Source organism: Pollicipes pollicipes, unplaced genomic scaffold, assembly GCF_011947565.3.
Source record: "Pollicipes pollicipes isolate AB1234 unplaced genomic scaffold, Ppol_2.1 Scaffold_7261;HRSCAF=8764_pilon_pilon_pilon, whole genome shotgun sequence".
NCBI classification, from domain to species: domain Eukaryota; kingdom Metazoa; phylum Arthropoda; class Thecostraca; order Pollicipedomorpha; family Pollicipedidae; genus Pollicipes; species Pollicipes pollicipes.
In genome coordinates, this window is record NW_023597054.1 from 58466092 (window position 1) to 58530491 (window position 64400).

The 64400-nt window shown below is 51.2% G+C and overlaps 1 protein-coding gene across 1 annotated transcript; it reads right to left on the bottom strand.

Annotated features, from left to right (window-relative positions):
* Positions 1 to 38496: 38496 nt before the first annotated feature.
* On the bottom strand, positions 38497 to 58831 carry LOC119112815 (putative U5 small nuclear ribonucleoprotein 200 kDa helicase). The gene is made up of 4 exons (XM_037237100.1): positions 58729 to 58831; positions 45824 to 45959; positions 39792 to 39915; positions 38497 to 38652 (listed from the first exon to the last, which is right to left on the bottom strand). Exons 1-4 carry the CDS (start codon positions 58809 to 58811, stop codon positions 38528 to 38530), a joined length of 468 nt encoding a protein of 155 aa, XP_037092995.1. The 5' UTR covers positions 58812 to 58831; the 3' UTR covers positions 38497 to 38527.
* Positions 58832 to 64400: the final 5569 nt, after the last annotated feature.

Here is a 64400-nt window from a genome sequence, read left to right on the forward strand (position 1 = left end):
TTGCCGTGGGTAGGTGGGAGTAATTATAGTGCACAAGGCCGTCTAACTCCTGATTTTTTTTACACTAACGTGCGTTTTACCATTACTTTTACGTGCTGCTAACCATCTCAAAGTGGAATGCTCTTTGGTTCACTGTTCAGGCCGAAAAGGGTTATTACCCTTTATTGACCTCCTGTGACCTTGTCCTTCCCCACACGTCGTGAAGTCCTGTCATGTTGACCTTGAATTCAAATTCAGCGCCCGTTTTTTACCCGGAAGCAACTAATGACCCATTTCGAGCGATCGATTTGGGCTTTGCAACAGGCACTTATACAGGTGGATCATGAAATGTAGAAAAGGTCCCTGCGTCAGCCGGCCATGACGATTGGCCCTCGGTAGCCGGAGACAGTAGCTGGCCCTCGGTAGCCGGAGACAGCGGCTGGCCCTCGGTAGCCAGAGACAGCGGCTGGCCCTCGGTAGCCGGAGACAACGGCTGGCCCTCGGTAGCCGGAGACAACGGCTGGCCCTCGGTAGCCTCAGATGGCGACTGCTCCTTGATATCCGGTGATGACGACTGACCCACGGTAGCCGGAGATGCCAACTAGCCCTCGGTAGCCGGAGGTGGCTACAGGGGTGAAAAGGTTCTGATTGACCGGATATGAACGGTAAAAAATGAACACTTTTTAGAGCCAACTGGTGACAAAATTGCAAAAATGAAAGCAGATTTAAACAGGCAAGACCATGTTGCACCAGACTATTCCAGCTATACGAAACTCAAAGCTTAGTATTGGTCTGTACTCGCTAACGCTTGTAGCGTGAGCACGTTTCGAAACGCTGGCGTTTCGTTGTATGAGCAAGTTGAGTCATAAAATGTTGCCAAACATAGTAGATTTTAATCAGAACAGTTTTTGGCAGGTGACAGAAACATACTACCACTTATGTCATATCCTTGCTGACGTCACAGATCGGTGGTGACACAGCGCTCTTCCAATGCCGCTGAGATCAGTGCTTTTCACAGATTTTTCAGCCAAGATTCACTTTACATACTAAACGGTATAAAATAGAAATTAACTAGACTTATTACTAGTTGTAATAATCGTGGCTGGCCACAGCGTTTTGCGACGAACGTGGTCAGTTTGCTACGCAGCGTTTTAAAGCGTGGTGCCATTTGAGACAGATGGGCTTGATTGCTCGCCAAGCGGTAATGCGTTGGATTCAGTGCAAGGCTGCGGGCTGCTGTTGTTCATGTCGTGAGGACCTGACTGGATGGAAGGACGTAGCTAATCGTCAGTTTTGTTCAATATAGTGGCGTTGAAAAGCCCTCCCGATTTAGGGTTGTTGTTTGCGGATGCCTGAGCTGTAGCCTCGGAGGAACACGGAGGTCGTTGGAGGGACACACGTCAAGGATATTTGGATATCAATCAGCTGATTATCAAGGATGGATCCGGGCTTCCTGCTACTGAGAGGAACAGCAGCTTTGAGGTAAGAAGCCGAGCATCGCTGGTGTAGGCCTCTGACATTTTCCGTTGCACCTCAGACTCAGCGCACTGATCGGTGGACAGATGTGAAACAAAACGTTTTTACTTGTTTTCACATTGCATATGCAGCCAAATAAAGGTTCTACAGGTATTCAAAAATGTCGCTTGCATGTGTTGATACCAATGTCGCATGGGTTTTGCTCTAAGTAGTTGTGATCATGTCAGGAGGTGCTAGTTCTGCATCGGCAATTGTTATGCCAAGTTAATGAAGGTCTCCAACGCTTTCAGCTGATTGTACGGTGACATCACGAAAGCAGAAGCGGTATTGTTACAGGTGTTTGTAGAACCGTATTATCGGTAAATGTAGGGCCACAGTAATGCAGTTTGCAAAATGTGCAGAGATGAGGAATGGAACGGGAGAGGGGGCTGGGCAAGGGGGCAAAAATAATGTTTGGGGTTGAAACCCCAAATTATGATAACTGAAAAATAGCGGATGAAAATGGTAACCAAAAATAGGAAACTGCATTCCTGGCTAGGAGGCACAACCCCGCCCCTCCCCCTTCCCGTCCGCTGAATAGGAAACTACATGCTCTCAGGCCGGTTATGTTAAGTATGCCTTTTTCTGATAATTCTGTGAGGTTAGTCTCAGCCTTCTATTGTTTGATGGCCAGCAAACAACTTACAAAAACGTTTAATCGTTATGCCGCACTGCATTTAATTTGCAGTTGCTTTTTGTGGTGTGCCGCATCTAGAGATATACTGCAACAGTTTTTGAGAGATTTGACTCCAGGTGACAATCCAGACGGTTCCAAATAACGTCGGTGGCAGAAAAGACACTTTCAAGCCTGAATGGCGACTGGCCCTCAGAAGCCGGTGATGGCGACTGGCCCTTGGTAGACGGCGATGGCGACTGGCCCTTGGTAGACGGCGATGGCGACTGGCCCTCAGAAGCCGATGATGGCGACTGGCCCTTGGTAGACGGCGATGGGGACTGGCCCCCAGTAGCCGGCAATGGCGACTGGCCCTCAGTAGCCGGCATTGGTGACTGGCCCTTGGTAGCCGGCGATGGCGACTAGCTCTCATTAGCCGGCGATGGCGACTGGCCTTCAGTAGCCGACGATGTCGGTCGATTCCTAGCAGCCGACATGGGCGACCGATCGGTTTGGCCTGTTTTAGTCTCCGTCTGCCTGTGAAAAATTGCGGCTGACTTAGATGAAATGACGACTGAAGTGCACATGCAACGTTCCCTCCGACAATGATATAATGGTAAATCACACATCACACTGATTCGCCCTTTCTCAATACCCCAACTGATCGTAGGGGGGGGGGGGGGCGAGGTGATTCCCTCTGCCGTTTCCAAATTAAGAAAGGTAGAGCTTCGCGCAATACAACATATAGCCACTTTATCTCAACGAAATCTCGGGATTGGCTACAAGTTTGATGACGCTAGGGCGACGATTGGCCCTATGATGCGAGGTCAATGATCACACCATCCTGAAAATCGCACTTATGCAAATTAATATGCCAATATCTACAAGACCGTGTCATCTAGCAGCATGAAACTCAAATTGATGCATTCCTTCTCTAATTTTGAGCCCTTTAATGTGTATTTTGTGTTCTAAGGGTCTGCTAATGCTTTAGAGTTCCATCAATGTGACTGAAAATGGGCAAAACCCACACCTAGTTCATGAGTTTCTGTGCGTGCTTCTTGGTTGTTGGCCCATTTCCTAGCAAGGAATAAGCACAACAATGGGTGTCATCGCTTCCACCGACTTTTAAGCTGGTTTCAGAGTGATAATTATAAGATGGTTAACAGACAGACACATACAAACAGGGTGTCATCAAACCGACCCAACCAAGAGCAAATGCCGATATGATGATGGCAAAGTAACTGATGTCCAGAAAGCAAATAATGGAAAATTTTTGGTGATGAACAAATGCTTACACCTCAGGGTTAAATAAAAAAGCAGCAGTTGGCAACATACTCCGGTCCACAAAATGAGACGTTGGTTCCCAAGTAGGTGGCCCATTTTTTCACATCACCAGGTAAACCTTCCGACCTTATACAAGGAGACATATGTGATTAGGCGGCGTCGATACAGCTCGTTTGACAACAGCGCATGCTGCGGGTTCGCAAAGTTCCGGGCACAGGTGTGGCCGACGGTCTTAGATCATCGAGTATTTGAAGTGCTAAAGTTAGCTCCCAAGATACACATTTTTATACCTACATGTCTTCTAAGCCTTTTAACTGAATGGATTTCGGACATCAGAACCCACGTCAAGTACCTCTTGTTCCTGACACCACCACGCGGTCGTGAAGTTCTAGTTGAAGGCCAGAATATTTGGGCAAAGTTTTAACGTACCGCATAGCCATGGGGGCAGTTCACCCCGTCCCGTGACGTGCCCTGATGGAAAGGGGGGGGGAGGGTAGTTGCCACCAGCCACGGGTCATCTTCGTCGAGAGGAAGTAGCGAGTGCCAAAGCAACTTACACCAAAACCCAGTTCCTTGTTGCATTATTTACGTAAGTGGCACAATATTTCGGCACAATTTGTATCCCCTTGTATACGTGCATTGCTTTTTTTGCCGTGATACTCTTAAATATATATATATATATATATATATATATATATATATATATATATATATATATGCATCCATGACTCTGTATCGATTTACCCATAACAGAAAGCAGATCAAGCACCATTAGAGCAGAATGTGCGCATGGAGCATGGCAGTGCCTGGCTGTGCATTAGGGTGTGTCATCAGTAACAAAACTAAGTGAGACAAAGAAATTCTTTGGCGTAAGAGCCCACAAGTACACGGCATAGCAAAATTTCTTCCCAAAAACTTAAATTCGTGAGGCGCGGGTCGATCGAAATATCGCCGTAAACCAGCGCCCGGCATAGCAGTCACCCGATGCTGGGCAGCATCCGCCGCAGCAGGTAACACCAAGCCGTGGGCGGCAACCGACACAAATACCTTTGCGTATAGAAATAACGCTACCAAGCGCTGCTTAAGCCGTTGAACGAGAATATCCCGGTCTAAGGTCTAATATGCAGATCAGGCATTGCCCGATTGATTGCCATTTGGCGGAAACTTCATGTGCTGTTGAGTGTGAACTCGTACGAGTGTGTTGGCTAGTTTTGCTTTAGACTGTCACTTCTCTAAGACAACTCACGTGATGCAAACAAAACTATGCATAACATATGACTCAAAATATATTGTCTGATGTACAACTTAATACATACAGCAAGTTCTGCAACCTGTACCACGAACGTAGAGGGGGAAGGGGCGGTAGGGTGACCCCATGCACATCTTGCTCTTTGCCGAGCCTGTGTATTCGATGCACCGGCCCAAACAGCAACTGCTCACAGACAGGAAACCCAAAACGCGTGTTGGCAGAGATCGCGGTAGCAGAGATACCGTCGCAGCTGGGCTCCACATACTGCCGAAGCTCCAGCTCCAGCCGCAGACATCTTCAGCAGTGCGGCGCTGCGTCGCACTCCTAGTGTGAGCCAGATAGGCAAGATGGTCAGCGGTGTCTGCACTTTATCCCGCAGCTCGCAGTCGCTGATGTCTCGCAGTAGAGGCTGTGTGACTGGTCCGTGCCAGGGAATCAGTTCGGTGTACCTCACGGCCTCGAGATTTACCGCTGAGATGGCGAAGACCCTGGCCTGAAGAAGACCCTCGGTTTGTTGCTCACGAGCGGCGCGACGATCGGAGCCGCCTATTCGCGGACCATGCGGTTCTCATGCCTCACCATGCCCAGCAGCAGCTGTTCCGGACGGACCCAGTACCCGCTATGCTGGAGGGCTATGTGTGCCGCAGCAGGTCTCGGAGCACCGCGATGCTCCGGAACAAGCTGCGTAAGCCAAAGTCGCAGCCGCTGTTTTGCCGGATGGCGAACCATACCGGCACATAGTGGCCGAACACGCACTGGACGAGGTCCTTGAGAGCGCTGCTGGAGGTCTCGGTAGAAATGTTAACTAGGAGCAGGCGAACGGCCAGTGTCAACCATTTGAGAACAAAGCGAATTTATTAAAACAATTCGCTACAAACTGAGCATTAGATCATGCAAAATTAGTGTGCCTTTGTAGTGTATGTAATTATTCCAGAGTCCTTAAATGTGACAGAATACATATAAAAAACATGTTAGTAAGCATGAACCAACCAGCAAATGATGCCACATAACACGGCACAAGGTATGATAATAAGTAAGTACTCAACAGTGAGCATACGAAATATCAAATGATACTTGATGAACTTTGAACACTGATTGCTATAACTTTAAGGATAATGCGTTTTCATATTCACCTGAAATGGTTCGATGGTCCGATTCGCCGCTGGGTCGCCATATTTCAGACAGAGACGTTTTGAACGCCGGAGGCCAGAAGGTATAGCAGCTGCTGGTTGGTGCTCAACTGCTGAATCAGGTCGACCGGCAGGTTTGGCACGGGCCCCGACCTAGGCTTGAATGCCACAACGTCCCTCTCCCAGACCTCTCCAGCACAGGCCTTGCCGATGGGTCTAGAAAAATTTTGATCCCGTGGTCGCGCCATCCAGGCTCAGCAGCAGATGGAAGAGGTTCAGCTCGTTGCCGTGTAGCAAGCAGCGGCCGTTGCCGCTGTGCAGCTGAACAAGTGCAGGACGCGGCCGAACTCGGGCGTAAAATGAGTCACATGGCGGCTGCCTGGCTCAGTGATGACAGCCACGTGTTTTTCGCCGGCATTCGTCCGACTCTGTGTGGCTCATGTAGTTCCTGCCTTCACGGCCGTCGGAGCAGAGGATGGTCAAACCTGACTCATGGATTGCTTCAAAATTTTAACGAGCCGTCTCTCTTCTCCTTCTATCTCTGGCACAGCAGATCTTCTTAGGATCTAAGATATTTAATTTCAAGTAGCCAGTCCGTCCCTGCTGTTTTGTTGAAAGGCGTTGATGATTGCGGCAGCGGCCCGGTCCGAGCCACCGCAGCTGTCAACTGCCAGAGTGGTGTAAGTCAGATCGTTAACGCTATAATCTACATTGGCAGTGGTCTCAACCGGAAGGAACAATCGGTGTCGTCGCCACCTTCTACCATGTACGGAACCGTGTAAGAATCTCGGCTGACTCGCTAGCGCTAAGACCACTTGGTCCCGGAGCAGGCTCGGCGTCAGCACTAGCAGCCAGCGCTGGCTCAGCAGGCGGCGCCGGCTCAGCAGCCGGCGGGGGAGGCGACTCAGGTTCAGTAGCAGGCACCGCCTCACTGGCGCCCGAGCCACGACACCCCTGGAGTTGTCTGGCCATCCTCCGCACCTCGCGGGCCTCCCTTATCACAATCGTATCCCGGTCATATGACCCCATGGTAAGCTTCCGGTGCCTGCACTGGTCCTTCATGGCAACCTCCTCCTGATACACTGTGCAGGCAACTGGGCATGGAAAGCTGCACTGAAGCTTGCACTTGCATTCCGCGACATCAGGAAGATTGTTGAACTTCGCGGTGGCGGCGTTGCTGTGACACTCTCTTTCTTTCTTTGATTTCTTGCTGATAGCGCTGTTGGGATGACATCTATCCCTCTCGATCAACTTTGTCACGCATTTTAGATCATGAACAGGGATCGCTTCGTTGGTCCACAGTTCCCTGGTTTCGACCATCGCGGTCTTGAAGATGGTATTAGTGAGATTCCTTTTTTATTCGCTCAGCCACCTCATGTAGCTCCAGGTTTCCCGTACTCAGCAGTTGGTGCTGGGACAGTGGGGACGGGTGGCCAATCACAAAATGTTTTCTGCGCGACCGTTTAGCCTTCGGCATGCTTATACAAGTCATTGTTCGAAAGAAACGTTTCGGCACCGGCACAGCTAAACTTACAAACCCATATCTCCCCCGCAAGAAGGACATAAATCGCAAATCAACATCACGATGATGCGCCAGCAATAACAAGCTTGAACCTAACCTGGTCTGCTACAGCATTCTCATAACTGCCCAGCTTTGGGCTTCACCAGAATAAGTTGTTTCTTACTAAAACGTCAGCTTAAAAGCTGTTTGACAATGCTTTGCTGGTGCTCTTCATGAGATCTACTTCATACTTAGTGCACCAAGTACCAATAGTGTGGTAAGTGGCAGCTTTGAGGCGTGTTGGATGATAATCCCAGTGCGTAAAATAGGTGGCGCTAGTATCGAATACGGTTTTCTTGGCCTATGAAGGAAAAACTACTCGCGACCGACGAAAATCAAATTTGGTGAGGTGCGACAGACCTGAATGTTTATCATTAATCCGTGTGCCAAGGAAAAACTTTGTCTCAGCTGATCCCGAGAGATTCACCCCCTCGATGACACACCCTACTGTGCATAACATGGCATGTGCATGTGCATGGCAGTACATGGCAGTGCACGGCAGTGCATGACATGACATGGCATGGCATGGCACGCGGCCAGGCATGCCGACTAGTGTCTAAGTACCTCTAGTGTCTAAAGAGTTTAGGGATCATCCAGAGTCCTTGGCGTAATAACAAAGCTGGAGGATCTGGCAGGACAGCGATGGAAATGGCAAACAGTCACATGTAGCATTGTTTACCTAAATTACTCACTATACCAACATTTTCGTTCAATCATCAACGAGCGTTTTAATCCCAAGGAATATAAAAAGACGGGAATCAATCTGTTGAGCGAAAACACTTCTGAAAGCTATTCATGTACCGTTCCGATTTTTTCTCGGATTATGAGATGTGATTGACGGATGTGAGATAGACCAGTGCTATTTTTACAATGCTTTAACATCAGTTACAAACGCAGCACTGGCCTCAGGTAGCCGAAAGAAGCTTGACTGTCCATGCGGGTGAGAAAACTAGGATCTGACATGCCTCCTAATGCTAGAATAAATAGGCATACTAACATGATGAGGCATACTAGAATAGGATCTCTTGCTGGGACACTAACAAGCTCCAAGTTTTCAAGATTCAAAAGGTGTGAAAATAATGCTCGGTAAGTTAAGACGTTCTGCTTCATATCTTGAATTAATAACATCAATTTATGTTACCTATATGGCATAGTTCCGAAAGGACTAATAACATCACTTGCACAACCCTGAGCCCATACCCCTTATCACCTAGGTAAAAAACTCATAGCACAGAATAGTGAAGGAGGTGTTTAGCTCAATGTCAGAGTAACCTCGCACCTTCAGACAACTATGACTGCATCCCCAAATAATATACCTAACAAAAGGTAGACGAACAGACATAGATGACGGTGCGAACCTACAAGCACACTGACTGAATAGTAACATAAATGAATGGCACACTGAATAGTAACAGCTACGCCATTGGTGTAACCAGCTGGGCCTGTGGGTTGGGGCATGTCTCACCCCCAATTTCCCCACGTGGCTTATTGTTCCATCCAATTTTGCCCGTAGAACGCACATTTTTCACATATTGACACCCAAAATGTCATTCTCCAATCAGGCTCTATTTCCTAGGTTTTAGTTTGGCCCGTCCAACCATGATCCTCTCCGATCACACTTCTGAATCTGAAGCAAAGGTGCATCTAATTAAGATATCTAAAACTTACACAGAGATTATAACCAAAACCAGGTCTAGTTGTGGGGGCATCTCAACACAGCAAACATGAACTGCAGGGAAATTTCACACAAATATAATTGCATCGTACCTGACAGACCTGTTTTGTCTGTTTGATTGAAAATTCATTGGTTAAAACGTACACAATTTCATTTATTGATCAGTTGCAAGTTAACTGATTATTTCATAAAAATGGATCTGGCAGTCATCAATCAGATTATTGCCTCTATTGAAAAGAATTTATGTGAATCGAACAGTCAACACAAAAACCAAATGAATTGACTCATGATGTATCTTTTTAATATGGGAATCAAAGTTCAAGCCAACACAAAAGCCAAAATGAGTTGATTAATGACTTTCTTTCTAATTAGTTCACAAGTTGGCTTCCTGTATGGGTTGCATTGCTTAATATAAGCATACTACTACCCAAGCCTGACATAGATGACACCACTACCTCTACCTACTACCACTACCACTACCTTCCTACCCGCCTTTGACGAGCATGCATCTTTTCTGCTTACCATTTACGCGACTGGAACCCCCATTCTGAGTGATAAACACGATAAACTAAAGCAGAAATCCTAAAAAGCCTCGACCAAAAAATCAACCATGAAGTTCTCAAATGCTTTCTTACAAATAGGAAACGTCACAGCTAACCTCATAAAATTTGTGAAACTTGTTTAGGAAGCGCACATTATTGACCTGATAAGCACATGAGTTTTTCTAGGCCTACTTCAATGAATACCATCCCTACTCGCGCAGCGCAGCTCCACCTCCCCTTTTGCAAACGCGCGCCTTACATCCTCGCTTCATTCCAAGACCGTGGCGAAATACACGAGAGATGCTTAAATGCTGACACATTGAATAAAGCAGCTTCTTCCAGTTTAATTGCAACAAACTGAAGCTGAAATGCTGTTTTAGACGGTGGCATTTGAAAGCGTGCAAATTAAAACGGAATTGGAACGACAAGAACATCGCTCCGTCTGTAGTGTTGTGGCGCATTGCGCTTAGTGGTGACATGCTCTTTGCTAAAATAGTCGCAATGCGCCGGTGCTGGACAGCCATCATCTAATTGCAGCGCATTAGAAAATGTGTGAGCGCACGCTTAATGCTAAAATCCCGGAAAAATACTGAACGGCAAAAGGCACTGTGGCTGTTCTAATGTCGCTTAGCTCAGCCATTTCAACTTCAGCATCCAATAACGGAGCTGTCGCTGATGAATCCGCTTCGCATAACAGCGCACTATGTTCAGTTAAAGCACACATGATGTCACGTGACTAACCTCGGTCACGTGACGCGCTTAAACCCGATTCCCCCCGTCCAGGCAGTGACGGCGTTATTGCCGATGGAGGTGCAATAGGCATTCAGTTCTTCCAGTGTAAGGTTCAATCTGTCAACTGGGTTGGCACGTGCTGGTACACCCACCGGTCATCCGTGACCTGCCCGTCCAAGCGGCGAGCTCCGGGCAATTTTGCGTCTGGATGCGCTCGTTCCGCACAGCAGTTGGGTGTCGCGGCACAGCCTAAGAGTCGGCTTTTATCATGTGTTGCGGAGCGATTCGCGGATCGAATTTTCAGGATCCATTCCGGTCCGGTTAGGCTAATTCAGATCCATTCCACCTACCAATCCGCTTTTTCAAAGCTTCTCAATCTGGTTTGAAGTGGTACGGCTTTTGTACGTTTTAACAGCAAATCCGTTTCATCTGATTATCTTAATTTGTAGTTATTTACTAACGACCATTGAAAACTATGTTACTATATGTTGATGTCATTCAGAGGGTGCTGACATATTTGAGGACCTTGTTGCCCCTTAGTCCCGTTGTTGTTGCCAGGGCCTATTGTCTATTAAGTCTCACCCGTCATCAGACCCGTCACATTTCCAACAGCAAGCAGACTACCAACTCAAGTGAGCCGTTACATGAACTGGTCATCGTTCACTCAATGTCCGTTTGCTGGTACCTAAAACAGCCTCAGTGCTTCATACTCTTCGCGAGGAAAAGCTTGACATTATGTGTGCCTCTGAGACGTGGCTATCAGATACTGCCACGGACAGAATGCTGGTGTTCTCCGGTTATAGACTGGTGCATCGAGACCGCTCCGGTGAAACCCGAGGCGACTGGCGTTCCCGGTTATATAATGATGCATCGAGACCGCTCCGGTGAAACCCGAGGCGACTGGTGTTCCCGGTTATAGACTGATGCATCGAGACCGCTCCGGTGAAACCCGAGGCGACTGGTGTTCCCGGTTATAGACTGGTGCATCGAGACCGCTCCGGTGAAACCCGAGGCGACTGGTGTTCCCGGTTATAGACTGATGCATCGAGACCGCTCCGGTGAAACCCGAGGCGGTGTTGTTACCGTCCTATACCGAGGAAACCTCGCCGTGAGCGTCCTTCTAGCTACAAACACAGAGGGTGCGTGGGAGTCGCTCTGCGTGTCGACACCGGGCGGCGCGCATTGTTCTGTTCCTATTGGCGTCATCTATCGTCCACCGTTTCAGCCGATGTTGGACGGTCTGGGTAAGTTATGTAACCAAATATATGCTATTGTGAACCTGGGCAAGCAGACCTTCTGCCTGGGTTACATAAATATTTATATTTGACGTGCGGACGGCCCTGGTGAGCATCGGTATGGCTCTGTTTTCAACAACCTCGGTCTGTTCCAACTTATCGAGACGCACCTGGACCCGACCGAGACTCTCTTAGATCACATGACCACCAACACTCCTTACCGACCTGGAATTATCTGTCCAGGTGTTGACAAAGCCGATCGCCGACCATCTGGCCGCCATTGTCCGCACACCATTCACTTGTCCACGCTGTTGTATCAATGAAGTTTTTTATGCTTAGATACTCCATGTCGCTGGGTGGCGCATGTGGCATCTCGCATAGCAATTGCACACAGCACAAAAGGTGGCGTATTTAGGGGTGCGAGTCTTCATGGTGGCAGAAAACGTGCAAGCATGCACCGAACATAATGTGCGAGCCGCGCCTGCTTGACACAAAAAACCTTTCCCGCATCAACGAATGTGTAGATGCATTTTTCATCTACACATTCAACAACACATACACATACAACAATACTAGGCAGAACGCGGAAAATCGTCAACGGCAAATGTTGCGCCAGTAATACCAACGCGTCATACGCAGCAATTGCCAATGAAGTTGTATGCATAAAAAGTAAAAGTAGCTGATTGGGCACTTGGAGGTATGTGGAGCAAAGCAATGGCGCGCTTGGATATTATGAAATGGCAACTTATGTTTTCAAAAATATCATCCCCGATAACGCAATCCACATGTCATCAAGAGTCGTCATTTGTCCGACATATGTTTTAAGCCGCCAACATACGCTGGCCGATGCTGGGTGCTGCTGCTTAGAAGCTACGTCTTACAGCACTTACTTCGCCCTTCGGCCAAGCTAGCAATGGGCTTCAAAAGTGACGCCAGAGCTAAGTCAGACAGCTATGGCACAGGTCAAACGGGCTTACCGATGTAGTGAATGGGCTTTCAACTGGCACAATAAAACAGCGCTGGGGACGGTTCAGTTCCGGTATACTTTGTTGTACCCATCTGAGGAGAACCACCGATGGCCTGTCCACTTCAACGACCATCTCCACCGGTACCGGTGCCAGTGTATTGCGCTGCAGCCCGGAGGAGTTCCGGCTGCAGTGGCCGGCCGGCCGGCCAGACGGTGGGCAGCACGGTCGCGCGCCAGTGTAAAGAGGAGGTGCGCTACCTGCCGCGAAACCCCCACATCGCTCGTGTGGTGCGGCCGCGGCCTGATGCGGCCCAGCAGGTGATCAGATCATGAGTCGCGCGTCGCCGGCCGCCAATCAGCGCGACGGGAACCGCATAGCGTCACGTGGATGGCCTGGCTTAGAGCAGGCAGCACGGAGAGAGAGAGAGAGAGAGAGAGAGAGAGAGAGAGAGAGAGAGAGAGAGAGAGAGAGAAGAGAGAGGAGAGAGGAGAGAGAGAGCGAGAGAGAGATAGAGAGAGAGAGAGAGAGAGGAGAGGAGAGAGGAGAGAGAGGATAGAGGGAGAGGGAGAGGAGAGAGAGGAGAGGGATAGAGAGAGAGAGAGAGAGGAAGAGGGAGAGGAGAGGGAGAGAGAGAGAGAGAGAGAGAGAGTGAGAGAGAAGAGAGAGAGAGGAGGGGAGAGCGAGAGAGAGGAGAGAGAGAGAGAGAGAGAGAGGAGGAGAGAGAGAGAAGAGAGAGAGAGAGAGAGAGAGAGAGAGAGAGAGAGAGAGGAGAGGAGAGAGAGAGAGAGAGGAGAGAGAGAGAGAGAAGAGGAGAGAGAGAGAGAAGAGGAGAGAGAGAGGAGAGAGAGAGAGAGAGAGAGAGAGAGAGAGAGAGAGAGAGAGAAGATCTGTCGACCCGGCCACGATACCAGCGCGCTCCGCTGGCGCCAGCCCGGCCCGCTCCGCTGGTGTCAGCCCGGCCACCTCTGCAGGCGACCGGCGCTCCTCTGCCAGCGGACCTGCGGTACAGCGGCCGGACGCCGCCGCTGCCTCCAGCCTCACAGTTGGGCTCAGAGATGTCCGGACGCTGATACAAAGCCTGGCTGAGGAGAATTCGCTCTTCAAAGTTTGTGACATCGACACAATGTCAGCGAGCGCCAGCTGATTGGCAGCAGTCACTGGCGCCAGGAACATTTCTCGGGCTCGGCACCGTCAGACGAGACCGGGGCCGGCGTGACACACGTCGCGTATGTTTAGAGCGGGTCGCTTCAGACAGGGCACTTGATGTCGTGACATCTGGCTTAAGTCTGGGGTGTTTGAAGTTTCCCTTCGCACATTGTTAAAGATGCCCAGTTCGGTAGCCTATACACCTTCAAACAGGCTGGTATCCCCTGCGTCGGACCAGTTACGAGACTATCTCAGGCAGGGGTCATTTGATGCATCTTCTGGGTGACCTGAACCTGGACCTGCTGCTGACTCAAAAGTTTGGCAACCGGCGGTACTTGGATCTATTGAACCTCTGCCACTAAACCAGCTCATCACAGCACCCATTCAACGTCCAGGACGCTCGCCCCCATCGGTTCTGGGCCACTTCATAATCAGTCACCTTGACATCTGCGACTCAATCCGGGCCGTCGTATGCGACGTTCCTGATCAGGACGTCGCCGTCGCCTTACTGCGTACTTCGCCAAGTGAAGATGGCTATATCGGGCAGCTGATGAATGACAGAAACCACGCTCGCGCCGAGAGGAGCGCGGATCCCTAGTGAGGCACCTGTCCCGGCTTACCGGGGCTTCGCGGAGCGCCGTCAAAAGCGATCTGGCCACCGTGAGACAATCGCGCTTGGAATAAACACTCATCAATTCAAACAGCGTTCAAATGTAAATAAATACGTAAGTACATCGTATTCGCATAGATGCCGCAGCCGAGGGCGAGCCTCACCACTGAGACTGACTGGTGGATCGTCGGAACCGCCGTCGCGCGACTGTGGGGTCCAGCACGACTGACAGGCGTTGAGCGCGGCCGAACGTAAGAGGCAGACTGTCCACTCCCGCCTCCCACACACTTTTACAGACCCGTTCGTCAAGCAAGACTGCAGTTCTTCCTGGGCTTTCTACTGCGCTGAGGTTTCTGGGAACGTCAACAGCCGGTGTTGTACACAAAGTTGCAGAACATTTCATCTTATTGACGTTTCCAGTAACTGCGCCTCATCTTTTGCAATCTATAAACAGTTCGGTGGCGGTGGGTAATGTACCAGCCATGTTGAAACTCCTAAAACTGTCACGCCCTTATTGAAAGTCGGTGATTAGAGTAGCCTTGACAATTTTTAGCTAAATATCTTATACCGTCAGTCGTAGAAAACCTTTTCGTGCCTGTTTGACAAGCAAATTGTCTCACGCTTCTCCAGACATCACGCAATGAGTCCTGAATAGCATTCTTAAGCCCGGGTCGCTCGAAGGGGTTGGTTATGTTGTACAAGCGCAACTTGGTAAGTAGCAGCATGACCTGAGAGTTTGTTACGACACTGACGACGACAAACACATTGGAAATCGCTTGACAGTGTGCAACATTCCTGGCTCCTGAAGAAATAGAGACCGTAGGGCTGGATGCACAGCAGATTTCTGGCTGGCTTGAGGACGGCTCTTAGTCGAGAATGGCTCGGACTCAGACATATATCGACCATCCACGATGTGCTTGGGATTATTACTGTCTCGCGTTAAAAATGTGAAATGAGCGGTCAGAGCCTATATAGCATGCCCACACATACACACGCACATACACACACGCACATACACATACGCACATACACACACGCACATACACACACGCACGCACGCATGCAAGCACGTGCATAAGTACGCACGCACGCAGACAGTCGTCCAGAAACGGATCACCAAACCAGCAGAACTGCGAATAAGTCCGGTCAGGTGCATAAAAATCCCGGTCACCCACAGGTGGCGCCACAAATGATGACCCGAGTGGGTGATGCACGGCGGCAGGAGGTCCGGTAACAGCGAAATGTGCTGCCGTGGCACGTGGTTACAAAACCGTTTCCGGCTCATCTCTGCAAATAGCCTGGGCACGCACAGGTTGTCCTGTCTCATGCATCGGTCGTGGATCTCCGAAACACGTAAGGGCTCGCCAGTCGAGGTCTCTCGCTCGTCCGGTTGGCAGACCGTGTGTGTTATACACAGAGCTTGGTGAGCAACAAGACTTACGGTATTCAGCCTGTTCTGCTCTCCTAGATGTGATATGTGGTCAAACGTTTGCGGCGGAAGATAAATTCTGCTTTACGCTTATCCTCTTATCAGCGACCGGCTCTTCAGCGAACCATTGCCGAATGTCGAGAAACAGTACCTGATTCGCCAGTGAACCAGGACTAGCGCAGAAGTGGCAGATTGTGGCAGGTAGTTCCATAAATAATAGGATAGACCACTGAGAGTTCATCTGCACCTTGTTATGGCAGTTGCATGCACTGTCATAAAAATCAGGCGAAGCCAATGAATACCATTCCTGAGCTTCTTCTGAGAAATTCATTCGCTGAGCTAATGCACCGAAGAGCTTTGCATAATCGATTATATGCAAGTATTTGCTTAAATCCAGCGGGCAAAGTGGGGACATCTCTCTCCAGTCGCTGGTAGAGACCATATGCTCGGTCATGGATATCAGCACGAATTCCGTCGGGTGACGAGCACAGAATCCGTGCTGGTTTAGCCAAAGGAGGTGGTTCTTGGATACGTGATTGTAGAGCTTTTGGTGAGCGGCCCTCTCTATATTCTAGGCAATGACCAGACTGCCAGCTCTATATTCTTGGTAACGACAGAATCGATGGAGATTTGCGAGAAGTGGGACGGGTCTGAAGGATATCTGGCTTTGCAGACGGGATCAACGAGAGAATGCATCCAGGAATGGGAGTGAGATACTGGGATTAACCAATCGCAGGAGCACCCAACTGAGCGCCTCCAACAGCAAACGGACCATACGATCACTGATCCCGCCCTCGTCGCAGGCAGCCGACTCGTTCACGCGGAGTTCCACTGTCCGCAGCTCAGACAGCGTCAGGGCGCCAGGCGAGGCGCACAGGTGCCCACACATCGCAATCGGCGGAGCGAGGCCGGCGGTGATCTCATGTCGCTCACCTCAGCAGCCATGTGCGGCCCCAGTGATCTCATGTCGCTCACCTCAGCAGCCATGTGCTGCCCCAGTGATCTCATGCCGCTCACCTCAGCGGCCATGTGTGCCCCAGTGACCTCATGTCGCTCACCTCAGCTGTCATGTGCAGCCCCAGTGATATCACGTCGCTCACCTCAGCGGCCATGTGTGCCCCAGTGATCTCATGTCGCTCACCTCAGCAGCCATGTGCGGCCCCAGTGATCTCATGTCGTTCACCTCAGCTGCCATGTGCGGTCCCAGTGACCTCATGTCGCTCACCTCAGCTGCCATGTGCGGCCCCACGCTAACAAAGAAACCCTTCAGTTGGTTTGACCTCGTAGCAGGCAGCTCACGTCCCTCGGGGTCCCGCCCGCCGTCGACAGGTGATCTAGTTCAGCAGGCAGCTCATGGGGGTCCCGCCCGCTGTCGACAGGTGATCTAGTTGCAAATTATCATTTGAGAATCATTTCAATTCGTGCTTCAGCGTTTCATTCAAGGCATATTGGCCGTGTGATATCAAAAACAGTGAGAGAACGCCACCATTCCTGAACACTTGTCGACAGCATTAAACATTATTCATCAAGCATATCATTACACAACGACCAGCGCGTGGGCTAGATTCCCAACAGGCTCGTTGAGGGTTTGCCCCCTCCCCCCAGACCAAGCGGCAGTGCAGGCATGAGTGTATCCGGGGAACTGAAGTGTATGGTGGGGGGGGGGGGGATATGCATACTGGACATGAAGTTTACGAACCTCGAGCATAATATGGTGTCGTATTTGACTGTCCATAAATTACGTCACGAATTTTCTGACATTTTCAACGCTCCCTCCGCCTGATTCTGCACTGGTTACGCTGCGCGAACCCCCCCCCCCCCCTCACCCCTGGTTACGCTGTGTTAAGCGTAACGTCCGTTTGGTTTCTCAGTGTTCCTTGAGATGCGAAACAAGCAGAGGGCGTTATCCTTACTTTGACAGGAAGCGAATGGACATCCAGCTTTGATGTTTTCATTCAGCGTTCAAGATTTTAGCCAAATTTGCATCAGCATAAACATTACGTTGTTCCGAACCTCCTCCTCCCTCCCTTGCTACGCTCTCATTACGCCCCATGAGCCCTTCCCCTCCCCTGTTATGTGTAACACAGGCACGTAGCCATTTCGCTTCGCTCGGTGCCCGTGCATCCCCTGAGATCTGGGGAGCACCCGCTAGTTTCGTCCCATTCAACCTCGGCGCTTAAGGCATAGGGAATTCACGACGATTGGATGGAGCCATTCGTTTTGTTGATCTCTACAACAACGGTAACGGAAAGTGGTGAGTTCAACATCTGGCCCAGGCCAAGTTTGATACAGATCTCAGACCCTGCATCCTTTGTCATGGTTGCGTTTTTATGGATTACCTAAGTTTTGTGTTGATAGAGGTTTCCTTTCCACCTTGGGATATTTCCAAACTTCCCTGACAGCCAGACAATGTTGGAGCGGTTGCATCTGCAGCGGCCGTAGTGGAACGCTCCGCACTACGAACACGCGCCAGATTACGTTCACATCCGGATCCGAATGTCAGGTGTTTGATTATGCTGTATGGGGCCGGTCATGAGGACGAAGCCGGTTTGAGCATAATCCTCGCCAAGCCGCAGTTTTCCTCCAAATGCGTCCGGTTCAGCTTCCGTATGAGACGTTTTTTCACGACTGGCTTCGGTCATGTGTTGTTCATAACACCTGACTTCAGCTGCGGCCTCGAACAATGCTCGCATTATAGGTCTGACTTAAAACCAAACCTTTCTACCTGCGCTCTTGGCCTCATGCGATCTTAAACTGCTGTCTTCGGCTGCGTCATGGCGAATTTTGCTTTGCAGTTGCGACTTTATTTCACAAAAACATGCCTGCCAGTCCTAGCACCCCCAATACACATACCACACAACTTTTCGAGACTGTGTGACATACGTAACTAAAAGGCAAAAACCAGGCCGGCATTCTCAGGATCAATTAGCAGTTGATGACTGTTCACACGCTGTGTACACACCAGCACACAAGACGAGGACATTAGTTCGAATAACGTTTCCATATTTGAAGTTAAGACATCTAGCTACTACGTAAAACTACTATTAGCTACTACGTAAAACCCTGACGATATTTTGTGCGCCCGCACAATTTCAAGAGGCAAGAAAAACTGTTTAAGTTTCATAGGAAAACGTTGTACATTCATGGGTATCACATTTTGAAATCAGGTGGGAGGGCTCAGCCGATGGATTGAACTAATCTTTTTCCTAAGCCTGATGTCTTCCCGGATTTCGGCTTCTCCAATTAGCGTTTCCGACGTCAAGGATGTTTCTTTAATCAGCGAATAAAAGATTCCATTAGGGAGGATGATTTGTCATTTCAAAAACATTTGAAATTGCGGCTTTGTGTTAAGCTTAGAATTGGATGTAATTCACAAAGAGGATATTCTGAAAGGACGATCCAATATGATCATCCGAAATATGTCGCGTTTGCCGTTCATGGAAGATGGCTGGAGGCCAAAAAGATAGTTTTACGCAGAATGACGTGGCCTGACACATGCGGACTAGAGAATAGTTTGCACGTGATACATTTTCCGTGGAGACACTACGGAAAAGCGTCGTGTGCACTGTCAGGAAAAATATACACTTTAAAGTGAAACTGAATTTGAGCGAAATCAACAGTTGACGACAGCTGCTGGACAGCTGGAAGGGCAGCGTAGGCAAAGGCTGGTGCCTAGACGTGTCAGCGGAATGGCTGTTGTAATAAGTGGCGTGACTAGCGCTTGGACATGAGTTTTGAAGTTTATGTCACCAAAAAAGGCCTTGCGCTCGTGACCATTTTGAATTATGAGTTGGGAGTCCGCTGAGAAAAATGGATCTTTTCTTTGCGAAGAGGCACTAGCAAAGCGACGTTATCAAGCAAGCAATACTATTGTATTGCAAAATATAATGCAACGTAATAGAGGACAATACATGGAGCATGATATTTAATGTTTAAAGCTGTGCTTATGCTTAGGTTCCTTCGCAAATATTATCATCACTATCACTATTAAACAAAACACGCACTAGAATGCGAACGTGAATCAGAAAGGCGAAGAAGGTAGAGTTTAAATCGAAGCAATTAGTCTGAAACACATACACACTCGGCTAGATGGTCAACCACCACAAGCCTCACCGGGAATGCCACGTCCATGTCGTGAGGTGAGAAGCATGCCTGCCAACACTAAACGTCAATGAATCCTCTGGATTTGATAGGCGGAGAGGAGGACATGGCGATTGTTTTCAATCTGGTACCCACACTGGCACGGCGGTAAGTGCCAGATATTTCCTCTTTGATCCAGCGGTACAGTGAGGAAGTGGATCGGGCACCACCGACCGCTCGGGAAGCTGTTTTTGAAGGCGGAGTGGGTGAGGTATCATATGGTGCTGTGCAGTTCATTCCATGGCTTATTAGTTCCGGGGAAAAGTGTTGGCAGGACATGGTCAGATGATGTGCGATTTGTGGTTGTAGTGTGCGTGCTGACATTTCTGAGATCTCTGTTACTGTCTTGAGCGCGGGTGCTAAGCATGTTTGCCGTGATGTAGCTCGGTGTACGTTGACCGGGGTCGTTGAGCTTGTGATTGAGCGTCAGACGGTGTATATGTCACCTAGTTATCAGGCTATCTCATCCTAACTCAGCTCCAGTTTGTGGGATGGCTTTCTGAAGAATGCCCCGGTCACTAATCTGGCGGCTCTGTTTTGTAGTGTCTCAAGTCTCATTGCGTCTTGTGTTGCGATGTGTCCGTCGTAGATGCCGTCGCAGTATTAAAAAAGAGTTATGATATACATTTTGTAGATGTCGTCACGGATAGGTCTTGGTATGTGTTGTCCTGTCGGATACAGAGGGCTGAGTATTTTGTTTACTTTGTGATGTGTTTTGCTAATGCATTGCTGACAACGGAGATCTTTGGAAAATGTCATGCCGAGGTGTGTGTGTGTGTGTGTGTGTGTGTGTGTGTGTGTGTGTGTGTGTGTGTGTGTGTGTGTGTGTGGTGTGTGTGTGTGTGTGTGTGTGTGTGTGTGTGTGTGTGTGTGTGTGTGTGTGTGTGTGTGTGTGTGTGTGTGTGTGTGTGTGTAGTGTGTGTGTGTGTGTGCGTGTGTGTGTGTGTGTGTGTGTGTGTGTGTGTGTGTGTGTGTGTGTGTGTGTGTGTGTGTGTGTGTGTGTGTGTGTGTACTTGTCTTTGCGGCGAAGTCGGGACAAACGCCCGCTAAACGTACGCCAAGTGGGGACCGTTCCGAAGTCGGGACCGAAAAATCGGTCCCCACTTTGTTGACCATTGGGTGATGCTTCTCAACTCATCAGACGACGCTCCTATCAATCTCAGACCGGTCCCCAGGAAGTGGGGTTTAATCAACTTGTGTTTATCCGCTGGTCACGTGACCACCCGTCGCTTTACACAAATCCGCCGGCCGCTACGGGAAGATTCCCGCGGAAATGTGCGACGTCATTGTGTGGCGCGCGCTAATTGGCTGAACGCAGTAGTATCAACCAATCAGGAGCCGTAATCATGTGATGGACAAAGCAATGTTTGGTTGTGTTGTAAGTATGATTTGTAAAGATGGCATACTTCGATTTTTTCATAATAATTTAAATCAAGATCGGAGGAACTTTATTTAGAAGGTCATATTTTGTTCCTTGGTTGTTAAAAAACCATTCGCTAGCCGGTGCTGCCATCAGACAGATTATGTAAGTACCAGATCAGTTACCTTACCTGGTGCCGTTCCTTCAAGGCCATCCCTATTCCCACGAACCGACTTCCGCGTTATCGTGACCGGTACGGGAAGGAAGTGCAATTAAGAAATAGCAATCCGTGGAGTGAGGAATCGGTTGACAAACTCTAGGTGAGTATGAATTCATATTTGTTGTAAGAAACGAGGCTCGCACAGTTTATATAATAGAAGAGGTGGCTCTTTCGTAGGTTGTGTGGCAAGCCAGCAGTTTGATTGTGAAGCGATTAGTCGCAGCTTCTGTCGTCATTGCAATTCAATAGGCATAGATTATAGTAAGCTCATTGAATCCATGCACAGGCAGATCCAAAAGTTTGTTTATGGGTTATCAGCAGTCTGGGGGACAGTATAAATACTGCATGGTTTTTGAAACTCAGATTTTGGTGATATATGCCTCTAGCCAAGTTAAAATGGTATTGGTATAGATGTGTACCTTTTTCTTATTTATCTTTAACTTCAATATGTTACTCATGTTATTCTGTCATGCTTAACATTACTATGATGATCACTTTGATTGCAAACCAATTATTAAGTTATTTTCCCATACCCCATCTGATATGGGAAACCAGTGCTATGTTGTGCCATGTTTGGTTAGATTGTGCATTGTTTGGTTTGAGTTGTTAGATGAGGTTAGGTTAGAAATGCCCAAAGTAATTGTCAACCCCACTTTTCTTTGAAAATGGAGAAGGGTGTGGGGTATTCTCCAGGACTTTTGCCGCTAATGCAAACACTGAAAGTTTCTTAAATTTTCTCCTATTCATAAACATGTGCCAATTTTGCACCAATTTCAGTCATTTTTCTAAAGCACAGACTGTCCCCCTTGGGGTCCGCAAGTGGGTATTTTAAATGGAATATGGCTGTGTCTTTGAATATACACATGTTATTAAATAAAGACTCATGTTTATTACTTCAGGGGTTGACAGAATCACCTCCTCCCCCTTGCATGCACCAGTTTCCCATTATTAAACCAACTAAATAGTGCCCGTGTCAATACCGAAAATTAGCTGCACCTTTGTGGCCCCTTGTCTGTGTAATTCATAATCATTAACAATCATTGTGGACATTACTTCCTATTGCAGCATCAAGTCTGTGACAGGTTCAAGTGTCCATATACAGTGCGATTTCATATTCCTATTGAGCCAGTAAGAAAGCTTGAAGAAATTAATTAACCTTCAACATGGGGAATAGAACTGAGGTAGTCACCTTGTAGACAGTGTTAGCCCCCCACCCTGCTGCTGTGGTTGAAAGCGCTTTCCAGCCAAAGAGCTTTGAACTTCAGAAATTGAAATGAAGTTCACATGAAAGAGTGCAGGGAAATTGTGCTTATAGGCCCATCAGCAGACACTACATAATTAGCCAATCCTGGGCAGAATAACAGCCTATTAGCTCATCAGCCAATCAAATTGATGCTTCTCCACCACTTTCAGCATTGATTGGATGAGCCACAGTGTTGGAACTTGGATCATTTTCTGTTCTCTAAGAGGACCAAAAGATTTTGCTCCCTTCAAAAAATTACCTTTTTTGGTGAAGTTAAAATATGTGTTAAGAATATTTCTTAGGGTGAACTATTTCCTTTTAAGGGAACAAAGTTGCCTGATTTGTTAGCAAGATTTATCTAACATGTACACACATGTCTGACATTTTATTGTGAAAATCAGTCTCTGCGCGGTCGTGTTTCTTTTTTTAAACCTCTGAAATGGGGTATTTTGTTTTTGCATTTTAGTTGTTCTGGTATTGCTTTAAAAACACGTCTTCAGAAATGAAAGGAACTATATCATGTTACCCATTAAGATAATTGTATATGAGTATGGAACCAGATAGGAGTGACTGAAATGCTTGTTCAATTTTCACTGCTAAATATGCTGCAACTGTGGGATCCTAATGGATCTTGGATCTGTAGGATGTGTATTGCCTTGGGATTCTGTGAATGTATTTGCATGAGATCCTGTGCATCTTGTGTCTTGGAATTTTGGTTTGTAGTAGCATCTTGCATATCCCAGATCCCGATTTTTGCCACCGCACAAGTCTGGTGGGAACTCAGAGGGTCCCTTGAAATTGCAGTGTTCTTTGTGTTCCAGAACCATGAGACGGAGGAAATTCTTTTTTACTCGTGTACAGAAGAGGAAATGCAATTATCAGGTAAGGCTAGCGGAGTCAACAAACATATTTGCCCTGCAAAGGTTGTACTGTTTCATGCCACTTCAGGTCGCTATATAACCAATTACAGTAAGCGAAGGCTATCCCTTACATAGCTCTCAGTTTCAGACCCAATTGGGAGTATATCCCCTCGCTTAGAGGAGTGTCAAAATTGATTCAACCAGCTTAGTTCTGAGCCACTGAGTGGGAGCAAGTGTATTTCTCAGTTTGCTGAGCGTGCAGAAGTTGTGAATGTGACAGCTACATCTATGCGAAAGCATATCGCAACAATGATACAACTTTTGCATTTGAGCGAAACGGAACTGGACGTTGTCGCGAGGTTCATGGGACATGACATCAGGGCTCATCGGGAATATTACCGCTTGCCCGAGCGGACGGTGTATGGCGCTTAAGTCAGCGAGCTGCTCCTGGCAGTGAACAAGCCTGGCAGTGCATACGTTGGTAAGGCGTTGGAAGAACTCGACCCCTGCACAAGTGATGAAGACAAGAGCGTGGTTGAAGACCTGGGTGAGAGCTACGACAATGAGGCGAAAAGACCAAACGACAAACGGAAGAAAGTGAAGAGGAAAAAGGAAAACGTAAACGGCAGAAGACAGAATGTGATGTGATGCCTGCAAGTGGTGGACGTGATGATCAGGGCTCACCTTCCACTAGACATTCCACTAACCGCCTTCCTGTCCCCGAGAGAAAGATACGAAAGATCTCATGGACCGTTCGTGAAATGCAAGCAATTGAAAGTCAGATGTCCAGGTCTATGAGCGACTTGACCTGTCCCGGTATGGCCGATTGCATCGCCGCTTTGCACCGCCGAGCCAGATTTGTGTCGTCGCTCCTGGACCGACGTGAAGTACTGTACATATAACCTCGTGGTAAAACATAGGCGTAGCCTGAATCTGTGAGACTAGTTTCACCATGCTGCAGTAATATGCAAACAGTCAAGGGCAGCCACCCGTTGAGGCCGCTCTTTGACCTGTGCTCAAGGTTTTACCAGCTGCATTGTTCAGATCAGACTAGACCAACTTAAGCGTTGGTGGCATGTGGAAAAGTTCTTGACATAAGCTGTCTTGTGTTGGTGAACTCGAGAGCCGCTACGTAATATACCAGTATATTACCAGTATGCTCACGTTTTTCTCGATACCTGGGGCCACACGGATTTGTGCTTCAATGTGAATAATGGAAGTGAGCGCAGCACGGGCCAATATAACTATAACATTCAAATAACAATTTAAATTTGTACTGCGCTTGTTTCGAAGTGAGGTAGTTTGCGTTGGTTATGCTGTTTTCTCAATACCTTCTGCAGCACCATGAAATGTGAAACATAATATTGAATCATCTGGCTATAAATGAAGCAGCGCTCATTTTTGGTGTTCAGGGATATTCACTGAAACTAGATATCCAAATACATTTAAGTTAGTAGAACTTTAATGTGAATGACAGAGTAAAGAGAGTTCATTGCATTCTTCTGCGGCACGCGATATGAAAGAGCAAACGCCCCGCGCACGTAACATCGTTTTAAAATAGTCGTAGTACGGACATTTAAAATGCCTGTTTGAATACCATAGTTGTCTGTACCCATTGTAAACATGACCATGTCGTGTATACCTTCATCTTCTCTGGAGCAAGCGTATTGTGAAGTATGCGTCGTTTAACGCGCTCACCGATACTGGAAAATACATGTTTCGCCGTCTGACATTTTTGAATGTACAATTTTTTCTGGACACTGCAACAGAAAAATGACCCTGGGCGCGGCGTACGATACTACATTATTGTGCTCCGTTTATCGTAATAAAGAAAGGAATTAAAGTGTTGCCAACGATTTGCACGGTTTTTTGCGCGTGGGTCATTATTCGAGTGTCCTGTAGCCCAAAAATTACCGATGTCATGACCGGCGTCATTTTGGTGTTGCGGTAATGTTTTACGCGGTGAAAAGTTTTCATATTGTTTTACTTGTATTTTTCATTGTCTTTTTATATCTTTGATATGTTTTGGTACCTACTTACCAATGAATGAAAAATCTAATCTAGCGTCTGGAAGGATTCTTGGGGCACAAAGCAGGGAAATTGTTTCTAATGTAAACAATTGGTAAAAATATAATCAACATTTTGTCGAAGACTGGGACATGAAGTTGAAGGCGGGAGACGACGACGCCGTCCGGGAGAGTCCACTATTAAGAACTGCGGCTGTAACGGGCGTTGGGAAGACTACAGTCTACCGCATACAACGTGAAGCCCAGAATGGTGCCAGACTGAAATCTCCAAGCCGATCCCGACCAGCTGCAGCAAGACCAAGGGTGGATCTAGATCCGTTCGATGTTTGCGCGATAATGAAAATGGTGCACCAAATGTACATCGATGGAAAACATGTTACTCTGGACACCATCACGGATGCTCTTCACGAACAGCTCGGCGTCACCATGTCTAGATCCACCGCAAGAAACACCTAATCGCGAACGGATTTAAGTACGGAAGGATCGGCAAGTGCGAGATCCTGATCGAGAAACCTCATATTGCAGCAACGAGATGCCAGTCTTGCGGAGAGATGAGGAGGCTGCGTAGAGAAGTTCCCGATAGCAAAATCATTTATACCGACGAGACATGGTATAATCAGTACGATATGGAGGACTTGGCGTGGCTGGACGGCAATCAAATTAACGGACGGAAGAAGAACGCCATTGGAAAAGGAGAACGTTTTATCATAGTCCATGCCGGCTCTTCAGAAGGATTTATACGGGCTCACTTCTCCACCATCAGGACCGATGGCAAGAACGCCAACTATCATACGTCGATGCACGCCGACTGCTACGCTACGAGAACTGCTACGGGAAGTGGTTCGCCGAGTGCCTGCTTCCGAACGTGCCCGAGCACTCTGTGATCATCACAGATAATGCCTGATATCACTCCCGTTTGTGCCCAAAAGTGCCAACTTCTAGCTGGCGTAAAGCGGAAATCCAGGAGTGGTTGCAGCAGGCAGGTGTGACCATCCACGAAGAGATGCGGAAGGTGGAGCTGGCTGGCGCTAGTTAAGTCCCAGAACCGGAAGAAGGAATATTTTCTGGACAACCTTGCTAGAGATCATGGCATCGGATCGTTCGCCTGCCGCCGTACCACTGCGACCTTGAACCCCATGGAGTTAGTGTGGGCACAGATGAAGCGCGCGATAAGACGGGGAACTTGACGGGGCGGATGGAGGAGGTGGAACGGCTGGTGGAGGCAGGTGTTGCAGCTGTCTCTCCAGAGGACTGGAGTAAGTGCTGTGGGCACGTCAAAAGGCTGGAGCAGCAGTACTGGACGAATGACGGGCTGCTAGAAGATCTCCACACCGGTTGTCGTAACAACCGATGATAGCAGCGACTCCGGCACCGACTCTGGCAGCGACAACGATGAATGAGAACAGTATGACACATCGATCATGACAAGTGTTTCCGTTTCGTTCTTTTCAACTGACTTCGTAGCGTTTACGTGGATGTGGCATGTAGTTACGTGTAGGGTGTTTGAGCTGGATGTATTGTACATATATCTGCAGCTGAATGCTCAGCGTTTTGTGGAATACCTTCAATAAAACTGAGCGAATTAATTTTCTTCTGTGTTTGGGATTTCCCATGTTATTCATGTAACAAGCACCAGTTTGGAAGCAATTACCGAATGAAAGTATAGCATAACTTGCTTCAAAGGTAGGCAATGAATTTAGAACGTAAAAATAATTGCCAACGAAAAAAAACCCCAGTGCAATATATATATATATATATATATATATATATATATAGATATATATATATATATATATCTAAATCGATCAACCATATGAACATGAAGTTGCCGCAAGCAATGCAAACATCCAAAACTGCTATTGCTTCGAGAGATCCGCAGTGCTGTCCTGCAGGCCTTCCGACCAATTTTGAGTTGAAAAAAATTCAGCGTGATGCTCGTGACGAATTGATTGGCCAGCTTTAATTCCGTTCTTTCTTACGATAAGCAGAGCATAGTAGTGCTCCCAGGGCCTCGTTTATCTTCTCCCAATGCTTCTCAGTTTTGGTTTGGATGAATAACAAAGCTGGGTGGTTCAATGCTATGAATGTATAACTCAGATTCGGAAACCCCCAGAGAGAATCGCGACGACGGTGTAACTGGCTGAGTACCCCAGCGCGGCACGGGGTGCAAGGTTAAGCCATCGATATATATAACACCGCTAAATGATAAAAACTATAAGACGTCGGATACACCAAGCAAAATAGAGCGGTCCCTACATTGCGGTTTGTGTAAACCGTGACGTCATTGTGATGTCATGCCAATCGGTCCCTACTTCACTGCATTACACGGGTTCGTTTCCGTCGTGCGCAGCCCTTTAATATGTTTTGCCATCGCAACCTACTCGTCTCCCGGTATCAATGAACTTATTCCCATCGTCCTGCGACCAATGTAAAGGGGCGTCGAACCGGTCCTCGCTTCGCCGCATTTCGATGGGGTCCCGACTTCGCCCCGCAAACCCGTATAGGTGTGTGTGTGTGTGTGTGTGTGTGTGTTGTGTGTGGTGTGTGTGTGTGTGTGTGTGTGTGTGTGTGCGCGCGCGCGCGCGCACATGTCGTATACATGTATACATGTATACATGTCGTTGACTGCTATTGGGTCGGCTCCGAATGTAAGCGCTGGTAACCGATATTCGCCTTTATATGAAAATGTGTGTCGGATTATCTTTGTGGTATGAAATACGGCAGCCCATTCTCCGCCACATTTGTGTATTTCGTCAAGGTCGTGTGGGGGTGAACGTTTCGGTCGTGCGGGAGTCAGTCGTTTTGTACGAGGCGTGGATAAAAGTGTCGTCAGCGAAGAAAATAACATCATTCTGTGTTCGATTTGAGAGTTCGTCGATATGAATGACTGCTAGTAAAGATCCGAATAAGGAGCCCTGCGGACACCCTGCGTTTATGGCTTGAGTTGTCTAAAAAAAATGTCACGTATTCACACTCTTTGTCGTCTGTTTTGCAAGCACGATTAAGCCTGCCTGAAGTCGTCCCGTGATTCCAAAGCCATTTTTCATTTGTGCAACAGTTGTTTATGCCCTATCTTCTCAAAGTGATTAGAAATGTCGAGATGCATTGTAGTAAAGTCGCGTGCAAAGGTCGAGCGATTTGTATAGGTTGTGCGTCAGGCATAATAGCTGCTGTGGATTGCTTTGGCTCTGCCCGCACACACTTTGTTGGTCTCTCTCAGCTCTCTGCGGGTCAGACATTGGTTTGGGCTACACCCTACGAACCTTGGTCAGCGTGTCAGTGACACCACGCCCGGCGCTGGCCTGTTTGTGTGGGGCCATTCGAAAAGGGTTTTACAGCGGCGAGTCACCGCATGGTCAGTTTGTTCGAGACGAGGATCCTGCTGTGGTGGAGGGAGCCAACAGCTCACCCTGCTCGGTTAACACCATTCAGTTGACACCACGCCAATATTTCTTTCAATCTGGAGCACACTACCCACACTGTGTCGACTCCATTCCCCGACACTCTTTTTTGTGGTGCAGTCAGAGTGAAGATATACCACCCGACTGCACTTTACACTCATGACCACGATCCTACCACGTTATATACTTGACACGTCCACCATGACTTCTCTGAAAGCAGACTTTATGCCCACATTCTTGGGGATCTGTGCGGTCGTCCTCTGACTCCCAGTCGTGGGAGCGTAGTCGTGCTAACAGACTCCTTTTCCGTAAGAGCAGATAACCCGGCACACCGAGTGAGGCCCACCGCTTGTGCAACACGTTCTCGGTTTAAGAACAGGAGGGGGGGGGGGGGGGGGGAGGGCTGTCAGTTAAATATCCCAGGTATGCACGTAAAAATAGAGTAGATGGAGACCATGCGATGTTGTTTTAAGACACACACACCAAAATTGTGCTGGCCCGCGGCGTGCTGAGCTCGGTTTTTCATTTTTTGGGGGCTGTGCCGCCCTCCTCGTCAAATCCACGCGTACAACCCATTACGCCTTCAGCGTTGCGCCACTACTCCGAAGTCTTCGCGCAGTTAAGAATGTGAGCTTGAGCACAACACACAGGCGTGAACGTAAATGGCAGTGCCGTAAATATGATAATGCCATTAAAGAGTGTACTTTAAATACGGCTTGCGGTGTTTGTATAGTGTCCGTAACAAATAGCAGGGATGCGAAGAGACGATTGGACTACCTTGTGAGGTTTGAATCCGTTTGAATTCAGCTATAACACATCCATTTCAAGTCAGCTTTATGAAAGTTAGGGTGTTAGGAGTTTGGGCAAACAGATCTCACTGCCAGCAACACTGATCATCAATTATTACGCCCCGAGAGCGCCACTAATCAAAACTGCCAAACATATCGGAAATCGTATGTCATACCTGAGCTTTTGTTAAACGAAAAGCGTTGCCGAAGTCAACACCAGCCAAAAGTATGAAATTGAAGACGCGACCGCTAGTCGTGGAACGTAGCACTCGCAGCAGACGACAAAGATCACCGGCAACGGCTAGGGTCACTGCGTGATAACTGCGTAATTTATCAGGCTGGAACAGACAGAGGAGCACAGAGATTTATCCGCATTTAAACAGTCTAAGCATGTCAAGAATCATTAGGTTTTCACACGCGCCAGGACGGCCGGTGGAATATCCTTCGTTCGGTTAGGGATCAGTTTGGCCCCCTAAGAACTCAGAGACTAAGATAGCTAGAGACACCATACTGAGGGGGTGGATTTGCTTGTAGGTTTCCTCATTTGTGCCAAATTCTGAGGTTTTAGGGTGGTAATCTCAGGGTCAAATAATATCAAACAAGATCAAACTCCATATTGGTGTCTCATGTGTTCCCGAACCTTTTCATACAACCGCCGTGAGCCTTTATACCTGTTCTAGGCTTAATGGTGTCCAGTTAAGAGCATTGACCTTGTTTGATCCACGAAAGGTTAGGGTGACCAAATATCTACGAGATTGCTCCCACTTTGTCATTCGGATAAGCGTTAGGGATTACGCTAGGCAGCATGTTCCTAAAAACAAGATGTTCACCTGGGTCATTTTGTGCAAGTGACGTACTCTGACTTTTAAAATCCATGGAAACATGTCTGTTGCATTCCCTGTGATGGATGAATTCGAAATGAGGGCGAGAAACTACCCCCATCAACCCAAGCGCTCGAGAAAAAAGCGGGCTAGTTTTGACCTCAGTCTATTCTTCATACCTGACGCTTGCCAATGGAAGTGGTTGTAATTCTAAATCCAATTTGTTTTGCCAAAAAAAGCTATCTGATATGTTTATGGCTTCATCTGGCGTCCTGTTGTTGCATTACACCCGAACGATTCCCTAGAAATGCCCTCGTCGGCGATCATGGCCTGGCTTTGATCCGCCATAGATCAGCGGCCTTACAAGGTACGTCTATTTTTTGCATCAAAAGATCTGCTATTCATCTTCCTACCATGCAAAATTGAATGTGCTACGCCGCACCATTCGAAAATGATTCCAACAAAAACCTTCGAGGCGTCATTATGACCCCCACCCGAGCGCGTGTTAATGGACTGGACTGTTGTTTTATATAATTTTGCGATACCTCGCTGGTGGGGCACACCAAAACATTCCGCCCATCGACTGCCAGGGTCACGGCACACATGCGATGAGCGATGTCAAATGAACTATACAAGTTTTGGCGACTGAAAAAAACGTCGTTCACCTCTTTGAAGATCATGCAGGGCAGTTAGCGGTCATGCTCTTTTAAAGACTTAAACCCTCTTGTTTCTGAGCTTGACGCCCGCGAACTTGAGCAGACTGTTTCGTCCGTATTTTTTCAAGGTCCACCCCGTCATGCATGACTCTATAAAAAACATCTCTCGAATGCCGTGATCTCATTGGTCACGTAATGCCCAAGGTCAGGACAACGATGATTACCGAATCAGTCGTGTCGGTGGTATGTCACAATTTCTAGCATTTAAGGGCATCACCTGGCCCTCAACCAATGCAACGCGTTGAGTTTAAGTCTCGAACACAAATCACGTTCTGTGCTACATCATAAAGGAATTTGATCGTAGTATGAGTTATGTCGGAAATAAGACTGAGACCCGAGGAACTTAATAATAGCGCCACAACTGAGTGTATGAAGGCAAGTGAACGACAAAATCACAGAAAATGTGAAACAACACCACAAGAAAGGGCTAAAACATGGGCACAAAACGACATTCGGGTTCAGAAAACACGCGTAAACAAACACCGGAGCCTCCCGGAAAGTTGAAGTATTACAAGCATGGGTGTCGATTTCTCAAAATTATTGGAGAAGGGGCAGATTCGTGTCGTTATAAGGGGCCAGGTCCAAAAGCTTCTCGGATTGCGGGCCTTGTGTTCTGGTTATCCATTTTAAGCATATATAAAATATAGCTATATACACTGTACTTGCACGACTTTTTAAAGCTCATGTGCGTAGCCACAGCAATCAGGCATAGCAGCCCCGCAGATTACATCGGCGTCATATAAAGGCACTTGTTTTGTAAAGCTGAAGTGGTGCGATTGCAACATAATGGAAAATAAGATGTGCAATATTGCCATTATGTGCCTAGGTAATTCGTTGTGTATTTATTCATTTATTCACAAGAATGGTGTCCAGTGTCCACGACACATGTGACTATCGCAACCAATTTATGTGCAGGGTTCTGAACACATCAAAATTTCAACGATAAAACATGTGCATTTCAGATTATATGAAGGTATACGCATTCATACCTGTTACTGTGAATGTGAGTGCTCCATACAATTTAAGAACAGCGTCTTCACCCCCTCCACAAATACGCCTATGCAGATGTCCTGATGATAATCCTTTTACCCCGCTTTTTAAAATACATACAAATTGCGAGCCATCTGTACTTCTGGGGCACCATTCCAAATGCTTTGACTCTGAAGGGAAAGCCACCCTTACTCCTTCCACTCTGAACGCGTGAAAAATGGAATACCCGTCACACCAATGGCACGCGCAACGCAGGCTAATTTTTAACAGCGTTGCTAGTTGACGTGGTTCATCAGTGATCATGCGATTATACTTGCGTACGCCTACTAGGTTCTCAAGGAACTCACCCACGCAGAGGCGCTGCCAGAGTCTTGGTAAATGAGAGGTGGGACGCAGGGTTGTCTAAGCATCCTCTCTCTCCCCCCCCCCCCCCCCCCCCCCCCCCCTATAGTGAGAGGCCGCTTTCTCCCAAAGAAGAAGTCGCGGATATAGCCCACTTGAATTTCGAGGAGAGCTCTGCACTTCTTAAGAACTAAAACCCTGTAGTTTCTGAGCTACAAAGCCGCGAAGATGTGCAGACTATTTCGTGCGGGCTATTTGAATGTCGCTCAAGCATGCATGACGTCAGACATGTTTAATTCAAATGATGCCACTCCACTGGCCATGCGGCGTTCAAGGCCAGGAAGAAAAAATCGAGTCGTTGATGTCTGGCGTTTGTGAGCGTGGTTTCCAGATACAACGGACTTCAATCGGTTCTCGATTAATATTGTGCAGGCAGTGCAGGATGGAAATACGAATAATCTGTCATGCTAAATAGCACATGGTACTAGATATTACGGAAATACGACTTGTAATCGAATAACTTAAAAGAAGGCCCATGGTAGTAGCGGTATTGGTATTTGGGGTTTTCAGGGGAGCGTCGACTGCAGCGGTCATTCAGCGCCCATAACTTGTTGGTCTCCACGGATTTGACGCATGCGTGGACAGCGCCCTATGCGCCTTGAGTCATCAGGCCATAATGGGACGAAGAATTGCGTCACAACCGAGTATGTGATTACAAGTAAACAACTTAAATTCGCAGGCAAATATGCTATGACAATACGAGAAAGGGCCAAAAGCACGGGGACACAACGACATTTGCTTCAACAAATACGTCCTGCACCGCCATTGCCATCTCTTGGCGAGCTAAGGTACCACGAGAAAGTGCTAGGGCGGCACTTCGCACGGCCAGTGTGGCAGCACATCTAACGTCATACAAGCGTGCCATGCCCAAATAAAACAAAAACGTGTTTATGAGTATATTTACTAAAGTGGAGCTTATGTTGCCTAGAGTAGCCCTTTTCATTTAAAAGTATACCAATCGTTATAAGCGAGCTTCTTCCAGCGTATCTGATGCTTCCTTCAATATGTTCAAAGGTGGGACATTCCTTTTCGTGAAACGCAAGCTAGGACACTGACAGATGCAATTCTGTTTATATTTAAAGTCTATAAACTGAAGGAAACAGGCGTTAGATGAGTGCATTTAATAAACCACCGGTGCTATTCATTTTGCAAGTTTTCAGAATACTGTTTTTAGCCGAAAGCACTGCAAGCTGGGCCGAGTTTATTCTGCGTATAAAGACGCCGTGGACGTAGATCTTAGATCAAAATGCGGTCATAAATTTATATTCGCATCAACCTGTCTTGCTCTGAGAATGCTCACTTTTATTCAGAATCGAGTAGTGGAAGAATTACGTAGCATAGTTTTGGCCTTACGCGCTCGCAATTCAACAACAAAAACCCCGATGTCCGGCATTGCAGTCTGCGGAGGCCGCGCGGCGTCAGTTTCGCGTCGTAACGCTAGGTGGCGCCAACCGGTGGACGAAAACAACGATGTTTCGGAGGGAAACCCCGTTGAACGTTAGGTGCCTGAGGGAGGAAATGCCTTAGGACGTCAATTAATACATTTAGAAGGTGCCAAGACAGTAAGTTTCGTCTGTGCAATTATTATATTTATAATAGTAACGGATTAGCGTCTACAGCACCGCCAAACGGTGCTGGAAGTTGGTGGTAGACCTGGACAAATGAAGGGAGAATCTCAGTTTTCGTGTTGCTGTCGCTGTTATTCTTTTCAGGGGATATCTTCAAAATTTTGCGAGTGAAGTATACGTCACAGTGTAATTTCTGAACGGTATGAACCGATTTCAAAATAATTTTGAAGGCAATATTTTACTACGGCTGTTCTCGCACACCAGGCGAGATTGGTATTGGCTTGGTATTGGCTTGGTATTGGCTTCAGTGGCCAACGCTGCTCGGTCTTTTGGACAATGTGGCCCCGACAGCTGTTTCTACTCCTACGATTGTTAGCACGCAGGCTCAAAACTGTCCTGCGTAATTTGTCTCACATGTTGATCCTGAACAAGGACGAACACCTCGTTTGTGTTGGCATGTTTTCATTGTTGACCTCATTCTGATCCGCTTTGTTCAGCACCAATAGGGCCTCTAAACTTTTGCAGGATAAACGACCTCGTGAGTAAACTTGGGGCCACATTATCGTTGGATCAGGGGATGAACAGCCATTCCGTCCCAGCACGGGGTGCCTGCCGGCTGTTATGCCGGTGGCATATGGGCGAGATCTCCCAGCCCTTAGAGGGATACATGGTACATGGTGGCCTACCTGACCCCGGAGGCCCCTGACCCGGTCGTTTGGTCCCAGACAAATGCAGGGGCCTTCATCGATGCAAAAGAGCCCTTATCTTCGCAGGTGTTCAACAATTGGATAGACACTACAGTTCGACATAAAGGGCTGAAATGGGATCGAGAGCACTCCCTTCGGTACCGGGGACATGCTTGACAAAGGAGTTTTCATTGTCGCGTTCGCGTTAATTAACATTTTCCTTTGGTCCATGTCTTCAGTTCATTCTTTTTTGGCGACTACCAGGCCTGGTAATCAGCCATGTGCATTGGTCATGGGCGTTGGATATAGTCATTATCATGGATAGTCATATCAGTGTCATTATCGTTTAAATCGGTGCCTCGTGGGTTTTTAGAACCATGTAATCAACAATTCATCGTGTATCATATTTAAGCATTAAGCCCTGTATGTGTTGCATACCTGTGAACGTAAAAGCGTCCAAGACAGTTGCGTTTGTTCTGTCGCGTTTGTGAGACATGCTAACTTTTTTTTGGAATTTCGAAACGTTTCGGTGCGAAAAGATCTGGCTTCATACCTGCCTATAAAGCCATGATCTTGTTACAGCCAATCAGTCGCAGTTTTATGAAAACATGCATCTTTACAGACATTTTGTAAAGTTTTGCAAAGCATTTTTAGCCGAACATTGTTGATGAAGATAGTGTCCCTAGAAGATCAACGCAGAAACCTTTCCAACAGTTTAAAAGCTCCGCTCCTAATCATTTGTGAGCACAGTCGGCGACAGTCCTGCGATCCCGTGTGCATCTTCATGGCTCAGTACCTCCCGGTGCAAGTGAACGCGTCTTACACTACAGATGGGTTCCGAGAACGGTGTCATTGGCTGCTTTCCGGTCGATTTCCGGCGCACCAGTAACCGCCCGGTCGGACAGTTTTGTCACTCGTTAGTGGGCTGCGACCATGAATCCGTCCGCGCAGTGCAGTTTGTTTCACCGCTTCATCTGCTCTGGTTCATGGGACCTGGCATCAACCCGCCAAAGCACCGTAAACACCAGCGGTTTGATTTGCCGCTGTCATTATTAGTTTGCTCTTCTGTCCGAAGGTGCTGCCTGATACGCCGGACCGTCGAGATCCAGACGCGTTTGCGGCCCCAGCCTTTATATAGTTTTGAAATTTTACATTTTCCATGTCATTGTCACTTCCATGCCAATCGAATGGAGTATGTAAGGTCGTGATGATAGTGCCATCGTGCAGAAAGGTCCACTTCATCAGATAACCCGCGTGCGGACGCCTGATATTCAGTGTGGAAACATTCAAGATATTGCGTTTTCTAGTGCTAAAAACTTCACGAACCTGTGATCAGTCTTTGCAAGCATAGTAGCTTTAAAAACCATGACTGTCTGACCGCTTAAGTTCAAAATTTTCAAATGCTTCAAAAGGCATCGTCACGACCTGCAGGTGTTTCGCTTGCTCGGAGTTAATGTGTTGCAGTTGGTAGCAAGTCGCCCCTCTCACTCGGTCGGCCCTGGGTCAAGGCAGTAAGCTGACAGGCATTGGAAGCACATCCTAACAAAAAATGCACTGATGGAACTGTACCACATGCGGAGTTAAGCGTTTCCCGTCCCCAAAAAGCTTGATGTTTCGTGCATATTCAGCCACAGCACACCATTCTGCACTACACTGCATCCCGACTTAGTTAAATGATTATGCGTACCCACCGTCTAGGTAAAGAAAAACTGCCCAACAGAATATAGCACGGTTGTTAACCACGCAGAAAGGCATGAGTCATTTTTAGACACAGCGTATTCACGAAGCGAGTAGGCTGTAAACATTTGCAAGACCACGCTATACAAACGTGTGTTCTACGTGCTTGCAAACAAGCTAAATATTTAAGGCGACAGCCACTGCCGAAATTTTGGCCTTGGACGTACATCACGAGCGACGGCACACGAGCGGTAAATGTTTCAGCGTCCGATGGAAATTGTATCTTGCGCAGCCAGCTGACCGGCCTTGGCCTATCACGCAGTATATATCCTTGCGGAACCGCATAGGGCCAGCGCACAGCACTGTTACTTCTGCAAATAGAGATCCGCTGTTTCCAGCGTCTGCAGGACGCGGATACGCTGGAGATTAGTTGTTTGCTTTTCTTTTCTTGATAAACGTATTCTGAGTGGTTTGTATGGAAGCCTGCGGGCTCAGAGCACTTCTAAGAAAGCTTGTCGCGTACACCTTGAACCAGTCACCCAGGTCATGTCGTCCAAATTCAACGGATGGCTTTGTCTTCGCCATTTCGCCGGGTAGGACTACGAAAGCCTGATGTGCCGCGCAGCACTACGGCACGGACGCCATGTCATCCTTTCAGCTAGCCTCTCCATCCCGGCCCGGCCAAACAACGCGCCCGCCGTGGGACCCGTCCCCAATGGTACTGGATAACGAGTCCAGCACCTTGCACCTGACTAGGGAGGCGAAAAGTCTTGCTGAATGACGATGCTAAAAGCCCCGTCTAAAGTTTTGTCAGGCTGCAAAGCAACAGAACGATTGCAACGCAAAAAGATTTCAGATCGCCTTACACCGCTCTGGAAAGTGTCTTAGCCCAAGAAAAGCCTACTGCTGTAAGTCTTCCGAACGCTTTGGAGCTACTCAACTTGAGTGCATAGGAACAGCAAAGCCAGGTTATAACGCAATGCTGCCCGCAGCACGTATTTCACAACCTGTGAGTTCCCAGAGGAAATCGGAGCACGACCTGCGAATAGCAGACCAGGATGAGTGGGCTGAAATATACAGATCATTGGCTCACAACAAATGACATCGAACTGAAATGGCGGCAGTTCATAATTCTGCACAGGATTATACCAATAAAACGTATGCTCCACCTGCCCGGAACCAAAGAGGACGATCAGTGCCAGCGTTGCCGGAGGCGCAAAAAGGACATTTTGCATGTTTTATGTTAGGGAACAGTTCATTTGGTAGCGTCGCAATAGGGAATGCGATCCGTCTATAACAGGTTTCTGTGAACAGGCATGAGAACAGGTGTATGTGTGACAAGTAAAACAGGCGTATTACGTGTGAAGAGGTGCATTATGTGCGAACACGCGCACTACTAAGCGAAAGGTTTGTGTAAAAAGGGCATTTGCGAGTGTAAACGTGTGGCAGTTAACACCAAAATGTGGAAAATGTGGCTATTAATCGCGCCGCCCGGCCGCGGTGGCATCGGCTGAACGCGGGCGGAGACAGTAACCGCGCCTGACCTCGCGCCGTCAACACTCCCGAGGCGGTGGTGTGCCGCGCGCGCGCCGCGGCGACGGCCCGGGTGCCGGCCGTCGGCCCGCCGCCACCCCAGCCTGATGAATGCTCCGGCCCGGCCGCGGCGCCGCGTCGATGCCGCTCAGAATGCAAAGCTCGAGACAAACGACGGCAGGGTGAGTGATGATTTATTTGACGGCCGATGGCGCGGGCGGCGACGTGCCGTCGGGGGTCCGCGCAGGATCGCGGCCGGCGCAGGGCCGCACGCTCGGCGCTCCAGCCGCAGCCGGGGCTTCGCCACCGCGCATACAGAAACGGAGACACGGCCACGCACTAGTCCGCTCACAGCTCGGCACCGCCGCCTCCGCACACGGGCCACGAGCGGTGTGCGGCACGGCAGACCGTCCGCTGCCGCTGCAGCTCAGTCGCTGCCGCTGCCACTGCCGCTGTCGCTGTCCGCCTCGCCCACTTGCAGCGAGAACTTGTACTCCTGGTCGCAGCCCATGTACGAGTCTGACATGAAGTACAGCACGTATGTGTGCTTGCCTGCAACGTACGACGGCGGGTCAGCTGAAAAAATACCCGGATGGTTTGGGGGGGGGGGGGGGCGAAGGGTGACAGGATCAGGAGCGAGACGAAGTCTGTCACGGAAACACTGACAAGCCGGAGACAAATATGTAAATTGAACACAGACGCCAGAATCTGGATCGGAAGATTGGCTCATTATATTCATTTCCCAGCAAGCTTTGAGCATTGTTTTTTTTTTTATTATTCCAATCCATTCACTCAAGGTCCAGGGCGGACATGGCTTGTCACTTGGAACATTGAAACTCATCCTTTGGGACTTAAGTGAATTCCTTCATTTTACAGATGAGAAGGATCCATACTCCGCCCTCCCCTCCCCCAACTTAAAAGGCTGTTTTAAGAACTCCTAATGAGAACCCGGTTCAGCACATCACGGCTTTCAGTTGAAACCACTCTGGCGTTGCAGTAAACTTAGATTTGCGTGTAAATTTTAACCATGTTCTGTGTGTATCTAACAGCACAGCGCATTGCGAAAGACATGGTTTGGCACGGTGGCGGGTTCGAACCCCGGTTGCCCCACCCCCTAAGCGCCACGATGGCCTTTGCAGTCGCTGACGCTCTACAAAAGGGTGAGCGATGATGAGCGTCACGTTTCATTTACAAAAGGGATGAACGAGCTGGGGCAGGCAGCTCAAGCTCAGATTGATCTCATGGCTCACGCAACACTTATTCGGGCTGCGACCCTCGCTCGCATGACCAGCTTTAGGTCGACCGCACAGACTCTTCGCAACACGACTTGGTCACTCATCAGCCTGTGACGTCCAGCATCGATACAAATAAAGGAAGTACTCAACACCAAGCACCAATCTATGCTAAAACGCTGAAGTCCTGCCAAGCCCGACAGCCACAAAGGACGTAGTGCCGCAGCACCAGCCCGTATCTCCCGAGCACATACAGCGGGCTCTCACAGGCGGCCCGGGTCTCCTGTGGCGTGACCAGCGCAAGCTCGTGCGCACACATATCCGAGTCGGCTGTCAGGGGCGCGGGCGCCGGGCGGCCGGGCGGCGGCGCTGACACTGCCCGTGGTCGATACGTACCGGCTGCGCGGGCGACCCCGCTCCGGCACCCGGCCGGCCGCAGCACGCGCGTGCGGGCCTCACCTGGCGACGGCGCCACGAAGTCCAGCTTCACCTTGGCCTTCTGCTGCAACGTCAGCCGCTTGATCGAGATAAGCGAGTTGGTCTTGGGGTCGCCGACCACCAGCCACCAGCCCTCGTCGCGTCGCTACCGGGCAATAGGGTCACGCGTCAGTCGCGTCGGCGACGTCGGCGGCTCGGGCGAGACGGCGCCGGGCCGCTGGCGAGGCGGGCAGCCGTGCGGACCTGACGCGTCGCAGGCGGCCGGCGCTGGCAACGCCCGTCACGGAGACGACCTCCTCTCATCTGGGACTCGCCCACGCTAAGAGCAGACACGGCCAACAAGTCCGACTGCAAGAACAAACACAATCATGTTTCTTCTTTTAGTTTCCCAACGCACGCGTGTTGCCAACCTTTCTACATCTTCGCTGTTGGCTCAAACTGGGTGCTGCACTGGTCCACCATTTCGGGTTGACGGCCATGATATGATATGACGGGCCCAGCATTGCACAGGAATACCACAGCCCGGCGGACTAGACCGCCGCCACACCAGCATGCCACCACAGCAGCACTGTTTGTTCAGGGAGTCGCCCAAGGCGCAGTGATTTCGAGAGTGAGTGGGCACAAGCCTAGAGGCCGGGCTCGATTGGTGCTGGCACACACGGCCAACGTGACCAGAACACTGCGCTGGATGCGGATCTGTCGTCCTGTTCATCATAAATTTGTGTAAACCTACTACCCGCTACAATAACAATATACCTGAGGGAGCCAGAGGAAGACCAAAAGCTAGAGGGCGTGAATGTAAGTGTGAGTGAGTGGGGAATTTTGAACTGAGGGAATTTTGGCATGACTGCACTCCTCAAGAACAGGGCGTTGAACAAGAGATACGAGAGAGCAGTTCACGTTTGACGGCACGTTAAATCACAGCTTTGACTGCATACATCGACAGACGCCATCCGTGTCGCAGCGCCTACCACAAATAGCTCATTCGTTTCAAGTTGCACCAAGCTTATGCGCTGCCAGTCAGGGGGCTGGGCAGCATACGCAGTTGCCGGTGAGTTCCTCGCATAACTGTTGGAATACTTGCATGACAGGATGGGGGGGGGGGGGGGGGGTCCGCATTGCGCGACGATGGAACACGGGCGCACCATACGACGGTCGACACGAATAGCCCAGGTCCCCACAGATGACAACTGCGAGCTCAATGACTGCGAGTTTCGTTCCCTTCACACCACGAATCACAGCCGTCTTCCGATCACGGACCCGCCAAATGGCCGCGCGCTCAGCCTTGTCGGTCAGACAGCCTACCCAGCCGGCGGGGAAATCAAAACACGGATCCAGCACACGTACCGCACTCGACCCCGGCGCACGTGGCGAGCGGAAAGCCGGGCTAAATCCACACGACGAGACGGCATGCAGACCGCCGCGGAGTCGACCCGCGACCCATCTCACGAACAGGGGTCGAGGGGCACGGCGGCGCGGGGCAGAGCGCGCCAACACGCCCCTGAGGAAATCTGCCGCAATGCATCGGGCACTGCGGCTGAGCCGGGCCGAGGTCAGTGGCGGGGCGGCGCAACGAGCCGAGCCCCTGGGAAGGCACCACGTGTGGCGCCCCGGCGCCGCACGGCACAGCCGGGAGACGGCGTCACGCGCCGCGTGGCGGCCGGCGGGCGCGCAGACGACCAGCCGGCCGGCTCGGATGTCAGCCCCAGCGTCCGCGCCGGGTCGGCGTGATTTGACGCGGGACAGTGAGCCGTGCCCGGATCGGCGACGGCGCTCCGATGCCAGATGCGGGCACGCGACGGAGATACGGTGATGATCCGGCGCAGAACTCCAACGGGCTGACGGCCGCCCGAGCTGGCGCGGTCGCGGCCGACACAACCAGACGACGGCAGGCAGCTGAAGCTACATCTATTCAACTGGGGGCACTAAATTTGAGTCGTGGGCCTGAGCAGGTCGCCAACGATGACGACAGCGACGTGTTCAGGGTACTGAGGGATCCGTGTGGGTGAGCAGGTCACCCACGATGACGACATCGACGTGTTCAGCGCACTGGGGGATCCGTGTGGGTGAGCGGGTCAATCAGGGTGACAACATCGATGTGTTCAGGACACTGGGGGATCCGTGACCTTCCGTCGCAATCCGCTCGCTCTTCGCCACGTGCTGCTCGGTAATGTCAACCCTCAGGACGGGACACTTTCAAACAGCTGTCGTGAGCACTTTGTGTAAAAACCTTAGGATCAGGCATAAGCAGACTGTGAAGTTAAACTAACAGTAAAAACTAACGGGCAGGCACACGCTGACTGGAAGATATATAAACAGACTCTGCGCGTCAAGTTGTACGAGGGCAGAATGGCATCCGGTCCGAGCAGCGTGTATATCCGCTGAATGATGTTCGGTGGCAACCTCCGCACGGCGCTGTTTATGTTCAGCACAAATCAATCAAACTTACGTTAAAGTTGCCAGCCCTTTCAGTTGTCGTTGGACCTTTACGATCCCTTCAGCGGGTGCCGATGGCACAGTGGTTAACGCGTCCGCGTTAAGCACTGCACGTCTGGGAAACCAGGTACAGGTACAGGTTCGATCCGCCCTTCACAGGTGCCCGCCCTTCTTGCCGGGGTGAGAGGTAGGCGACGTCATATAGCCTGAGTAGCTAAGTGCGTCGTAAAGCCCTAATGACAACGACCCATTCAGCTCGTGAGCCTGCGTGATGTCGTATGTCTCTCACCCTTGCGAATAGGGCGGGGACCGAGGGAATCGAACCCCATACCTCTGGTTCCCCAGACGCGCAGCTAACCACTGCCCCAACCGAACCTCAGCTGCTCGTTTAGTGGACCTCGTTCAGTAAATGCACTTCCTCAAACGGCACACCGGCATCGAAAAAATCCCGAGAACAGACATGATAGTCATCCCGGATCCTGGGCTGTCAGTCCAAGCACTGCTGTGACAGCGCATCAACCGCGTACCACGGGCGGACACGCCGGCGCCGCGACTTTTCGCTCGTGGGCGTGGTGCCCGGCGTTTCATTCCGTGCGGCCTCGCCCCGGAACCGCCCGCCGTCGCCAATCATAGGATCTCGATCACGACCCGAATGGGTCAGGCGGGCCCGGTCGCGGCGACTGATGTCAAGCCCTGGGGTCGTGGCGACTGGTGTCAAGCCCTGGGGTCGTGGCGACTGGTGTCAAGCCCTGGGGTCGCGGTGACTGATGTCAAGCCCAGGGGTCGTGGCGACTGGTGTCAAGCCCTGGGGTCGCGGTGACTGATGTCAAGCCCTGGGGTCGCGGCGACTGACGTCAAGCCCTGGGGTCGCGGCAACTGACGTCAAGCCCTGGGGTCGCGACGACTGATGTCAAGCCCTGGGGTCGTGGCGACTGACGTCAAGCCCTGGGGTCACGGCGACTGACGTCAAGCCCTGGGGTCGTGGCGACTGACGTCAAGCCCTGGGGTCGTGGAGACTGACGTCAAGCCCTGGGGTCGCAGCGACTGATGTCAAGCCCTGGGGTCGTGGCGACTGACGTCAAGCCCTGGGGTCACGGCGACTGACGTCAAGCCCTGGGGTCGTGGCGACTGACGTCAAGCCCTGGGGTCGCGGCGACTGATGTCAAGCCCTGGGGTCGCGGCAACTGATGTCAAGCCCTGGGGTCACGGTAACTGATGTCAAGCCCTGGGGTCGTGGCGACTGATGTCAAGCCCTGGGGTCGCGGCGACTGATGTCAAGCCCTGGGGTCGTGGCGACTGACGCCAAGCCCTGGAGACGGCGTGTCGTCATGGGAGCTCTCATACTTCGCCGTGATTTGAACGTAATTCAGTTATAATCTTTTGCCACGTAATAATTTTTAGGCATCACCAGTCTTGATTGTCTGGTTTGGTTTTGAATGTATGACATGTGAAAAGACTGGGATCTTAGTAACAAATTCGAAACATCTGAAGAGGGGCCATCCACACTTACGCTGCATATAGAGGGAAAGATACCGCGTAACTCGAGCCGAACAAGAGGAGTTTTGGACCGCGTAAAGCAACGCCCAGATGTGGTCACAAATCGTGATAACATCTTTAAAGCTATTATATCATGGTTTAAAACAGTACCTAAAATAGCATAATTTGGTGCATCCGGTGCACTGAAACTTTAGGTTCATTGCATTCATCGCACATCTTTTACCCTGAAATCCGGGTCTCAACGGACTTTTTAATTTTTGAAAGTTACATCTAACACAGCGTAAGCAGGGCAGGCACAGGTGAAAAATTACAAAGAAGCACAACGTAATGTAAAGACGGTCACACATACAATGATATAATTCAAGTATGCCATCACATAAACATGATACACAGCAAGTTTTCACCGCTGAAATAAACAAACAGTGAAGTATTCATGTGAGTTTTTGTTGTATCGTCAGTTTTATTTCTACCCAGCTTTGCAAGCCTTTCACGGAAGGAACACTGCACTGAAAGCGGAATTCCAGAGAGCGGGCGTGGCTCCCCGGGTAGCATCGAACTCAGTTGTAACGCACCGCCCGGTTGGGAGGCGGGCACGCACCGCACATGCATTTCGCTACTGACAATGGCTCCCAGCGAACTGGAGTATAAATGGTTCAGCGGGCTGGGCTGGACAGCTGAAACAGTCCACTACTAGTCTAGGTAATGCCCGCGCCCTGAGGCTAAAAACGCACGTTGGCGAGATGGTGGGGGTCTGTTGGGTCTTGAAAATCCGAATCTGAAGGCGTTCTTTTTTCTCAAGGTCGGCCCACTAGTTACGGGACGCTAACCGCCAGAGAACTCTGATTTTAATGGGTGCAAGAAAGGCCTTGAGCCTCAGGTGGTTCGGAACTGTGAGTGAGGAATTCGTATGCCGACAATAATCGTCTGCAATGCACCAGCTCAAGCTGGTTAAACTGGTTCAGCGACGTCATCAAGCAAGCATTCGCTACATGATCAATACTCGACGACTCAAAACGTGCTCATGGTTACAAGCGACTCCGGGCACAGTTTGGTAGTACCATCATGTGGCGCGTGGTGGTGCCGCTCGATCTGTATGCTAATTACGGTCCCGCGTGGGCACCGGACAGGTATCATCATTGTCATAATGGGCACACCACTATAGGGACTCACAGCCCACAAATCCCGAGCGAGGAGCAAAAGCTGGCCTAATTATCGTAGTGCAAAGAAAAAAACTTCTGGCATCAATTATATACGAATTATCCCAGACGATAAGACTGCCCAGGGAATCAGAAGTGCGCCCGACGTTCTAGTCATTAACTCAAACACGCTGTGCCCAATCCCCTTAAAGAGTGTTCCACATTCGTCTGGGGTTTTGAACTGAAGTAGCCATCTTGAAGATAATTCAGCGCAGTTCACAGCCCTGCCCTTGTCAAGACCTAAACTCGTCTAATTCCTGGGCTACAAACCCGCGAAAATGTGCATACTATTTCAGGGCTACTATTTCAAGGTCACCCAGGCATCCATGGCGCCATAATAATGTCATTCACATCCCGCCATTGCATTGACCAGAGCAGCCTTTTTCATTTACACGTAAGCCAATAGTTTAGTGAGATTATTTTAGCATACCTGATCCTTGCTTCAATATCTTCAAACATGAAAAATCCCATTTAAGCTGAGCGGCAGCTTTTTAAGCTAAGCTAAGCTGAGGACGTCATTTAAGCTAATCAGCTGAGCCAACAGTCAGCTGACCGCCCGCTGGCCGGCCGAACGATCAGCTGACGGCAGCGCCTGATCCCGGGCCGACCCGGCCGGCGGAGCGGCACCTGTCCCGTGAGACGGCCGTGTTAGGCGGCGGCGAGGAGCGACCGAGCCGCTCGTGCCGGCCGACCAACCATCCTCCCCTGGCCGGTGGCCAAGCGTTCCCGCCGCCGTCTGACCGGCCCGCCATTGTGGCATCATTGAGATAATGTGCCGCCATTCCGCTCGTCCGGCCGGCGAACCGAACGGACATCGCCTCCGGCCGGGGCGGACCGACCGAGCGACTGACGCGTCGCCGGCGCCACACCACGTGCCCACCTGCAGGAAGAACGGCGCTCACGTGAGGGAAGAAGGGCGCTCACCTGCGGGAAGAAGGGCGCGATGACCGGGCCGACCACGTCGTCCTCGCGCTCCAGGCTGACCACCAGGTGGACCGGGTGGCCGGAGCGCAGCCGCTCCTTGTCGGCCACCTCGTATGTCAGCTCGATGTTGGGGTACCTGACGGCGGAGACAGGCCGTGGCGTCACGGCGCCGCCGACCGAGCGCGGCGCAAGCACACGGCACGACCGCCACCGTCAGCTGGTGATGCGGCGTGAGATCACGTGTCTCTGCACGCGGCACGACCGGAGATTCTGCCGCCGCCGGTGGTGCCAGGCATGACCACGTCAGCCCGCCGCCAGGCTGGACTGGATCACGCGCGTGGTCGTGGGTATGCAAGGCACCGGGGAACAGCATCTCAAAGCGCAAGGGGCAGTGGCACACAGACATCAACTAAGCCCTTCTTTCCTCGTTCTCGCTTTATTTTGTGTCCTCCCGGCGTCCCGCTTATCCGCCTCGGTAGTTCTATCGAGCGCGGCAAACACCGAGTGAAGTTCGTCGCCAGATGACCGCTGACTACCTATCGACATTAATACTATCAGCACCCCGCGGACGGCAATTGCGAATGCATCAACGGCCTAAATGGAGCGGTAAATAACTGGCGACGTCCCGAAATTCAATTTGTGCCACGCTATTTGAGTGGGAAATGTCAGGCCAGAAGGCAGTGTTATCAAACATGAAAGCTCGGACAGAGTGAAAAATGAGCGCAATCATCGCTGTTTTAAACGCCCCGTATACCCTTTAACACGGGGCTTTGGGATGCGTTGGCTGCTCTTTTGAGGCTATAGCTCACAAAGGAGTCAAGGATAGCCAGGCATATCGTTGCTGTGTTATCATTCAACGCATTTGAGATCAGTCAAACACTTAATAATTCAAACATTAATGGTCATGCATGCTGGAAGAAAGGTGATGTTTGAATGTGATCCGTTTGTTGCAGGTTTCTGTGAACAGGTATTATGTCAACAGGTGTATGTGTGACCATCGTGATAAGTGTATTATGTGTGAAGAGATGTATCATGTGTGAACTGAAGTCTGAATGAGCCTTTTGTTCGGCTCGACCAACATAAGCGGCTAGCTAACAACTAGCCGAGGGTCAACCCTCGCCGGCTACCTGTCAACCATGGGAACAATGCGTGGCGCATAACATACTTCGCAGGCCGGCCGGAGGCCCGAGCCGAGCTGAGCCAACTCTTCCGACGCACCGGCCCCGCGACATGCGCCTTCCGGCGCAGGGGTCAGCGCCGGCCCACTCGGCGCGCCGCCGCCCACCACCCGCAGCCGGCAATGAATATTCACGCCGCACGCCCACACGCCGGCGGCATCACTTGGGACTTGATGCTGTATAATATAGCGCGACAGGGCAACAACACTCACTGCACTAGCAGAGGTGAGCCGCAACTGTATGTCTGCCTCGATAACGCGGCTAATATTTCTGGCATGTTTCATTTATGTCTAGTTCGATGAGTTGATTGGAGAAACGGATCACTCCGGCACCAGACGGCAGGCATGGCATATTGGCCCGACAGATCGATACAGCCAAATACATGGACGGCTTCCAGTCAATCAGAGCCTAGCGCAGGGCGATCAGCGGCTAGTGCGGACCTCGCTTCTCATGCACATTAAACGTGACGCAACATTAGCAGCGCAAATACAGCAAGTCGCAGCAGATCAAAACACATGGTGACAAATCTTTACTGAGAAACGCCTATCTATGTAGAGACCGACTGAAACATATCATAAGACTCACCGCGTGCTCAGCTACTCGAAAGTGTGATTTCTGCTGGATGTAAGTTCCGACTGTTGCCAATAACCCACGCGCTCCTATATCCGCGGCGCACAACAGCCGAACCAGCGCCAGTAACCCAGAAATAATTCACAGCCAATGGCTGTCGGAGCCGGGCGGCTGGGCATCGGTGGGTGGCGGGCTCTAGCTGCGGGGTCTGAGGGCGAGGACGAGCCTCGCCTCGAGCACCCGCCGCCCTGATCGCGAGCGGCGCCCCCAGCCGCTGCTCAAACCCCCGTCACGTCAGCTCTCGGGCAATCTCCTGGAGTTGTCGGCCGATCACATTAAATTGCAAACGTTAAGCGCCACAGACCCGGCCTTGCTGTAAAAAGTATGATGACAAAAATAAAAAAAAAACGATTTACTACATTAACTACGATGCTCTGTCGCTCGCCCGGACGAGGGCTGACGCCCACCGCTACAATTTACCCAAATGTGCATGACGAACTGTAGAATGCAGCACAACGCACTTTCTCAAGGGTCCACAAGGCGAAAATGTGGAAAATCGCCGTTCCGTAAGCCACCCTTGACCTGTAAACACCTGACTTATTCGCCTTCTCACTCTAATGCGTGAAGTGATTACGTGGTCACCAATGTGCGTGATCTTCGCCTCGGCCAAGTACATAAATCGTCCCACTGGAGGTCAAGGCCGTGCCAGACAAACTTTAGGAGTAGAAGTCAATCCAGCATACGTCATCACATTATGTACAAATGACGGACATGCATCCGTGGTCATGAGTTCTTGAAGATTCACGTCGCGTTGGGCCAAAGGTTTAAAATAGTCAAAACTGTTTTCTCAAGTGCACCGATTAAAAAACAATACCGTACAGGCCAGCGAAAATGTGGACGCCCTTTCGTTCTATCCTGCAGACTTAGTAGAGTTGCACCGACTAAAAAATAGTACCGTATAGGCGAGTGAAAAGGTGGATGCCTTTTCGTTCTATCTGGCAGACTTAAATAGAGTACCAATACCATCGTCCCATGCGAAAATTGAAAGTCATGGAATAACCTCAGATGGCCTCACATAATCCCTAGAACGCAACCTGTGGAACGCTTCGGTATTAACTGCTTGCAACGGGGATATCCACACTGGGTACTATATGACATCAATAGAGGGAAAATACCGAAAATCAATTAAACTTTAGCTCCCGGACGGTAATACTGGTGCAGGCACTTTGTGCGATTCTTAGACGGAGGTAGTATATCCGTGTAAGCAATATGTATGGATAAGATGAGTCACATGTTCAGGATTACCGTCATGCACATTTTTCCACATAAATAGCATCGCGATGCGCCAACTGTTTGTAAAATGCTTTTTCCATCTCGGGGCACATGAGAGATTTGACACTTTTGGTGCCGTATTAGACATATAACGAAACTGGAAATTCATCAAGCGGTGTAATCGTGTTTCTAGTTATTTAGAGGATCCTAAACACTTTGGCATCTACATGTGGTGTTGTCTGTGAAAAGATAGTTAAGCACGCACTGGCAAGGAAAATATCATTCATCTCGTCATGAGATATTTGCCAATATAATTATTGCTAGGTGGTCTAACGACTTTTCGTATTGTTTCTTACATGCTTGAGAGAAAGACCAGTCAGCTGTGATAGCGGGTCTGTTCTCCATGACGCTAGCAGGTGCGCAGCCAAAAACTTTGTCTGGGTTTGCCCGAATCTGCATGTTGTGACATGTCCCTCTCATGGTATTGGACCTCCTACAACCTTTATTTTCGCTACCCACTAGCTACTACTTTTTAATAACGATTTGTACTAAATAACCAAGCTTGTTTAAGCCCAATGGTGAGCACATCAGTAGCAGCAAAGGGACGGCAAAATCCTTTTGATTGTATTTGACCTAATATGACAGGTCGGCGGTGAAGGAACGCTTTAAGATGAGCCGGTGAAGCTGTGGGCCGCTTACGAGGGACCTACCGTCTCGCTCTCGGTGTTTTCTATTCAACACATCGGGTGCAGATACAACTGGCTGACGGTGTCCCCTCGCCACCCTCCACGCTGCGGAATGTATGTAAGCCTACAAACAAGCGATAATTAAGATGCCAGGCACACCACATCCTCAAAAGGCGCCGCTGCTGGCGGGCCGCGCTCGATGTCAGCCTGCCGCCCGGCCGACGGCCGACGGCCGGTGCCGGTGCGGCCTGGAGACGTACGAGCTAACTCTCCACGCCCCGACAGGCACCAGAGTCCTCCATAACGAATGGACCTACACACCCGGAGTGAAGTCGATCGTCGATTGCTATTCCCATTAGCAATTGCTAAAACCCGAGCCAAAGACATATACGTAAAACTCTAAATTCCACAGCCGCACCAACATGTAAACAGCGCGTGCGCGGATGTGACAATTCCAGAAAAATGCCACACACGGCAACACAAAGAAATCACCGCATTATGAAGGTGTGCGACGACGCAGCCGAAGCCTGTGTAACACTGGCACCGGACGAGCAAGACATATGAATCGTACGACAGCGGACTGGTACCGCGCCGTTATGTTCCTAGTGTGATCTACGACGCCGGCTCTGTGTCAAGATTAGCGCGCCACTTTCACCGGATTAAAATGGTTGACTTATACGGCCATTCGTTTGGAGAATGGCCGTATCGTAAACGTAAGATGCAACATCGGCCCTATAGACAGAAGGGCCGAGAGACGTCTGTCGCGCATGCGCATAATGCTACCATGTACTTTTAGCTTCATGGCGTGTCAACCACACTGGTTGATTGCGCCCGGCCCTGTTGTTTGTTAAGTTGCCTGACGGTCCCACCATGGCACCATCGGCTGCCAAAGGGTACAGCGACTCCAGTCGCGGTAAGTGGTGTTCTGGCGCTCAATGGCCAGTCTTCTACGCCTCTCACCAGCAGGTCATAATCGAAGTTGAGTGGCAGCCACAGGCAGCCCAGAGTCAGCCGTGCAACTCGGGACTAGCGGTCGATGCGTTCCTGTCGCCTTCCCTTCCCGTCGGCTTCACTTGGCGACCGTGTCAAAACACACCGACACGAGGAGAGCTGCGCCCGGTGCCTTGGCGACAATACCGCACTCCGCCGTCCCCAGGCGACACTCGGCACGCTCCACAGGGGGCCGCGCGGGCCCCCGAGGGGTGACACTCGGCACGCTCCACAGGGGGCCGCGCGGACCCCCGAGGGGCGACACTCGGCACGCTCCACAGGGGGCCGCGCGGACCCCCCGAGGGGCGACACTCGGCACGCTCCACAGGGGGCCGCGCGGACCCCCGAGGAGCGACACTCGGCACGCTCCACAGGGGGCCGCGCGGGCCCCCGAGGGGTGACACTCGGCACGCTCCACAGGGGGCCGCGCGGACCCCCGAGGAGCGACACTCGGCACGCTCCACAGGGGGCCGCGCGGACCCCCCGAGGGGCGACACTCGGCACGCTCCACAGGGGGCCGCGCCGACCCCCGAGGAGCGACACTCGGCACGCTCCACAGGGGGCCGCGCGGACCCCCGAGGGGCGACACTCAGCACGCTCCACAGGAGGCCGCGCGGACCCCCGAGGGGCGACATTCGGCACGCTCCACAGGGGGCCGCGCGGACCCCCGAGGAGCGACACTCGGCACGCTCCACAGGGGGCCGCGCGGACCCCCGAGGGGCGACATTCGGCACGCTCCACAGGGGGCCGCGCGGACCCTCGAGGAGCGACACTCGGCACGCTCCACAGGAGGCCGCGCGGACCCCCGAGGGGCGACATTCGGCACGCTCCACAGGGGGCCGCGCGGACCCTCGAGGAGCGACACTCGGCCTGCCCGCTGGACGACCCCCGGGAGGCGGACCCCACCAGTCCGGTACAGCACGCCACCGCCTGGCGGCCGGGCGCGCCTGGCGAAGCTCCGCGTCAGAGGTCAAACGGCGCCGCACAGCTCGGCCCGAGGCGGGAACGGACGAGGACACGAGCCAGCCCAGACGGGGCAATTATTTACGGACGGAGAGTAGCTTTTCGAACGTAGAGAGTGAAACCAGAAGCCCCGTTATTCCCCTACAAAGCCCCAGCGCTCCCTCGACGACGGGCGCGTCCCCTACTCAAGCTACAAGCCATTTGCAAAAGTACTTTACATCTTAAACATTCGAAGTTCGCAACTTGTACTGCATGAGCAGACAACGAGCGTCAAACGTGTTCCAAACTGAACAAACGGAAAACGACCGCGAAACTTGTTGCCAATGGTATAGCTGGGAACGACGAGGAACACCAGAGCTGGTGGACGCTCGCCCTTAACTAGCGTCGCAACAAGAGCACGACCGACTAACCGGCGGCGTGCCGTATCACCCGGCACCAACACAACGTCCCGTATCACCCGGCAACGACGCAGTGTCCCGGATCACCCGGCACCGACACAACGTCCCGGATCACCCGGCACCGACACAGCGTTCCAGACCACCCTGGATCGGCATAACGTCCCGTATCGCCCGGCACTACCATAACGTCCCGTATTGCCCCGTATCAATACAACGTTCCGGATCACCCGGTACAAACCCAATGTCCCGCATTATCCAGCGCCGACACAATGTCCCGTATCACCCGGCACCGACACAACGTCCCATATCCCAGGCACCGACACAACGTCCCGTATCACCCGGCACCGACACAATGTCCCGCATCACCCGGCATCGACACAACGTCCCGTATCACCCGGCACCGACACAACGCCCCGTATCACCAGGCACCAAAACAACGTCCCGCATTACCCGGCACCGACACAATGCCCCGTGTCACCCGGCACCGACACAACGTCACGTATCACCCTGCACTGACACAACGTCCCGTATTACCCGGCACCGACACAATGCCCCGTATCACCCGGCACCGACACAACGTCACGTATCACCCTGCACTGACACAACGTCCCGTATTACCCGGCACCGACACAATGCCCCGTGTCACCCGGCACCGACACAACGTCACGTATCACCCTGCACTGACACAACGTCCCGTATTACCCGGCACCGACACAATGTCCCGTATCACCCGGCACCGACACAACGTCACGTATCACCCTGCACTGACACTACGCTTTGATCGGCTTCTCTAAGTAACCACCAGCTTTAATCAGACTCTGTAATGGCACTCGTTTGGCGTTATTCAGGGCTTTCCCGGTCAACCGGTTGATCTGTAGGCAGCAAAAACACGTTGTTTATGGTGCTTCTGTGACCGACAGGTGGGGGGCTGCTTCTTCTGTCGTGGAATATAACTGCGGACTATACCGCTTATTAGCGGGGGTCAATCTCATCGAGTTTTCACGGGCAAACTCCCTAACAAGCACAGTGCCTGCCATGCAGAGGTGCTCGGACGCTGGCGCGCGCGCGCGGAACGCGGCGGAGCGCGACGGTGCGCGGCACAAAGACGTCCGCCGACGCACAGCGTTCGTTAGCAAAGGTTACCGGGATGAGCGAATGCTGACTGCTGACATGGTTGGGAGAGCCACCCGGTGCAACGCAGATGTCCCCGCCGTGGCGGCCATGGATGATGACGGCGGCCGCGGGCAGCGGTGGCTCTCAGGCGAGTGTTCGCTCCGAGGCGAGTGCCACCTGACGCCCGGTACGCAGAGGGACGACCCTCATCACCAGCGCCACCCCATCACACGGAGACAAGTGCCACCTGACGCCCAGTACGCAGACGGACGATACCCGTCACCACCGACAGCCCGTCACACGGGGACAGGTGCCACCTGACACCCAGGACGCAGACGGACGACACCCGCCACCACCACCACGACCATCATATATATGTTATATGTTGTATATGAATGGAAATTAGGTCCATGTATACAGACCGTGGGCACGCGTAGTTTTTAATCGTCAAAACGTTTCAACAATGACGGCAGATAACTGTTTGTGTCCGTATAAAAAGGCAAGGTTTGAGGTTGTTATCCGCTGAATCGCGTACTGATTGTTTTTTTACGTTCGTACTGAAAGACTCCAACGTACAGAAAATCAATCCAGTCCGCTGAGAAACGAAACTGGGCCAGTTATTTTTCCATTTCCGTTACATTGCCTTCAGTCTAAGGGCTATGAGCCCCGTCCCCTTGTTACGTATTTGTCGACTCCTTCCATCAAATCTAATATTGAGTAAAGTGTAGGGAGGTCGACTTACTGCTTCTCAAGTCCAATCATTGAGTTATAAGGCGACTGAGGCGGGGGGGGGGGGGGCTCGAATTATCACGTGCTTGTGCGTTATACCCGCGAACTTTCTCCAGATTATTTCCGCGGCCAATGGACTGTGCAGTGCCACCGGGAGTACAACGTTGGGACCTCTGCAACGTACGAGGCTAGGGCTACTGGCTGGCGTGTACCCGTCACCTCCACCGCAACGTTCAAAATAGCTGCCGCGTGGCGCCACCAAGATTTCATCTGCGTCCACGTGTGAGAAAACTCGTGCGTTCCATTTCAAGATGGCGAATCGAACAGCTCTGCCAGTGAATCCGTATGTAGTGGAGTTGCGTGGCAGCGCGGTTAGAAAGGTGATGATGATGATGTGTATGATGATACCCTCCTCGCGTAATAAACGAACATCTATGATAACGTTGCGGGAAATCCCCTGTATGCAATGGGGATGCGAAGTTTCCTAGCAATGCTGATTCGTGAGAAAGTGTGGCACAATCGAGTTTGGTCGCTACAGATGTGTGGATGGTGTGCAAAACAAAAATATGAAATGAAAATTATATAGCTTACATGGCTATAAACCTATTCATCCTCACGCCTTTTTCATTTGCCAACCAACTACATGTTTCGAAGAACTCCACGAGCCGTCTTTAGCGCGCGGTATTAAGGAATTGACAACACAATAGCATTCAGAATTCCCATAAATTCTTTTTCCTGCTCGTACCTGTTCGCCTAAGGTGGCATCATGCCACGCCAGTCACCTCAAATGTTGATGCATGCAGGCATGTTTTTGCAGACAATTCCAAGTTCCGTACCTATGAGGACGAAGGGTCATAAGACAAAATTGCCTAAGTTTTTAAATCCATTTGCGAGGAACATTATTCATGTAGATGACAGTAGTAATAGCCCCCTTCCTCGGAGAAAAACCAGGAGAATAAAGATGGCAACATGCCTTTATCGAAACGAAAATCAGAAGCACTTCTGCTCTTCGTTTCGATAAAGGCATGTTGCCGAAATATCAACACATCTATATATCCACTCTCCTGGTTTTTCTCCGAGGAGTGAGCCTTTTACTACTGTCTGGCCATGAAACAATGATTTTAAGACCTTCACTGTACGAGGCGCCTGCCTATAAATTGTTCGATAGGAAAACGGTGACGTAGGGTCGGGTAGTTCCACTGCCTCGAATTGTGAAATGTCGTCGCGCCCCAGCCGGGCATATACATGGAGCGCGCGGCTGTGCACGGGGACGAGTCATGCGGTCTGCTCGCTTGGTTGACCTCAGACCTGAGCCGAGACACCATATGGCGCAGGGCAAATCTACAACTACGGCACTTAGAACGCTGCGCGTTTGCCACAAGCGGTCCCATGCAGGTTAGCAGAGCGGGGCGAGCCACTGAGTGAGAATATCGATCTGTGATATTTGAAAGGAATGACTCGGTCTCAAGCGCGTTCGAAATCCCCGCGCGATTTTTGTGTCTGCAAAAGCCTCTCCAATGTGTGAGGCCAGAGAGCTCGGAGTAGCCTATGACAGCCATTCGAGTGAAAGACCTCACTATGGCCCGAGTTATGTGAGCACTGCACGGTGGGGCGGCACACAAATGTGTGCTGCGCGAAGCTGTGCGAAACGCCAATAGCGCAGCCCGAATAACGGCCTCGTCTCAGGTGTCCTTGACCGCTAGCGATGTGTGCAACTGTGGGGCCTCAATCTGGAAAAACTGCTCCGCGGCAATGTTTCGGTCCATCTAAGATTGCCACTTTCTGATATGCTGAAGGTTCTCCCAATGGCCGGTGTCCTGATTAAGGATGGCAGTATCCACGGTGCAAACTCCGCCCGGCGCAGGTGGTAAAGCGCAACCTTAAGGCTTCCAGACGTGGCTGCACATCCGCTGTCGCCGATCATCATGTTAACGGCAGCTGTACCGGGTCCCCAAGGGACGCCGCCCACGCCCCTGACCCGGCCCGGCAGCAGGTCACCGCCGGCTCGGCCAGCCAGCGCTGCCAGCGCTGAGGTCGCTTCCGCGGCCCAGTGCGTAGCGTCTCTGGCTCCATTTTAATGGCTACACATTTGACATTGTTACATTGCTGGTCGCCGTAGCTTTCGGGCAGGTTCCAGTCCAGGGGATAAAACACTTTCTGGGATCGTAAGTTTGCTTTGAAGTACCTTTACATCAATTCAGCATTATAATCAAGCGTAAATGAAAGGATCATATGAGACGGGCGGCATGTTTATCCCGCGGCATCAAGGATCGCGTGTCGGCGTAAACAGCTCGGTCCGTCAGCTGAATCCATGCCAGCCACAGGACTGCGCATGCGCGGGCGTTCCATCTGGGCCAGTGGTGCCAGCATCGACCAGATCGCGCCGGTAACCCTCCCGTCATAGCCGCCCTGATCCTGTCGGGCCCGTGCAGCCGCCCTGATCCCCAGTGCCACTTCAAGGCCCCCGCCTCATCGGCCACAGCGTCAACTGTCGGGCCCGTGCAGCCGCCCTGATCCCCAGTGCCACTTCAGGGCCCTCGCCTAACCGGCCACAGCGTCAACTGTCGGGCCCGTGCAGCCGCCCTGATCCCCAGTGCCACTTCAGGGCCCTCGCCTCACCGGCCGCAGCGTCAACTGTCGGGCCCGTGCAGCCGCCCTGATCACCTCGGCCTTCGGAGCCCGATCCTCACACCGTGCTTCGGTGACCCCGCTACTCCACACGCCTCGGTGGTCCTAGTGCCACACCTTGTACGCGTCGGTCCGCTCCGCAGTACCATGCGGCGGCTGCCCCCTGCCGACGCCAAGTCGGCGATTCCAGCGCGGCGCCGCTTCTGCCCGGCCTGCCTCAGAGGCCTGCTCCTGCGGCGCGCATGATCGGCGCTCAGCTCTGCCCGCCTCAGAGGCCTGCTCCTGCGGCGCGCATGATCGGCGCTCAGCTCTGCCCGCCTCAGAGGCCTGCTCCTGCGGCGCGCGTGATCGGCGCTCTGCCCGGCCTGCCTCAGAGGCCTGTTCCTGCGGCGCGCGTGATCGGCGCTCAGCTCTGCCCGCCTCAGAGGCCTGCTCCTGCGGCGCGCATGATCGGCGCTCAGCTCTGCCCGCCTCAGAGGCCTGCTCCTGCGGCGCGCATGATCGGCGCTCTGCCCGGCCTGCCTCAGAGGCCTGCTCCTGCGGCGCGCATGATCGGCGCTCTGCCCGGCCTGCCTCAGAGGCCTGCTCCTGCGGCGCGCATGATCGGCGCTCAGCTCTGCCCGCCTCAGAGGCCTGCTCCTGCGGCGCATGATCGGCGCTCTGCCCGGCCTGCCTCAGAGGCCTGTTCCTGCGGCGCGCATGATCGGCGCTCAGCTCGGCTTCTTGCCTTGCCTGCCAGAGCAGAGCATCACCCCGCTTGCGTCAGGTCCTTGGAACGTCACCGGCTGTAAGAACGCCGTCGGATAGACCTATCTCCCAGGAAAACACCGGCGGCGCCGGGGCCAACGCAGCCGATAGATGGACCGATGCGCACGTCCAGTAGATTGGGCCATCAGCAAGACATGTACGCCCCCCCCCTCCCTGCCCCGCCCGGACGCGTCCCGGAGATAGGATCGGCACCATTTGGGAAGAATGACTCGCAATCCACATGCCCAGAGGTGGTCGTGCATCCTGACAACCTCCTGCAGGGACAAGACCGATTCCCAAACTCCATATGGCGCCAAATATACATATATATATATATATATATATATATATATATATATATATATATATGCATCATTTTATATATATATATATGTAGGTATATACACATACATAAAAATAATGCATATATATATATATATATATATATATATATATATATATATATAAAATGTGTAATCAATTGGGTGTTAGAGCCCACGACATGTTTTTTAAGATCTAGACCAAGCCTCTTGATTGCACAGATCTTTGGGAACAGCGCAAACACTAAACGGAGCTTGTCGCGTAACCCCTGACGCTACCGTCCGATCATGACACCCCGGGTCAACGGCAGGAATTTCGCAGCGTGCCGCAATGGTGGCACGGTCCGACCTGCCCTCCAGCGTCACGTGACCTTTCGTGCGGCCGCTGTCCCCGGCCGCAGACCATCTCAGCCCACGGCAAATAGCGAGCGCCTGAATCGACTCGAACCCACCCCACACGGGTGGGTGAATCGGAAAGCAATCTCTCCAACCAATTGGGCTATCGGGATGGACACATTTCGGGCCTTTAACAGGTTTCCGAACACTGCGCCTGAATATACACGATCCGCGGAAATTATATCAGTTATGCCCAACAAAGTTCTTGCTGAGCTACCACATGCTCGACATGTTTTAAACATTATTCAAGCATTCTTTTGGCTTAAGATGCACCGTTCGATACTGCTGGAACTCCTGCGACACGTGCTATCCCACTGCAGCTTGTACAACCAGCTCAAATGTTTTGAGTCATTTACCGCAGTTTTACCTGTGTGAACGGCAAACAGCCTTTGGCATGGGCCTGACGCCCAAGCGGGTCGAAGGCCCTGTCACAATTAGTGAATATTTTCGGAGCACATCAGATACACCACGTCCGGACAACCCCGTCCAATAATTGCACGTTGTTATTTTGCAGCCGATCACGCAGGCCATCCGGCTGTCAGCGCAGGGCGCGGTGCCGCCGACGGCGCGCGCCCGACTGCCTCGTAAATCAGCTCCGAGCGGCACTAATTGCCCGCCATCAGCCGTGCTCACCTAGGGCCGCGCGCCGCGCAGCGCCGCGCCTGGGGCCGGCGGCGGCGGCGGCGGCGGCGCGGGGCGCTCGTCCTCTCAGCGCGGCCTGACTGACCCCAACATGCGGCTGCTTCGACACCGCACCGCGCGAGTCACGTGTCGCCGTCCGGCAGGCGGCGGCCCGCTCCGAACGCGAGGGTGACGCGTGGAGGGGACGCTGACGGCGGAAGCGCCGCGCACCAGCTCGGGCCGGCGTGAGGGGGGCTCAACGCGGTTCCGGCTCGGCCGCGTGTGCCCGCTGACCTGTTACAGAAGCGGGCCACGTCGGCCATCTGCTTGTCGTCCAGCTGCAGCAGTTTGTTGCGATCCTCGTCCTCCAGCTCCATGATGTCGAACACGGTGGTCACCTCCTGCCGGTGTCGGAAAGGCGGGTCAGCGCCAAATCGCGACAGGCTCCGAAACTCAGCAGCCGCCGACGGGTCAGACCCCCCCCCCCCCCCTATCCCCTCCATCGCGCCCGGGCGATGGATCCAATCCCACCACGCCGGCAGACCCGACACCTGGGTCAGCACCTACCGACGACCCCTGCCTCCAAGAGCCGAGCACAGGTCACGGCAGACCCGACACCTGAGTCAGCACCTACCGACGACCCCTGCCTCCAGAAGCCAAGCACAGGTCCGACACCTATGTCAGACCCTACCGACGATCCCTGCCTCCAGGAGCGGAGCACAGGTCCCAGCAGACCCGACACCTGGGTCAGCACCTACCGACGACCCCTGCCTCCAGAAGCCAAGCACAGGTCCGACACCCCCGTTCCATGCAAAAGCAATGCCCTCCCGCTTGCTTATAACGCGCCGTGTCTTCCCGCCGCGAGCCCTGCAGCCCCCCTCCACCCACGCCTGCACCGGAACGAGCCGGCTCCGCCTGTGGGCCCGACCCTGATGCCCCAGTGACGGCTCCCTTCCGTCCCCGCCGCGCTCCGTGGCCGCCGACGACGCGCCCGGGGGAGCTGCGACCCGGCTCCGCCTGTGGGCCCGACCCTGACGCCCCAGTGACGGCTCCCTTCCGCCCCCGCCGCGCTCCGTGGTCGCCGACGACACGCCCGGGGGAGTTGCGGCCGCGCCCGCCGCTACTGCCAGGCGGCGCAATCCGGCCGGCTCCGATCAGGCACCTAATCACCGCGTCAGTCCCGGCGGGCCGAACCGCCCTCCCGCGCGCGACGACAGACTGCCGCTGACCACACAGGTACGGGGGCGCGCGGCCGTGTCGATGCAGAGGCCGATGTGGAGGCGGTTGATAAAGAGAGATGACGGGGAACCACATCCGGCTGGCCTTGCACCAGGCGCCATGGGCCGGATCTTCTGACTTTTCGCTATGAAATAATATTCACGGACGGACAGGCGAGGTGGTTTCATCTTAGCCAAAGCTGGGCGAGGTCAATTTCCTTCCCCTCATGCCATTGGAGAGTGCTGTGTGGCAGGCAGTCCCCCCCCCCAATTCTTGTAAAAAAGGCTCCGCAAGCCACATCCAACGGCGCCATTGTTCAGTCACCCGGCAAAACCTGGAACCATTTCGTTTCTGAAAAAACATGCGCGATGAGCGTATCACTAGCCATCACAAGTTCACACGCGCTGCCTCTTATAGTTTTCGTCGTCTTAAAAATGCCGCTTGACGGTGACATACGTCACCTGGCTCAGCGGATGTTTGAAAACAAAATGCGAGTAATGCATTAACAAGCGTCACGAGATAGCTGACAACCCAAGACCGAGAGGAATAGCACTGGTGGACAGAAGCGGAACACTGATACAACAGAAACGTAGTTGCTGGACTACCACCACATCATGCACGAGAGCAATACCTCAGCATGATGCCGCAATCACGAGAGCAGCACACCACGTAAATTGCTTGAAAACAACGCGCCTCTGTTTAATACCTCGCGTCTTGTACAATAACACAACGAATTATCTGCAGCGAACAAGAAAATCTGCGAACCATAAAGCAAGGAAAGGCACAACCAGGAGCACAAAATCAACACTTAAAGCGTTTCAAAGCGTAACAAAGCGTTGCCAGGCTGTTGAGATACGCCAAATAGAAAAAAACTTTCCACGAAATTAGGCTGATGAAACCAGAATGCATCCAGAACCAAAACAGTTTTCTGTGCAGATCCTGGTCACAACACCTTGGATTTTCCATTTCATTTCATGTTATATAAACTTAGCCCCAACTTTAGATTGGACGGATTTCTGGGATCAGCGCGAACACCAAGCAGTGTTTGTAGCGCAAGCCTGATCTCACCATCAGACCTTGGCGATCCGCGTCTACGGCAGAATTTTGTGACAAAAGATTAACTTGCGACAATGGCTCGGCACGTTACGTTCTAGGCTCCTGGTTCTAGTTGGGTTCTAGATCCGGTCAGGTTCGGCTTTGGTTAGGTTCGGCACGCTTCTGCCCTCTTGACGTCACATGACCTTTAGCGCGGCGGCTGCCGCCGGCCGCAGGCCATCCCAGTCGGGGGCAGATAGTGAGCGCTTAAGCCGAGACCATCGCACACCGCCACGGGGCACGAATGCAGACGCTTCAACCAACTCGGCTATCTAACGACTGAGCTGTCCGCCGGCTATCTACCGACTGAGCTGTCCGCGAAGAACGCCGGGAGCTAACCGGAAGCTGTCCCTTCTGGTTCGCTCAGTTCGTAGAGCACTGGACTCGTGATCAGGATTCTGGTTCGAATACCAGCCACTCCACAGAGATAATTCGGGTTGTGACGCATGCATGGCTGACAGCCAAACGCCATTCAGTCATCAGCACCTCTACACCTGGCGAAGGCTGTCGAGTGAACTGGACGAAACGTTACGCAAGTAACGCTCCAGACGAGAACGGTAGTCCGAACAATGAGTCCCACCGTGGGCTACATCAAGTCCTTCTCAGCACTCCATAACGCCTGACGACAGCTGGAAGGTTCATTGGCCAAAATATGTAACTAGTCCGCGCCCAGCCAGGGGAAGTCGACTTACCCGCCTACGGTTTGTCGAGCACAACTCAAAAGCAGACGCTCGCAGCACTTCCAAATTTTCAGTGCCTATTAATGCACCAATTTGGCATTTTTTGTGCACATTCAAAGTTTTGATCTGCCGAAGTCAGTGCCCTAGGTCAGGTCAGAGGTCAGCTTCTAAACAACTTTGACCACGCATAACTTTTTGTGCGTTGTTTGTCATTGCTCACACTTGCTACAGAAATAGAACATGATAGTACCTACAGTTTGTGTCTCAGATTTTCTAAAGCACGGTCAGTGACCTGAGGTGGGTCGATTTTTGCCATTTTTCGTACCAAATGCACATGTTTACGCACTTTTGTGTAGTTTTGTTCTTTGTATAGGAGAAAAGGAGTACTAACTCGCATGCACAACCATTGTACGACCACAGAGCAAATGAAGTTGGCCTAAGTCCACCACCTACCTCTATGGGCGCTTTCTGTAAACGCATGCTGAGCTCAAAGTAGGCAATGCTATAGGGCAATTTTGGGTGCAAAATTCGAATATTTCAATAAAAAAATTATATCAATCTAATGCATAGTGAGGTCATGGTTTGTCACGTGAAGGCAAGAAAGACCAAGAGGTCATCAAGGTCAATGGCCAATGTTGTCAGGAGCGGAGAGGTTAGATGAACGAGTGAGATGCGTGTAGCCACCTCTACGCCGGGTTTGTCAGGCTGATGACATGTACAAATTTAGGTGGCAACGTGCCTGTTCTCAGTTTGTTGCGAATACACTGCCAAGCGTGGAGGGGACTGTACAATGTAAGAGCTATGCGATCTCGGGCACCTCCAGATGCACAAGACACTATTTCTGACCACCGAAAAAGCACTGCAGTGGTCACTTAGACCCGGCAACATTTCACGTTTTTTCATTCAGAGTTTATGAATTTGACCTAAGTTGACTTCAACTGACCTCTAAGTCCGCCTAAAAAGGTATTTTGGTATTTTTGCGCCTGGATGCTCTTCTCCCACAGCTGCACCTCATAAAACAAGCTTAGTCAGAAGCATATTGTAAAAGAAAAAAGTAGCGTTCTTGTAGGCCTATCGTTGACCATTTTGAATAATGACCTGACCTGATCCTTGTGGGAGGGTAAAAATGGTCGGAATGGACTCCCCAAAGTCTTAACGCTTACTTCTGTGCCCTCAGTATCCGTCTTGACGCCTAAACACAACTCAACTACATCTATCACATCGATCATTTTTTCTTTCATGACCTCTGGTGACCTCATATTTAGCCGAAGATAAAAAATTGGTGTGTTTTCTATATCATTTAACGAGACCCTCACAACCGCATCTTCAGTTTTCTCGTGCGACGTCCAGAAGTTGGAGATCCCAGGGAAGTCAGAAACTCCCCTGGCCAGGCGCGCTTCCCTGACCCCTGGTCAGGCGCGGGCTAACACGCCAGACGAGAACGGCGGTCCGCACAGTTATTCCATCCATCATTTCGACAATTGCTGCGCGTTGGCCACGCCAGTAACTGCGGACTGTATTGACAAGTGAGCGAAGCTACAGCAGCGGAAGACACACAGTTTCCCTTTCATTTTACTAACCGTGATACTGATGAGATATGGCTTGTATACAACACAGAAAGCATGACCAGTCATTCACCACCCCACCCTCACATAGCAGCCAAGCGCATGATGTGGCCGTGTTTACATCATGACCCACACAACTACACCTCCACGAATCAGGCCAAACCTCTGAAGATTTGAGATGGTATCTTGAGTTTCTTTCTCAGTGAGATGTTTGCTTAATGTTGTTAAATTTTTGCAACCTGGTTTGCTGATGTGTCAAGTGGTGCCATGGGATTTCGTGTCACTGAAGCACTTGCTATGAAAATCAAGATATTATTTTTTGCAAAACCGCATCATGTTCGGGCAGCATAATCCAACTTAAGATGGCTTCACTTGATAAATACCAATATTCATAATTTTTTAAACGTTGCGAACTGTAGAAGTTCCGTTAAATTTGACCCACAAACCGACCAAATTCGCGGGTTTTGCGAATGATATGTTGGTGGGTGGAAAAGTTACGTCTCCAGTTCAGAGCATTCCAAGTGTTTGAGAACAATTTTCCGACATCTGCGGGTTCTTTGTGATGAAGTGGCACTGGAATTGGCGGTTCAAGTGGCACGGAATGGGTTGAAGGTATCTTTGGCAGCTACGTAGCCACAACTGTCCTGCAGGCCACACCGTCCAACACGTGTGCACACCCAGCGCGTGACGCTCTTTTGGATATGGCAGCACTGGACAGCTGCGTAATAAAGAACGTACATTTTTATTGCACCGGTCATATCTAATGACAAATCGTTCGCCTCAGCGCACGCTGTCGCGTTTAGAGTCCAAGAGGAATTCCGAGAAGAGGAGGAAATCCGAGATTAATTTTGTCTGATGTTGGTACTGTGCCTAACTGGGAGCTCCCCGTCTATTGCGCGCACAGCCAGCCCGCCGATCATCCTGCTGCCACGGGCAATGTATTAGCTCACTGCTGTCACGACATCAAACGAATTACGGGGGCTCTCGCGCATGCGGCGGCGCCACGCCACCCGCCGTCGCAGGTAGCACGTCGGGGCCACTGAAGTCACTCAACCGCGGAGCATTCGCGTTCTGCGAGCGCACATGAGCTAGTGCGTACCAGCACATAGTGATTAAAGCAGAGTGAGAGCACGAGAGTGAGCCACGCGTGCAATATTCCCTGGCTGGAGTTAGATGATTGCGAGGCTTTCGCACCGTGAGCATGGCTGGAGGGGAGTTCCAAATAAAATGGGATATATCCCGCAACGGGAGCTGAAGTGAGAGAGGAGAGAAGCGAAAGCGAGAGAGCGAGAGAGAAGGAGAGAGAGAGAGAGAAGAGAGAGAGAGAGAGAGAGAGAGAGAGAGAGGAGAGAGAGAGAGAGAGAGAGAGAAGAGAGAGAGAGAAGAGAGAGAGAGAGAGAGAGAGGGA

What these genes read in the sequence shown, in the direction of transcription:
- LOC119112815 (XM_037237100.1), bottom strand. Translation starts at nt 58,811, where the DNA reads ATGGAGCTGGAGGACGAGGATCGCAACAAACTGCTGCAGCTGGACGAC. An exon ending in GTGGCCCGCTTCTGTAACAG is followed by an intron (nt 45,960 to 58,728) that starts GTCAGCGGGCAC and finishes CTCCGCCGTCAG; the next exon opens with GTACCCCAACATCGAGCTGA. An exon ending in CTTCGTGGCGCCGTCGCCAG is followed by an intron (nt 38,653 to 39,791) that starts GTGAGGCCCGCA and finishes CGTACGTTGCAG; the next exon opens with GCAAGCACACATACGTGCTG.